The sequence below is a fragment of the Quercus robur genome, chromosome 6 (assembly GCF_932294415.1).
Source record: "Quercus robur chromosome 6, dhQueRobu3.1, whole genome shotgun sequence".
Taxonomy (NCBI): Eukaryota; Viridiplantae; Streptophyta; class Magnoliopsida; order Fagales; family Fagaceae; genus Quercus; species Quercus robur.
In genome coordinates this window covers 40,937,044-41,006,162 of record NC_065539.1, presented here as the reverse complement: position 1 = coordinate 41,006,162, position 69,119 = coordinate 40,937,044, and the positions used below count along the sequence as shown (strand labels likewise).

Sequence of the window (69,119 nt, the reverse complement as noted above, 5' to 3'; positions counted from 1 at the left end):
TAGCCCTATTTACAGTACTTTCAACAAAAAGTTTTCAATTTCAGTTAAATAAGTTGTTCCTAAATAGACCCTATATATGCAAAGTGCTGCATTTCTTTAGCAATTAAACATCTACTAGTCATGGACTCGTCCGTTGTGTGTGATAATTTTTTAGGATAGTCTTATTAAATTTGTTTTTTGCAAGTTGGACTAAATTAATAAAGAGTAATGTATTTTATAATCATATTTTCATTCATTATAGAAACAACTAGGTGATTCATTATAGGAACAACTAGATGATGTTCTGCTTGATGCATGAATACTTCATAATTTCAAATTAGAATATTTTTTTCATAACCTATTTTGATATTTTATTATTGTCATCAAAAAACGCTTGTCATAAATTACATCACTAAACTAACTAGTATGATATAAATGTTGATTTTTTTTTATTATTTTTTTATTTTTATTATTTTTTAATTCCAAAGGCAAAATGTACAACTTTCCCACGTCAAGTTGTTGAATGCTTTGAAGCTCGATCGTCTTAATTCATATTTATAAAAAATGATTTATCCTATAAGTGTTTTTCAACTATTGATTGGATTTTCTTTACTAGTGTTAGAAAATTTTATATTTAAACTGACAAAATAAAATTTATAGGAACAATAGTAAATAAGAATTAAAAGCACAAAACACAATCATGTCCTACTATTGCGAAAATTGAAGCAAGCTCCCAAATATTGTATAAGACAAATTGTAAAGAAAACTTCTAAAAGATCTCATATGTTTTTAAAATTCTTATAAAATAACTTTATGTTAGCTAATAACATTTTTTCTCAATTCTATTACATTTTAAACCTCATATTCAAAATTTAAATACAATTTTAATAGTTCACACTAATAGGGGGGAAAATATTTCATTTATGTGTGTGCAATAAGATACATCAAGAAATTGTAAAAAAATACAATATATATATACATATATATATAAAATACAGGGAATAAGGGTTGAAGGTTGATAGAATAGTGTATATGTTTCCACAATAACATACCCATTGTACGGCACCGAGATCCTAGGCCCATACAGGCCCTGGGCCTAGTCCCATACAGGCCCTGGGCCCAGTCCCACACAGGCCCTGGGCCCAGTCCCATACCGGCCTTGGGCACAGGCCCAGCAGAAAGGTCCAGTTATCCTGCGCCCTTCTTGGAGCTTCCTTAATGTACAAACAAGCGTAGAGTATTGAATTCCAAGAGGTGATCGGTCAAACGTTCCCGGTCAAATATATGAACTGTTCCCGGGAAAATGCGATATTCACAGGGAACTGAGTTGCCGAACATAATCGGTCAAGATGGAGCCAAGTTCCAAGATCATAAATGCTGCACCGCCCTCTCACCTAAACATCCACTTTAATCAGATAATATTGGACCTTCAGTAGCACTAACGGTGGCTGTAATCATAATCTCCCCACTAACCTTGGCTATAAATAGAAGAAAGTTGGGAGAAGAAAGGGTTCAGAAAAATTGAGAGAAAACAGTCAAGGAGAGAGTATTAACTGAATGTTGTTTTGAGTCTCTCTGCCGAGAACGACCCATTGTAGGAAATCCTTAATCCCACTACAAATAAATTGTGAGCCCAAGTGATCTAAGGCCCAGAAGTCTTGTACTTGGTTCCTACAATTGGCGCCCACCGTGGGGCCCTCCTACGAAGCCGTGGTTCGACTGAGACTCAAACGAAAGGAATGTCTGAGGAGCGTTCAGGAGAGCGTGCACCGAGCGGCTCCATAGGATCTTCTCGGGGGTCAACGTGGAGGGAGAGAAGGCAGAAACGGCGGGAAGATAGGGAGCAACCAAGGGGGGAGGAAAGGTCCGGATTGGGAGAAGGGTCGGCTCAGACACACCGGACGGTTTCCGGCGTCTCGGCGCATCGGCAGCATGATGATAGAGACCGAGAGTTGGAGCGGTTGCGCAGACTGGTAATGGATTTAGAGCTGGAAGCGAGGGATCGGCGACATGAAAGGAATCGCAACCCCCAGCAAAGGAGAAATCAGGGCGAGGGCTCCAGCCGATCTAGTACGCAACGATCCCGAGACTGATCGCGTTCCCAAGAGTCACACCGGCAACCACGAGGACTACGTCATCAACGAAACCGCTCACGGTCGCATGGTTACGATGTCCAAGGATCAGAATCGCCGGAGGAACGACTGCACCACAATGTTGCCGTGGATGCCATGAGCCGAGCCTTGCGGATGGCGGCCCGGTTTCCATTCTCCGATGAAATTGAACGGGCCCCGCTGCCGAGTAGATTCACGCGACCGCCATTCAATTCGTATGAGGGGAGGACGGACCCCGTGGAACATGTCAGCCATTACATCCACATGATGTCTTTGCATGCGCACAACGATGCATTGATGTGTAAAGTATTCCCCTCTAGTCTCGGCTCTACCGCACTGAGATGGTTCAATGGGTTGCGGAAAGGTTCTATACACAGTTTCGCCGAGCTGATTCAGGAATTCGGCAGCAGGTTCGTAACATGCAGCCGAGTGCAACAGCCGGTCGACGCATTGCTTTCCATGAAAATGAGGGTCGGGGAAACCCTTCGGAGTTATGCCAGCCGATACTGGGAACTCTACAACGAGATTGGTGGAGGAAACGAGAAAATTGCGGCAAGCACCTTCAGGATGGGGCTCCCCGAAGATTCTGAATTGCGGGAGTCGCTGATGAGAAGACCCCCGGAGGACATGAGGCAACTGATGAGACGCATAGAGGAGTACAAACGCCTGGAGGATGACCGGCTGCAAAGCAGGGGGAAAGCTCCTTTTGCGGGGAGATCTCGGCAAAGCATTTTGCCGCCAAAGCCAAAAAGAGACTTCAGAATGCAGGAACCAGAGGTGCAAATCGAAGGGGTTAATGTGGTGTTTAAAGAGCCCGTGCATAAAATCTTGGAACGGGTCAGGAACGAGCCATTCTTCAGATGACCGAACAAAATGGGGGGCGACCCATCTCGGAGGAACCAAAACCTATACTGCATCTATCATAGAGACAAGGGGCACACCACCGAGCAGTGTAGGGTATTAAAAGATCATCTCGGACAGCTAGTGAAGGCAGGGCACCTGAAAGAGTTTGTAGCAGATTCCATTGACCGAGAATCCGGGCAGGGCGCCCAACAGAAAAGGAACCCCCTTCCACCACCCCTGGGGGTAATCGACGTCATCCATGCCGCACCAAGAAGAGCAGCAGCGGCAAAAAGGGTAATGACAGTGGCTTGCACGGAGGGAGAATCATCCAAGAAGAAAAAGAAAGTTGGACGGCTGGCCATCTCGTTCGGAGAAGATGATTTGGAAGGGACGATCCAACCTCACGACGATGCTTTGGTGGTGACAGCCCGGATAGGCGGATTCTTGGTGAAGAGGGTGATGATTGATCAAGGTAGCGGGGCTGACGTCATGTACTCGGACCTCTTCGAAGGGCTCGGGTTAAAGACCCAGGATTTGGTGAAGTATGACACGCCATTGGTCTCGTTTGACGGGAGAGTTGTGATTCCCGAGGGGCAAATCTCTCTCCCAGTGGACATGGAAGGCAAGGGAGTTATAGTTACATTCATAGTAGTCCGATCATTCGCACCTTACACCGCAATCCTGGGGAGGCCGTGGATTCACGCCATGGGGGCTGTTCCGTCCACCCTTCACGTGAAAGTAAAATTTCCTACTGAGTATGGAGTTGCAGAGGTAAGGGGGAACCAACAGGTGGCGAAGCAATGCCTTGTAGCCGCGGTCAGGTGGGAAAAGGAACAGCTCGGTGAAGCTGAGCACGCCGAGAAAGAGACTGCATAGCAATTACAGAAACCCCGGGAAACTGGGGCGGACGTTGTCGAGGAGGTGCTGAAGGTAAGAATTCTTCCAGATAGTGACAGATATTTCCAGATAGGTACAAGCATGAATGACCGGGAAAGGGTAGAGATGTTGTTGTTCCTGTTGCAGAACATAGATGTCTTCGCATGGAACCCGTATGAAGTGCCCGGCGTAGATCCCGAATTCATTGTCCACAGACTCAATGTGGATCCATTATTCCCCCCGAAGAAGTAGAAACCAAGAAGAGCGTCAAAAGAACACGTCGATGCAGTAAACCTGGAGGTACAGCGGCTGAGGGAGGCCGGAGTCATAAAGGAGATATTCTTCCCGAAGTGGTTGGCAAACACTGTCGTGGTGAAGAAGAAGAACGGCAAATGGAGAGTTTGTGTGGACTTTACAGACTTGAACAAGGCATGTCCCAAAGACCCATTCCCGATGCCCAAGATTGATCAGTTAGTAGATGCAACATACGGGCACCCGAGGATGAGCTTCCTAGATGCCTTCCAGGGCTACCACCAGATTGCCTTAGCGCCCGAAGACTGAGAAAAGATAGCATTTATCTCCCCGAACGCAAACTATCACTACGAGGTCATGTCGTTTGGATTGAAGAACGCCGGGGCCACGTATCAGCGAATGATGACGAGAATGTTCCGAGAAAAGATTGGATGCATGGTTGAAGTTTATATCGACGACATGGTGGTAAAAAGCAGAATCGAGTCACAGCACACCGAAGACCTCCGGGGAGTATTCGAGATACTACGACGGCATAAATTGCGCCTGAATGCCGAGAAGTGCACTTTCGGAGTGGGGGCTGGTAAGTTCCTGGGATATCTGATCTCTACTCGGGGAATAGAAACTAACCCCGACCAAATAAAGGCCGTGAACCGCCTCAAACCACCAAGCAATCCTAAAGAGGTGCAAGTGCTCACTGGAATGTTAGCCGCCCTGAACCGATTTATCTCCAAGTTTGCCGATCGCTGCCGGCCGTTTTATCAACTTCTGAAAAAGTGGAAGGGGTTTCGATGGGACGAGAGCTGTGATGAGGCTTTTCGAGAGCTAAAGGAATACTTGGCGGAGGCGTCGAGGTTGACGGCCCCGGAGCCCGGGGAGGATCTGTTCATGTACCTTGCAGTCACCGAACATGCCGTAAGTGCTATGTTACTAAGGGACCGGGGAGTACAAATGCCAGTGTATTACGTGAGCAAAACCTTAGTAGACGCCGAGACAAGGTACTTGCCCCTTGAGAAGTTAGTTTTAGCCCTGGTGCACGCCACGAGGAAGTTGCCACATTACTTCCAGGCACACACGGTGTTTGTCCTCACCGAGTATCCTTTGCAGTCACTGTTAAAGAGATCGGACTTCACAGGTCGGATTGCCAAATGGGGGACTCTGTTGGGATCGTTTGACATAAGATACCGACCTAGAAGCTCGGTGAAGGGACAGGTTCTCGCTGATTTCATCGCAGAATTCACACCCAAGAACGGAGGCAAGGTAATCTGTAGTGCGGAGATTCGCCCGTGGAGGGTATTTGTGGACGGCGCATCAAATGCTATGGGGGCCGGGGCTGGCATTGTCATAATCACCCCTGAGGGTATACGACTGGAACACTCCTTCAGATTGGGGTTCAAAGCCTCGAACAATGAAGCCGAGTATGAGGCCCTACTGGCCGAATTGAGGGCCGTATTGCATCTGGGCGCGAAGGATGTTGAGATTTACTCGGACTCTCGGCTGGTCGTTTATCAGATCACGGGGGACTTCGAGGCTCGGGACCCCCGAATGAAAGCTTACCTAAGTACGGCAAAACAGATTATCGGTCAGTTTGGAACGGTAAAGATATCCCAGGTGGCTCGGTCACAAAACAAGCACGTTGACTCTCTTGCCACGTTAGCCTCATCGGCCACCGAGGACATGCTGCGACTTATCACGATAGAACTTATAAGGGAGCCAAGCGTCTATGTGAAGAGTGTTCCCGACCAGGCCGGAGTAGAAATCGCGCAGGTAGCAGTGGCTGGTCCGTGTTGGATGAACCCAATCATAGACTTCCTTGCCGAAGATAAAGTTCTAGAGGATGAGGCCGAGGCCAACAAGATTCGCCGGATGGCTCCCCGATACTGGCCCTCTGCGGATCGAAAGTTGTACCGAAGATCCTTCGCAGGCCCTTACCTCTTGTGCCTACATCCTGAAAAAGTCAAAGAGCTTCTGACCGAGCTACATGAAGGAGTGTGTGGCGGGCATGCTGGGGGACGATCTTTAGCACACAGAGCGATGACACAGGGGTTTTGGTGGCCACAGATGCAGAAGGATGCCGCTGAATACGCTTGGAGCTGCGAACAGTGTCAAAAGCACGCCCTAATGATCCATCAGCCTGCAGGACACCTAAACCCTGTCAGCAGCCCGTGGCCGTTCACACAATGGGGGCTTGACATCCTCGGGCCATTCCCCCGAGCAACGGGGAACCGTCGTTTTGTATTGGTAGCTGTAGATTACTTTACGAAGTGGGCTGAAGCCGAAGCCTTGGCTAATATCCGGGATACGGACGTGAAGAAGTTTGTATGGAAAAACATAGTTACAAGGTTTGGGGTGCCGAATTTGCTTGTAACAGACAATGGGCTACAGTTCGACAGCAATGCTTTTCGGACCTTCTGCAGCAAGCTCGGCATCAGGAACAAGTATTCAACCCCGGCATACCCACAAAGCAACGGCCAAGCTGAAGCAGTAAGCAAGACTATTTTGAACGGGCTCAAGAGAAGGTTGGATGGGGCGAAAGGAAGATGGGCGGAGGAGCTACCCAGTGTATTGTGGGCTTACCGCACGACCCCTAGGAGATCCACGGGGGAAACCCCGTTTTCTCTGACATACGGAGCAGAAGCAGTGATACCAACCGAGGTGAGCTTATGCAGTGCAAGGGTCACCGGGTTTGACCCCGTCCAGAACGCCGACCTGATGATGGAGCATTTGGATTGGCTAGAAGAATGCAGGGAAGCCGCGACTGTACGGCTCGCCGAGTATCAGTAGAAGTTGGCCCAAAGATACAACCAAAATGTAAGGGGGAGGGAATTCGGTGCCGGGGAACTAGTGTTAAGAAGGGTAGTGGGGAACATGCGGGACGTGGCTGCAGGGAAGCTTGCTCAAACCTGGGAGGGGCCATACAGAGTCACAGCCATTGCGGGTGCAGGGGCCTACTACTTGGAGGACCTTGACGAGAGGCCGCTCCCCCGACCATGGAACGCCAACAACTTGAAGAAATTCTATGCATGATCGTCCGTGTAAGCCAGAACTTGTATTTCATTGAAATTAAGAGCATGATGAACGTTTTTTTTTTTTTTTTTTTTTTTTTTTTTTTTTTTTTATATGCTGTTTTTGATTCCGTAACCGAACACCTAGAGAATTGCAAACAAATCTCTAAGGACAGAAACCTGACCCTCGACTCGATCAAAATCGCCGAGCAGGTGGAAACCTTACAAACAAATCTCCAAGGACAGAAACCTGACTCTCGGCTCGATCCAAATCGCCGAGCAGGTGGAAACCTTACAAATAAATCTCCAAGGACAGAAACCTGACTCTCGGCTCGATCCAAATCGCCGAGCAGGTGGAAACCTTACAAATAAATCTCTAAGGACAGAAACCTGACTCTCGGCTCGATCCAAATCGCCGAGCAGGTGGAAACCTTACAAATAAATCTCCAAGGACAGAAACCTGACCCTCGGCTCGATCAAAATCGCTGAGCAGGTGGAAACCTTACAAATAAATCTCTAAGGACAGAAACCTGACCCTCGGCTCGATCAAAATCGCCGAGCAGGTGGAAACCTTACAAATAAATCTCTAAGGACAGAAACCTGACCCTCGGCCCGATCAAAATCGCCGAGCAGGTGGAAACCTTACAAATAAATCTCTAAGGACAAAAACCTGACCTTCGGCTCGATCAAAATCGCCGAGCAGGTGGAAACCTTACAAACAAATCCCTAAGGACAGAAACCTGATTCTCGGTTAAACTCAAATCTCCGAACAGGTGGGAACCTTACAAGCGAATACTCTAAGGACGAAAACACGATTCTCGGTTATACTAAAGCCTGAAGAAAACCTAACTCTTTTGCAAATACTAAGTCCATTAGCGCTTTCAAATTACCCAAAGCGCCGCACAATAGGTTTTCGGGGGTACCATTCTATTAAGCGGCCATAGCACTGGCATAATTCAAGCAAAACACACAAATAGATATAAATTCATTCAACAAATTGAAATGGGAAAAGAAAACGGTCTGCTAATTAAACAAATAAAGGCAATTGTTCAGTCACCACATCCCGGTGACGTAGGCAAATAAAACCAGCAAAATAAGGCAATTGTTCAGTCACCACATCCCGGTGACGTAGGCAAATAAAACCAGCAAAATAAGGCAATTGTTCAGTCACCACATCCCGGTGACATAGGCAAATAAAACCAACAAATTAAAAATAAGCTAGTAAATAAAAGTAAAATCAGCTGGGAGGTTGGGTCGGCGGTGTCACTTCCTACTGGACGGTCAGAGGGAAAGGCGGGTCCTCACTGAGAAGCTCCTGCACAGTCGGGATACTGGTGGCCTCCATTTCCTCGGGCTCGGTGTGAGAATCGATTTGCTCAACCAGCTCCCTCATACTGGCCGTCTCCTCCTCGTCAATAGCAGCCGGGGCGTCCTGGACGGCAGGTACAGGGTTCGGAAATGGAATTTGGCTGGGGTCTCTCAGCTGCGAATCTTCAGGAACTCCCATTGCCTGGAGAGCGGCAAACCACCCGGCCTCGAAACCCATATTCCGAGCCCGAGCCACCACCAGCTCTGCGGAATTTTCGGCATCAGCAAAACCTACGTCATACCACTTTTGTTCCGCGGCCACCAAGCCTGCCCTGAGATCGGCTATCTCATCGGCGTTGGAAGTGTTAAGGCTGATGGCTTCGGCTAATTTGACTTCCGTCTCATTCTGCTTGGTCAGGAGCTCCGCATACCTCTGTTCGGCCAATGCCCGGTTCTTCTCCGCAGCAGCAGCCTTCTTCTCAGCAGACTTAGCAGCTTTCAGCTTTTCCTTAGCCGTTTTAACTGCTGACTTCCCGCGCCCCCTTCTCGTGCTCGTTTTCCTCGGCAAGCTCCCGTGCCCGGGCAGCCACAATGTGAGCCATTTGAGCGGCCTAGCAAGCACGAAGGTTAGAAAAGAAGCAAAAGGAAATCTATATGAAGGAGTAGATAGACAAAAGAATTACCGCAATGACGTGCCACTCTAACCGGCGCCCCACAGACTCCTCGGACCCCTCCTCAAAAGCATGCACGTCCTCGGGAAGTAGGAGAGCTTCGGCCAAAGTTTGGGCAATACGGCCGCCCTCGCCCTTCTCCCACATCCGAACACAGGCGGTTGAGGGCAATGGCTTGCCGTCCAAAAGGAACTTTGGCTTCCATGCTGGGGCCACTTGGGAGGAGGACGCGCCCCCCGTGCCAGCTTCGATTGGCGGCTTGTGGATAACGATTCCACCTGTTGGTCGGGGAGGAGTCCGGACAGTGGCGTCTCCCGGGCCCGTGGAAGGTTGATCGGTAACTTTTTGTTTCTTTTGGGCACGTCCGGCCTGTGAGGAGGGTGGGGGCTGAGGCACTTGACCCCGGCCTTGGGAAGGCGGGGGCTGATTGGGTTGCCGGGCACTTGGCACGAACCGTTTTATTGACATCACCTTCCTTGATACCATCCTTCCACTAGGTTGGATAGCTTCAGCTAGCAAGGCAGCCGCTTCTGTCACTTGTTGTTGAGGCACGGCGGCTGGATTCTCGGGAATGGGCTGCCCTTGCGCTTGGTCTCCTTGCTGTATGGCTTCGTGGGCTATCTCCCTGAGACGCCGGGATGCTTTTTCTGCGGATTCGTCTCGCAAAGGGGCTAGCTCGTCCGCGCAAGTAAACCGCCGACTAAATTCCCTCGCTTCCCCGGTTGTAAGCTTCGGCGGCAAAAAGTTTACGTACCGGACGTCTATGTATGATAGCAGGGGGCTGTCAACTATCAGTGCCTGCTTGAAAGGCTGCCAAGTAGAATAAACCAGCTCCACTCCGAGGATTAAGTGCGAGGCCTGGAGTTGTCCGTCCCAATGCACATATATCTTGGAACGGAGGACGAAGTTTAAATCCTTGGCGTGGAAGGCTCTGAGGTCCTGAACAAACACTTTGCCGTCTGCAAAAGAACAGGTGGCGCATTAGTCTCTAACAATAAAATTTTTTTACTCCAATAAGAAGAAAAGAAGAGGCGGAGGAAAGCAATTATATGAAGGGGATGGTACGAACCCACTTCACGCCGTGTAAGGGGGCAAGGGATCTCCCCGGCAAACCAATTGCCGCGCACCCTGACGAACTCCCCAGCGGAGTTCCTGTTCGAGTCAGGTAGGCATGATATCAGCCGTACCCGAGCATCCCTTGTCTTTAGGTAATAATTGGTGGCTTTGCTCCCACAGAGGCTGTACATTTGGTTAATGTCGTGGTGGTCTAACTGTAAGTTAAAGGTGTGGTTCAACTTACTGACACAACTAACTACCCGGTAAAAATTGGGGGGAAGCTGGTCAGGGCACAGCCCATAGTAAGTGAGTGTGTTTATCAAGAGGGGATCTACGGGGAACCTGACCCCACCTTCTAAAATGGACATCAAAGGAAAGAAGGCTGTACCCTGCCCTCGGTGGAGTTCCATATCACTCTCATGGCAGTAAGCCACATCCACGTCATCGGGAATGTTAAATTTACTCCTAAAGGTGGCCAAAGCAGCCGGGGATTCTAGAAGGTAAGAGTAACCCATCTATAAAGTCTAAAACTACAAAAGTGAACTCAAAGAAATAGAGCTGAAGGGACAGGAAGGGGAAGAAAAACTTACTTTGGGTTCTAAGGAGGAAAAGAACACTGAGCAAGCAAGCGCACAGAAATGTGGTCGGCAGAGAGTAAGCACTAAAGATCAGAGGCGAAGGAAAAATGGAATGGTGTTCAGAGAGGGACTATTTATAAAGCCAAAAAGAAATGGGGGAAGAAGAAACGTTTACTCAAGCAATAAATGGGCACAATTTACGAGCGATCCAGCGAATGCCAAACGTAACCGATTTGCGCGCCGCTTCGGTCCACGAACCGTCAGGCAATAATGACGACTGCGCCTGGCGCCGCGAAACGGCGCGTCTTTTGAGATGAATATTAATAAGAAGTAACAGTCATAAATCCCAGGCTAGAAGATTCCCGAGGTCAAAAGGCCCAGACAGTTCCTTGATTCTTCTCGGCGACCGAGTATGAATCAAGGGGGGGCTATTGTACGGCACCGAGATCCTAGGACCATACAGGCCCTGGGCCCAGTCCCACACAGGCCCTGGGCCCAGTCCCATACCGGCCTTGGGCACAGGCCCAGCAGAAAGGTCCAGTTATCCTGCGCCCTTCTTGGAGCTTCCTTAATGTACAAACAAGCGTAGAGTATTGAATTCCAAGAGGTGATCGGTCAAACGTTACCGGTCAAATATATGAATTGTTCCTGGAAAAATGCGATATTCACAGGGAACTGAGTTGCCGAACATAATCTGTCAAGATGGAGCCAAGTTCCAAGATTATAAATGCTGCACCGCCCTCTCACCTAAACATCCACTTTAATAAGATAATATTGGACCTTCAGTAGCACTAACGGTGGCTGTAATCATAATCTCCCCACTAACCTTGGCTATAAATAGAAGAAAGTTGGGAGAAGAAAGGGTTCAGAAAAATTGAGAGAAAACAGTCAAGGAGAGAGTATCAACTGAGTGTTGCTTTGAGTCTCTCTGCCGAGAACGACCCATTGTAGGAAATCCTTAAGCCCACTACAAATAAATTGTGAGCCCAAGTGATCTAAGGCCCAGAAGTCTTGTACTTGGTTCCTACACCCATCAAATCAAAACTCTTAAACCCCATAAAAGGTTCTTCCTAGCTTCACCCCTTTGGAAAAATACCAGTCACACATCTTCATAAACCCAACACAAAATCTCTGACCCCAAAAATTTCAAACTATCAATGACCCAGATCCAATCACAACCCTCACAAAACCAATGACGACCACTGCCCTTTACATCCAAATCACAAGTCATTGTCACTCAAAATCAAAACCGCAAGCCCTCTTGGTTGGTTGTAGCTAACTCATATGGGTTAGGGTGAGATGGGACGACATGTTAGGATTAGACTTGTTTAGTTGATGGGTTGAAGCTAAAGGACACCCCTCTTAGTTTGGAGAATCTCATATGTATATTTGAGTTGGAATGACTTAAAGGCTATGGATAGATGTTGTACCGCATTGTGATACCCAGGCCCAGGTGGGCCTTAGATCCTGACTCAACAGTGTGGCCCATGGCATCAACCTCTTTCTACCTAAGGCCCCAGCCCGAGCCCACAAAAGCCACAATCCTAGGCCTCATATTGCCCAAAAGCCTAAGGAGTAGATAATCTCAATTAGCACGCACCTTGTTTCGCCGCTTGGGCCTTGCTCGGCGAACCATATCCCGAGCAAGAAGAAAGGCACTTGGGGACACCATCTCTTGTATGCCTGGCAGTGCCTTGGGGAATATCGCTGTCGAGCATATTTATTGAAGTAGGAACCATTTCCAAAGCCACTCTCACAACACCCCACTCCCACCTAAACACCCACTTACAATTAACGACATTGGACCTCCTATTGCACTAACCATAGAAGTAATCATAGTCTCTCCACTAATTTTGGGCTATAAATTAGAAGTGTCATTTCCTAACTAACAACCTTGTGTTCTTAAGCTAGTTTGTTTTGGGTGATGGAATCAAAAATGGATCCAAGAAGAATTAAGGCTATACTTAGTTGGGCCGTGTCAAAGTCTCTCCATGATGTTAGAAGTTTTCATGAGCTTGCTTCCTTTTATTGGCGTTTTATCAAAAACTTCAGCAGCCTTATTGCCCTTGTTACTGAATGTTTAAAGGCAAGAAAGTTTCAGTGGAATGAAGAAGCTCAAAAGAGTTTTGAGCTGCTCAAGAAGAAGGTGACAGAAGCTCCAATTTTGGCTAGATTTCAACAAATTGTTCAAAGTTGATTGTGATGCTTCAGGTGTGGGAATTGGTGTTGTGCTCAGCCAAGAAGGTAAGCCTATTGCTTTCTTTAGTTAAAAACTGAATGAATGCAAGAAAAAGTATTCTATTTATGATAAAGAATTCTATGCCATTATTCGTGCCTTGGATCATTGGAGTCATTATCTCCTTCCAAATGAGTTTCTACTTCATTCTAATAATGAAGCTTTGAAGTATTTGAATAGTCAGCAGAAACTCAACAGTTGACATGCTAAATGGGTTGAATTTCTTCAATCCTATTATTTTTCTATCAAACACAAGTCTGGAAAGTTGAATAAAGTGGCAGATGCCTTGAGTAGAAGACATTATTTGCTAAACACTATGGAGGTCTAGGTGTTAGGTTTTGAAGTTCTCAAGGAGTTGTATAATGATGATCCAAATTTTGGTGATGTGTGGGAAGATTGTTCCAAGGGTTCTGTTAATTATTTCTTATAGTAAGAAGGTTTTGATCTATTCAAAGACCATAGATTGTGCATTCCTCAATGTTTTTTAAGGAGAACAATTATTCAAGAAGCTCATAGGGGATCGAGGTCTTGCTGGATACTTTGGAAGAGACAAAACTTTGGCTCTTGTGCAAGAAAATTTCTATTGGCCCAAGTTGACCCATATGTTATGTCTCTTGTGAGAAGCTGTAGAACCTGCCAAATTGCTAAGAGTCACAGTCAGAACATCGGGTTTTACACACCATTACCAGTTCCCAAGGCTCCATGGGAAAATGTCAGCTTAGACTTTGTTTTGCGTTTGCCTCAAACTCAAAGAAACAAAGATTCTATTATGGTGGTGGTTGATCGATTTTTAAAGATGGCTCATTTTGTTCCTTGTAACAAAACTACAGATGCATCTTCTATTGCTGATTTGTATTTCAGAGAAATAGTCAAGCTTCATTGTGTTCCAAAAACTATCACTTCTAATCATGATTCAAAATTTGTTAGTCATTTCTGGTGTACTCTTTAGAGGAAGCTTGGAACTACACTACAATTTAGCTTTTCTTACCATCCACAAACAGATGAACAAATTGAATTTGTGAATCAAGGTTTGGAAAATCTTTTAAGAAGCTTTGTGGGGAAGAACATTAGACAGTGGGATCTTCTTTTGGCCCAAGCCACGTTTGCTTATAATTGATCCACTAGCCAAACTACTGGTCCCTTTTGAAGTAGTTTATGGCCTTTCTCTTTTGTTTTGTTTGTTTGTTTTTTTTTCCTCTCTCTCTCCCTTATCTCCACTCTTCCATCTTTCTTCTTTTCTTTTTCTTCACTCTTCTTTCACTTCACACCTGGATTGATTCTTTTCTCTTCCTCTCCATTTTGATTTTATTTCTTCTATTTTATTTGTGGTGGTGTTAATGTTTGTGGGTTTTGGATTTGCAAATGGTGTTGCAGCTTACTAATTTTGTTCAAATTTGTAGATGGTGTTTGATGCCATTGGTTGTATGGTTGTAGGTAAGCATTTAAAAAAAAAATAAAAATTTAATGATTGTTTTGGTCTATTCATTTTTTATAATAGTTTTAGTTTATTCCTGGTTTGCTGTCAACTTTGCTTCTTAGGGTCTCTAAGATTTTTGATTAATTTTTGTGAATTTTTTGGCTTTATTTATTTATTATTGATAGGTCTATCTCAAGTGTGATAATAACTTTGTTAATAGAACCAAGAAAGTAGTGAAAAATTCAAAATCAATTTGATGATTTCTTTTTGTAGGTTGGTCTATGGCGGCTGAATGTGTTGGGGTGGAGTAGCTATGGGGGCAAGTCCTTTTCAAGCAGGGGAGTATGACATCGAAGTGTCCCAAGATTCAGCAAGCCCAATGTGATGTTAGTTTGGCCTAAAAGTTTTTCTTGAAGATCAGAATAATAGCCCATTATTTTAAAACATTTTTATTATTAATAAAGTCAAATAGTCTTTATTTAGTGTCTCCTAGGATGAATCAGACTTTATGTTTCACTTCTCCTAGGCATGCAAGTACTTTATTGTGTTTCTAAGTTCCTAAGAGTCATATCTAACTTTGATTAGGCTTTATACATAATGATTGTAACTATTTTTCCTTAATAATTAAAAAAAAGAGAGAAAAGAAGTATAGTTCCAAAGGGGAAAAAAGTACCAAATTTTTTTTTAAAAAAAAGAAGAATAATTGTGTAAATACTGTCATAATCTAATCCAACATGTGAATTAATAGATAAATAAATAATTTAAAACACAAAGTTGAAATTTTATTTTCTTAAATATCTCAAAAAATACACTAATGAGATAATGACAATGAAGAGCAATATAAAATATTTGTAAACACTCAAAACAATTACTCAAGCATTTAGGAACATCATATAACAAAACCATAATAATTTGTTCCTAAGTTGTTAAATAGAATACTTATAAATAGTGAAAGAAAACTGCACAAAGCCCATCTCCTTCAACTGCCTAAACTGTTCTTCATTATATTGTCCAAATTATCCTGTTGTTTTCCAAATAAACTAAAACCTAACAACAACACAAAATAGGGCATTATAATATGATTTTCCCCCAAATCAAGTCAACAAAAAACACCATTCATTAAAAGTATCTAAGAACATCACATAACAAAGACATAATAATTTGTTACGAAGTTGTTAAATAGATTATTTATAAATAGTGAAAGAAAAAACTACACAAAGACTATCTCCTTCAATTGCCTAAATTGTTTCTCCCAAAAAAAAAAAAAAAAAGCCTAAATTGTTCTTCATCATATTGTCCAAATTATCCAGTTGTTTTCCAAATAAACTAAAACCTTACAACAACACAAAATAGGGCATTATAATATGATTTTCCCCCAAATTAGGTCAACAACAAGCACTATTCATTAAAAACATAATTCAAAGTCAAAATCCTTTGAATGTGTAAAACATATTAAATGTGATGTAATCAAGTCAAATATCCAATCCATAATCAAATTCAAAATTTTTAATAAGGCCTTAAAGTCACACAATAGAAATAGGTGGCTGATCCTAAGTAAAATTATTGGTTATAGCTTTATACATGATGATTGTAACTATTTTTCCTTAATAATTTAAAAAAAAAAAAAAAAACCAAGAGTACAATTCCAAAGGGGAAAAAAGTACCAAAATATTTTTGAAAAAAGAAGAATTATTGTGTAAATACTATCATAATCTAATCCAACATGTGAATTAATAGATAAATAAATAATTTAAAACACAAAGTTGAAATTTCCTTTTCTTAAAAATCTCAAAAAATACACTAATGAGATAATGACGATGAAGAGCAATATAAAATGTAGGGACACGATTTTTAACGACCTAAGGATAACATTGGGTTCGTAGGTAATGGGCCCGAACAATATAATTTGTAGAGAGTGGGCTTGAAAGGCTGGACCTTGGTCGTTGGACGGTGGTCTAGTCGTGATTTTCATGGAAGCTCATACGAAGGTAGGTTTGGCCTGAATAGCTAAGCCTCACATCGGTTAGCTCGGAGGGTTTGAGTCCTCGGACTTAGTCCAAGGAGTATCATATCCCTCTCATTCTCCTTTTCGTAGGATTTTTTCTTATCCCCCTTTGGCTTTCTTTCCCTTTTATACTAGTTTTTATTTCCCCTCTCGTGTCCACGTGTAAGTTTTGCTTTTTTAGGTATAGACTCGTCCTATCAATCCATACATCCGAGTGGTTGGGGGTGGTTGGGAAAGGTTAAATAGCATGGTATGGAGTATGGGCCTGTCAGGTGCGGGGCTCCATATTGCGGTGCTGGCAGCTTTCTCCCTTGTCCTGCCCCTGTACTGAGTCTGTCCTTTTCTTCAGGCGTTTTGTGAGGTGTTGAGCGTGAGATCGTCCTCGGCAATAGGGCTCCTCGGCCTGGGCTTTAGGCCCTGAATGTAAAGTGGGCTGGGACCTCAGACTTCGGGCCCTACATAAAATATTTGTAAACGTTAAAAACAATTACTCAAGCATTTAGGAACATCATATAACAAAGATATAATAATTTGTTGCTTACTTGTTAAACAAAATATGTATAAATAGTGAAAGGAAACTGCACAAAGACCATCTCCTTCAACTACCTAAATTGTTCTTCATTATATTGTCTAAATTATCCTGTTGTTTTTTAAATAAACTAAAACCTGACAACAACACAAAATAGGGTATTATATTATGATTTCCCCCCAAATCAGGTCAACAACAAACACCATTCATTAAAAGTATCTAGGAACATCACATAACAAAGACATAATAATTTGTTACTAAGTTGTTGAAAAAATTATTTATAAATAGTGAAAGAAAATTGCACAAAGACTATCTCCTTCAATTGCCTAAACTGTTCTTCATCATATTGTCAAATTATCCTGCTGTTTTTCAAATAAACTAAAACTTGATAACAACACAAAATAGGGCATTATAATATGATTTCGCCCCAAATTAGGTCAACAACAAACACTATGCATTAAAAGCATAATTCAAAGTCGAACTCCTTTGAATATGTAAAACATATTAAATGTGATGTAATCAAGTCAAATATCCAATGCATAATCAAATTCAAAATTTTTAATAAGGCTTGAAAGTCACACAATAGAAATAGGTAGCTAATCCCAAGTAAAAGTATTGGTTATAGCTGTATACATGATGATTCTAGCTATTTTTCCTTAATAATTAAAAAAAAAAACCAAGAATATAATTCCAAAGGGGAAAAAAGTACCAATTTGTTTTTGAAAAAAGAAGAATTATTGTGTAAATATTGTCATAATCTAATCCAACATGTGAATTAATAGATAAATAAATTATTTAAAACACAAAGTTGAAATTTCCTTTTCTTAAAAATCTCAAAAAATACACTAATGAGATAATGATGATGAAGAGCAATATAAAATATTTGTAAATACTAAAAAAAAAATTACTCAAGCATTTAGGAATATTATATAACAAAGACATACTAATTTGTTTCTAAGTTGCTAAACAGAATATTTATAAATAGTGAAAGAAAACTGCACAAAGACCATCTCCTTCAACTGCCTAAACTATTTTTCATTATATTGTCCAAATTATCCCGTTGTTTTTTAAATAAACCAAAACCTGACAACACCACAAAATAGGGCATTATAATATGATTTTTCCCCAAATCAAGTCAACAACAAACACCATTCATTAAAAGTATCTAGAAACATCACGTAACAAAGACATAATAATTTGTTACTAAGTTGTTAAACAGATTATTTATAAATAGTGAAAGAAAACTGCACAAAGACTATCTCCTTCAATTACCTAAATTGTTCTTTATCATATTGTCCAAATTATCCCGTTGCTTTCCAAATAAACTAAAACTTGATAACAACACAAAATAGGGCATTATAATATGATTTCCACCCAAATTAGGTCAACAACAAACACTATGCATTAAAAGCATAATTCAAAGTTAAATTCCTCTGAATATGTAAAACATATCAAATGTGATGCAATCAAGTCAAATATCCAATGCATGATCAAATTCAAAATTTTTAATAAGGCTTTAAAGTCACACAATGGAAATAGGTGGTTGATCCCAAGTAAAAGTATTGGTTATAGCTTTTTACATGATGATTCTAATTATTTTTGCTTAATAATTAAAAAAACAAAATCAGTACAATTCCATAGGGGAAAAAAGTACCAAATTTTTTTGAAAAAGGAAGAATTATTGTGTAAATGTTGTCATAATCTAATCCAACATGTGAATTAATAGATAAATAAATAATTTAAAACACAAAGTTGAAATTTCCTTTTCTTAAAAATCTCAAAAAATACACTAATGAGATAATGACGATGAAGAGCAATATAAAATATTTGTAAATACTAAAAAAAATTACTCAAGCATTTAGGAAAATTATATAAGAAAGACATAATAATTTGTTGCTAAGTTGTTGAACAGAATATATATAAATAGTGAAAGGAAACTGCACAAGAACCATTTCGTTCAATTGCCTAAAATGTTCTTCATTATATTGTCCAAATTATCCCTATGTTTTTTCCAAATAAATTAAAACCTAACAACAACACAAAATAGGGCATTATAATATGATTTTCCCCCAAATCAGGTCAACAACAAACACCATTCATTAAAAGTATCTAGGAACATCACATAACAAAGACATAATAATTTGTTACTAAGTTGTTAAACAGATTATTTATAAATAGTGTTTGAAAACTGCACAAAGATTATCTCCTTCAATTGCCTAAACTATTCTTTATGATATTGTCCAAATTATCCCGTTGTTTTCCAAATAAACTAAAACTTGATAACAACACAAAATAGGGCATTATAATTTAATTCCCCCCCCCCCCCCCCAAATTTATGTCAACAACAAAAACTATTAATTAAAAGCATAATTCAAATTCAAAGTCAAACTCCTCCGAATATGTAAAACATATGAAATGTGATGTAATCAAGTCAAATATTCAATGCATAATCAAATTCAAAATTTTTGATAAGGTTTTAAAGTCACACAATTGAAATAGGTGGCTGATCCCACATAAAAGTATTGGTTATAGTTTTATACATGATGATTGTAACTAGTTTTCCTTAATAATTAAAATATATATATATATATATATATATATATATCCAAGAGTACAATTCCAAAGGGGAAAAAAGTACCAAAATATTTTTTCAAAAAGAAGAATTATTGTATAAATACTGTCATAACCTAATCCAATGTGTGAATTAATAGATAAATAAATAACTAAAACACAAAGTTGAAAATTTCTTTTCTTAAAAATCTTGAAAAATCCACTAATGAAGAGCAGTATAAAATATTTGTACACCCTAAAAACAATTACTCAAGCATTTAGGAACATCATATAACAAAGACATAATACTTTTTTGCTAAGTTGTTAAGCAAAATATTTATAAATAGTGAAAGAAAACTGCACAAAGACCATCTCCTTCAACTGTCTAAACTGTTCTTCATTATATTGTCCAAATTATCTCGTTGTTTTCCAAATAAAACTAAAACCTGATAGCAATACAAAATAAGACATTATAATATGATCCCCCCCTCCCCCAAAAATCAAGTCAAAAATAAACACCATTCATTAAAAGTATCTAGGGACATCACATAACAAAGACATAATAATTTGTTACTAAATTGTTAAACAAATTATTTATAAAGAGTGAAAGAAAACTACACAAAGACTATCTCTTTCAATTGCCTAAACTGTTCTTCATTATATTGTCCAAATTATCCCGTTGTTTTCCAAAGAAACTAAAACCTGATAACGACAAAAAATAGGGCATTATAATATAATTTCCCACCAAATTAGGTAAACAACAAACACTATTCATTAAAAGCATTAGTGTTGTAAGTTAAATGATGAAAAAAAAAAATACTTGCATCAAGAAACACATATGAATTAGTCAATAATAGAACAATGAGGATACACATTTCTAATAAGAGATCAATAACACGCTTGATTCGGACTCCTCTTATGGGGTGGTTGTCAAGTTGTATCTTTTCTACCGTCAAATATTAAGTAATCCTTGTGAATACCTTTTTATAGACAATTTTTTTTTTGACTCTTTATTGATTTCATTTTTCAGTTATAAACATCAAAATTAAAATAGATAAACATGTAAAGGCAAAATTATATGTAAAGTTACATCTGCCTTAAGATTTATATGTAAAGACAATATTTTTGTTTTGATTTTTCATTGATTTCTTATTTAGTTATAACATTAAAATTTAAGTAAATAAATATGTAAAGTTAAACCAGCTAAGATGAATTTGTAAAGTCAATATATTTACATATTTAATATTGTCAAAAAAATTAATGATAAAAAATAAATAAGAAAAATGATAATAATGTGGCTCATAACGCGACAGATAAAATGACTAAAAAAAACATAATTATAATAAATACTATACTTAAGCTTTTAAATATAATATATATAGATAAATTTGGTAGCTAAGCTATTCGTGAATAAATTCCCAGAATCTAGTTAATCCATTTAAGGCATATAAATATACAATCCTTAAGTTGATATTATCCATATTCATAAAAAAAAAAGTTGATATTATCCATTGTGCAATGTGGCGGCTTGGAACCTGGACACTGTCAGAATGGGGATTTGGATAGAGTGCAATTGTGCAATTACTCTGTCTTTACTCATACTTTTTTTTACTTTATTTATTTAACGGTTGATATTGAAAGATTTTTTGTTTTCAACTTAAATTTAGCCATTGAGAGTGAGTATGCATCATATCTAAATCCTAAAAATGCACAGTTTCCCATACACGTCACAGTAAAGTAGTATGGTTTCCCATGCATTCACGGAGAAGTCAGCCAAATTCGCTACCATTTGGTTCTGGGATATTTTGATCATACACGATTAGCTTAGAGAAGAAACTGACTTATTATTAACAGTTGAATTTTTCACACCATTTCTCAATAGAATTGCCATTCACTTTTTGGACCTACAACAAACAAACGAAAAAGAAAAAAAAAAAAGAAAAGAAAAAAGAGAAAGACCGTTTAAATTTTACATCGCCACCCTATTCTTATTGCACTATTTATGAAAGAATAACGGTAGGTTTTTAAATCATCTTTGTTGTTACCAGGAAGCTTTCGCGTGGTGGATTGCTTCAATCTGGTACTTCTTGAGCTAATTATGCTGTCAAAGGAAGTCTATACATGCATAACAAAGATTTAGCATGCATTACTTCATGTGCTGTTGGCAAACCCAAATAAAGTTCTGTTTTTGTTGAGTCAGACATACACCATGTATAATTTGGTTCAATTAGCAATTTTGGGTGGAGCTGCATGATTTTCTTTATTCTTGTATATATAACTAACAAGAACTATATATAGGAGCAAAGTAACTAAAAGTTACTTCGTTGCCATGCCTTTCCAAATAAAAAGGGAACACGAGACATGCTCTTCCAAAAGCACAAAATGCGATAACAATCTTTACATGTCCTTGTAAAACTTAGCTCACACCTAAATATAAAATATTTTGTTTTAATCAAAAATTTAAATTGTGCCGTTTCTGTCAAATATCTCAATTCAATTTGAAATAGATTCATTTCAAACCATATTGTAATTCGTTGTCAACAATACTAGGGCCCAATCTGAGATCAACACAATTGGAGTAAGGAAAAAAAAATTTAGTGGGACTTCCCTTATTATAAATAATAAGTGTGGGTTTGGATCTACGTTCACGTTTCCTTGCGTTTGTGTGTTTTCTGTGCTTTTTTTTATTTTTTATTTTTTTTATTTATATATTTTATAGACAGCGCCTGGTGCACTATTCATGGGACATGAATAATGCACCAAGGCATATGAACAGTAAAAAAAAGAATGAACTGTAATTTTTCACGCATTTAAAAATTATTTTACTACAGTGTTTTTAGTTTTTAGCAAAATAAGTTGTATCCAAACGGATTCTAATTGTATAATATTATATTCTCTTTTTTTTTTTCTTCTTTTTTTAAAAACTATTTTTCTTTCCTTTTGAAATACAAAATTACTACTAATTATGTTTTTGCAATTTCCTCACTAATTCACTTAATATTTCTGGTGAGATATTTTATCTCTCTCTCTCCTTTTTTTTTTTTTTTTTTTTTTTTTGAGAAGAATGACATATTCTATCTTAAATAAGATTTTATCAATTTTAATTTTGGATAACTATACGCAAATGTAACATGTAATTTTAGTTAATATTTTATAAGTGTCACATGCATTAGAAAAATTGTTTAACCTTTTTACATAGCTTAATGTGTTAATACTTAATTGGACTGTTTTCATTTATTTATAAAATGTATTTAAAAATTTTTAATTCTAAAAATAAATCTGAATAATCAATATCAGAATAAATATTATGTTTGAGATGGTTAGTGTCTCTCTTGGTACTATTGGACTTCAAATATTGAACAATAAATTTCAGTAATGACTACTCTGCTCGGCAACTATTAATTCTATTTTTAATTTTGATAGAGAGAGAAAGAAAGAGTAAATTTTTTGAGAGATTTAAAATTTTTACTCTCTTAATCTACAACAAACATATTAAAACGTATTAACAAAATGCGCAATATTAAAAAAGAATATAATTTTGTTAAATTATTCATTACAATTTTTGAGCCTTAATTAAAATATAATTTCGTTAAATTATTCATTACAATTTTTGAGCCTTAATTAAAATTTTTACATTATAAGGTCGATAAACAAGGCATTTAATTTGCCAATAGAAAAAGTCTTTTTTTTTTCTTGGTGAGAGACTTTAATTTTTATTTATTTATTATTATATTCTATTTTAGGTGACTTTCGTTTGGGGGCTTTAGGCCATTGTCTTAACAAATTGAGATTTTCAATAATTTTAGAATCTAACAAATTTACAGTTGAGAGAGAAGACAATATAAAGAGGGTCGGGGGGAGGAGTCTTGACCCGAGGTTTTCTTCTTTCTTAATTTCTCTCTCTCTACTTGTCGAGGGTGAGTTTTTGAAGGGGAAGGAATTTCTCCTTCATTGTTTTGTTTGTTTGTTTGTTTGTTTTTTTTTTTTTTTTTTCATGTGCCAATGGCATTTGTTGTAGTCTCTTTTAATTTTCGTAATTGAATCAATTATAAGTTGAAGATTGCCCAACGTAGCTACGATGGCAACACCCAATGGAACTACAATGGCTTGCCCGGCACCGATGAAGGCAACATCAAATGGAGCGTTCCAAGGTGACGATCCACTGGATTTTGCGCTTCCCTTGCTTATTCTCCAAATATGTTTGGTCATAGTTCTTACCAGAGCGCTTGCATATATTCTTAAACCAATCAGACAACCTAGGGTCATTGCAGAGATCATTGTAAGTGTGTTGTTAACATTATCAATTAATAATTTAATTACAAATTATTTTTACTATATAGCATATATCAATTTAAAAAAAAAATAATAATTAAATCATTCATTTATTGAGAAATTATTTTGTACTCCCGGAATATCATAAATGCGTACTCCCTCCTCTCACATGAATGGAGAGTCCCATTAATTAAATTCATGATGAGACCCACCATTTATGTGAGAATAAGGAGTACGTATTTATGATATTCCGAGAGGACCTAATAATTTTCTTCATTTATTATGTTGTTGAAATTCACAAATATTTGGTATCTCAGGGAGGAGTATTGCTTGGGCCGTCAGCAATAGGGCGGAGCAAGTCATTTCTCCACACGGTTTTCCCTACAAGGAGCATGACAGTCTTGGACACCATAGCCAACATTGGCCTCCTCTTCTTCTTGTTTCTGGTGGGTCTTGAGCTTGACATGAGTTCAATTCGTCGTACCGGGAGAAAGGCGTTGGGAATAGCCCTTGCGGGAATCAGCCTTCCCTTCGTCCTTGGAATCGGGACATCGTTTGTTCTTCGTTCCACCATATCTGAAGGAGTATCCAAAGCCCCATTCCTGGTCTTCATGGGCGTTGCAATGTCAATCACTGCATTTCCTGTCCTAGCTCGTATCCTAGCCGAGCTCAAACTTCTCACCACAGACATTGGCCGCATTGCTATGTCAGCTGCTGCTGTAAACGACGTTGCTGCATGGGTACTTCTTGCACTTGCAATTGCTATTTCAGGCTCAGACGACTCTCCAATCATTGCCCTTTGGGTTCTACTCTGTGGTGCTGCCTTTTTAATCGTTGCTTTCTTTGTTTTAAGACCCGGGCTTGCCTTAATGGCTCGTCGCTCTCTTGAGGGCGAGCCTGTGAAGGAGATCCACATATGCATCACATTGTCACTTGTATTGGCTGCTGGTTTTGTCACGGACACTATTGGCATACACGCACTTTTTGGGGCTTTTGTGGTGGGAATTATGGTACCAAAGGAAGGCCCTTTTGCTGGGATACTTATAGAGAAGATTGAGGATCTTGTATCAGGAATTTTCTTGCCACTCTACTTCGTCTCCAGTGGGCTTAAGACCAATGTTGCAACCATAAGTGGAGCGACTTCATGGGGTTTGCTAGTACTTGTTATATTCACCGCATGTCTTGGGAAGATCCTTGGAACTTTCATTGTTTCACGATTATGTAAGGTGCCTTTGAGGGAATCTTTGGCTCTTGCATTTCTTATGAACACCAAGGGTTTGGTAGAGCTCATTGTCCTCAACATTGGGAAGGACAGAAAGGTACGTACATTAACCTTAATATTAGTCGTGGAATTCTCTAATCAAGAAATGTGTTTCTTTCTTTCTATTAAAATAGATAATTTTTGCCAAAAGTCTCATTGTTTAATTGGCTCCTCCTCATGTACAAAATGCTTGGGAGTTAGGAGAGGAGAAATTCAAGTTATATGATTAGCAACATATTCATGTAACATAAATATTGATGCAATATGCTTTTTAACTTTCAATTAAAAATGAAGGACAATATTTGAAAACTAGTACTTCCTTCTTTCCATATTATACATACTCATTTGATTTTACTAACTGAAATAATAACCACTTTGAAATTTTAATTAACATAAGTTGATAGCTTTTTAAACTTACCCCTAGCTTTATTTGAAAATTCATACATTTTTCTAAAATAGACAACTAATAGATTTAAATTCACTAAGGATGAGCTAAGCACTATGTCCCTTTGATGCACGGATTGATAGAAATAATATTTAAACTAAAGAATGCATTTCGTTAATACAATTGAAATTAAACTATAAAATAGAAGATAGCACAAATAAAAGAACAAAAAATAAAGTGATACTAAACACATCAATTGTCACACTAATTTATAACATTTCTTTTAGTAAAATTAGTAATACTGTAATTTATAACATTTCTTTTAGTAAAATTAGTAATTAAGTAACTTTAATATTTTCCAACTATAAATTTATTTGTGTTAAACTTGCTACTACCAACCATCTGGTTTTGGTTTTGTCACATACTCTGCAGGTGCTGAACGATCAGACATTTGCTATCATGGTTCTAATGGCGTTGTTCACCACCTTCATCACCACCCCAATCGTCACGGCTGTTTATAAGCCAGCTCGAAAGGCAGCCCCTTACAAGCACCGTACTGTCAAACGCAAAGACATCAACACAGAGTTCCGAATTCTAGCATGTTTTCATAGCACTCGCAACATCCCCACCATAATCAATCTCATCGAGTCATCTCGTGGAACACATAGACAAAAGCTTTGTGTATATGCCATTCACCTCATGGAGCTTTCAGAACGATCTTCAGCAATCTCAATGATTCACAAAGCACGCAGCAATGGTCTCCCATTCTGGAATAAGAAACATGAGAACAAAGATCAGATGGTTATTGCATTTGAGGCTTATCGGCAGCTTAGCAGCGTAATTGTACGACCCATGACTGCAATCTCCGCTCTCAGTAATATTCATGAAGACATTTGCACTAGTGCAGCCCAAAAGCGAGTGGCCATAATTCTGATACCATTTCACAAGCACCAACGTTTAGATGGAACTATGGAGTCACTGGGACACTCTTTCCAGTTGGTGAACAAGCGTGTTCTCCACCATGCCCCTTGCTCTGTAGGAATTCTGGTCGACCGCGGCTTTGGAGGAACCACGCAAGTCTCTGCTAGTAATGTTTCCTACAAGGTATTCATGAATTTAAAAAATGTGAAACTATCAAGAAGTGATGAATTTAATCATTTAATCACTCTTAGGGGTTTTAAGATGAATTTAATCATTTAATCACTCTTAGGGGTTTTAAGTTTTATTTAAATAGGAGATATTGCTAAATTCCTGATTTTTCTAAATATTTAAACTATTAAAAAAATGATAAATTTAATCGTTTAACTTTATTCTAATAGATAGTGGTGCCCTTTTTTGGGGGACCCGATGACCGTGAAGCACTGGCTTATGGCATGAGGATGGCTGAGCACCCTGGAATATTGCTCAATGTTATCAGATTTGTTCCCTCGCCTGGAAAATCACTGAAATTTGATAAGTCGGGAATTGAAGACAATGTGGATCATGAGGAGGATGAGCTGATGTTGTCAGAGTTCAAAAGCGCACACAGCAACAAGGACAAGGAGTCGTCAAATTTGTACGAGGAAATGTTGGTCGAAAACAAGACTGAGGTGGTGGACGCATTAAAAGCCTTGAACAAGTACAATCTGTTCTTGGTGGGAAGAATGGCCCCAACAGTACCCCTGGTGAACAAAACCGATTGTCCAGAGTTGGGACCAGTGGGAAGCTTTTTAGCATCGTCAGAATTTTCCACCACGGCATCGGTTTTGGTGGTTCAACAGTATAATCCCTTTACAAATCTTCATCCACTCGTGGAGGAACAAGCTTATTATGGAGAAACCTCTAGCATGCCTGATTCACCTCATGGGGTACCGCCAGTGTAAACAAAGAGCTACTTGAATATGCATATTCTTCCAAGAACACCCACAGGACATGGGTGGTGTTTTACTTTTATTGATTTGATGTTCTTTTAAGGAAATGAGAGCACCCTCTATGCAGCTGTATGAAAACCATTCATGTCATGTGGGTGAAAGAACTGGCTAAGTTCAAAAGTCACTACTACCATAGGTGTACAGGGGTTTTAACGAGATCTACTGTAATAAATGAAGTTGAGTAAGTCATGTACAGTAATCAGTGATCTTGTATCAAAAAAAAAAAAAAAAAAAAAAATCAGTGATCTTGAGGATATTACTATATTAATCTTACAAACTTGTTTTTGCCAAAAATTTATGTTCTGACTCAAATTTGAGTGAATTGGATGTAATCTGTACTACCTCAATTAAGAGGACTTTTGGCAAGGAAAGATTGAACAACACAATAACTATAATAAAACCAATGCAAATAGAATAAACAACTTAGGAGTTGAAGAAACTTGCATTAACGAAATCTTCTTCCTCCGCTTACTCAAGAAACTCTGCAATGATTGCTCCCTCATCATCAACAAATGAATTTGTAGGGAGTTGAACCTGGGGGCTGGGACCACTTATCTTCTACTATAGAATTTAACCAACTCTTCCAAATAAGAAAGTTAACAATTAAGACATTTAAGAAAGAACATATTATGATCAAAGCACTAATATTGCTCCTACAAATAATTGTATTATGTAATGAGTCTAATCACTCTACTAATAATATGATGTAACAGATGTTATCAAAGTTCTTTGAAAAAAATAAAATAAAAAAGCCTAATATTTGTCCAATTGAGATGCCTAATGCACTTTAAAGAAATCTTAATATAGAGTTTTAAAGAGCAACCAATTGACAACAGAGTTAGTTTATCCATGTAGAGAAATACTCTTTTGACCAAGCCCAACAAGGTGTTTTTCATTTGAAATGATTCTTATTTTTCAATGATCACTTGACTGGTGCCTAAAATAGTGAGAGAATTACTATAAAATTTATTCCATTAATATTTTGCTACTTAAGAAAAATAATTTAAACTACATAATGTCAATGCCTCAGGCAAGTAATAGGATTACTCCAGTGACATCAAACAAATTTGGTCATATAAACATTAAATTTCATACAAAAACAATGCAACTGTTACAAAACTCAAAGGTGGGAGATTCTTTGAGGACCTTGCAATGTTAGCACTAGTTATTAGAATTAAAACTAGTCGCAGACCCGCGCATTGCGCGAGATAATTGTTTTTTAGGGTGATCTTATTAAATATATTAGGGGGTAATAAGTAATAACACTCTCCCATTTTGTTTATATTAATAACAAAATATTTTAAATTTATTTAAGAATCTATTTATAAATGTTTAAACATGGTTAGTAAAGACATTACTCATAACTTTAGAATTAAAATACAAATTTATAAAATACCAAAACATTTGAAATGACAAATCTCTCCATAACTCATTGGGAAAAGAAAAGGGGGAAAAAAAGCAAAAGACATTACTTAATATTTTGAAATACACTTTAATTTAAAATTTTAAAATAAGAGAATTTAATTTTAAAATTAAGGATAATTTTGGAACCTACCTTAAGCACAGGCAAGTTAGTACACAATATTTTAATATTAATTTTAAAAAGTTTGGTCAAACAAATGTAAATGGTGAAAAGCATAGGCAAGTTGTTGTTGTTGTTGTATTAATAATTGATTTTTCATTTTCTTTTAAGTTAATAAAAACCTTACATATACCTTTTTATTTATTTATAGAATATACTTTTTTTTAACCTTTACATATCTTTTTTTTAATGTGAATCTTTACATATACCTTAAGTAAACTCTATATATTACCCTTCTTTAAATGTGTAAAATTATAGACTACTACTTCATAATGATAGTAACTAATTAGTTTTATCACTTTTTTTTCATAATTTCATTTATAACGTTTTTTACTATTATCATATATTTACTGGCTAATGATTTTCATAACAGAGGTGTTAAATGAGATGTAGCATCGTTTATTAGATTTTTAAATGTAATTGTGTATGAAGATTGTGTGTGTGTGTATATATATATATATTTATATATATATATATATATATATAAAGTTAAATGAAATGTCAAAAAAGGGATTTTAAAATTTTCTAACTTTATTTCTTATATAATTTCTATTATTACATGAGAACATCTCCTTTTAGTTATGAATTAGAGTTTGATTAGTTTTAAGTTTAAATATATTGCTATGATTATGTTTAATTATTGATTATTGATTCAATTTTTTAAGTGAATGTAATAGTTGATTTTATTGCACTGTAAAGATTTTAATGTTCTTCATATTGGTCATATTTATTTTTTATTTTTACTTCTCCTTACAACCTCTTTGTTTTCCAATTAATAGTTACTAATTGACATTTCTCTCTCTCTCTCTCTCTCTCTCTCTCTCTCCATGGGCAATCTATTGTTTTCCAAAATTTGATGATGATTTTATTGCATTAAATATGCATTGTAGTTTTTTTTTTTTTTTCATTTAATTTTGCTACCCTTAAGTTAGTATATCCATAACTATTAGTTTCTTTATATTGTATTTGTTTGATATCCTCATTATTATTATTATTATTTTTTTTTATTTAGTGTTTCCCAATTGGCATTTGTTTGGTATTATATTTTTTCTTTGATGTATTGGGTTTGAGAATGAGTGTGACCCTAGTATTACTCCACTTTATGAGGACACTTTTATTTATTGAATTTAAGTAAAATTTTAATTTTTTTAAATAAAGAGAGAAAAATATAAATAATTTAATGATATGGAAAATGTGGGGAGATGAAAAGATATAGGTAAGGAAAAAGCTTGGACAAAGTGTAAATGTAAAAAAAAAACAAAAAAACAAAAAAAAAGTACAATTTTTTAAGGATAATTTTATTGATTTGAATTTAAATAAAATATTCCATGTTTAATTATTAAAAATAAAAAAGAGAGAAAATATAAATAACTTAATGATGTGGAAGATGTGACTGAATTTATATGTTTTTTTTTTTTTTTTTTTTTTAAGAAACGATTGAATTTAAATGTTGAATAACATAAGATGAGAAGAAAAAAAAAAGTAAAAATAAAATATATAACAATAAATGCCAATAAAGAGAACATTTGCACATAAAAGATTTTTGTTCTTTCTTATAACTCTAACTAAGATTGATGGTTTTTTTTTTTTTTTAATATGTGTTTTAGTATTGTGTTTTTTTAATTTCCCATCAGAAAGTCTTTTCTTTCCCTTTTATAATTTTGATTGAATTTTGGTTTGGATTAATACTTAGTTGTTTTTGGAAATAGGAATTTGAATATGCCTATCAATTTTTTGACTAATAGATTATCATAAAATCTATTTTTTATTTCTTTAGTTTTATTTTAATTTTGGTTAAGTTAACATTGAAATTTTGTGTTGATTTTTTTATTATTATGATAATTTCCTTATTCCTTAAGATATGAGTTGTATATTAAGCAAATGTAACACACTACAACAAAGTTAGAAGTATATGATTCACCTTAAAAAATATTAAAATGATATATTTGTAGAGATAAAAAGATTTAAAAAAATAAGTGTAAAAATCTTTTTTTTTTTTTTTGTGTGGAAAAAAGACAATGCTTGAAGTTATTGTTACTTTTTATATATTACACTTCATTGCATAATATTTATATTCTCACGCATTGCGCGAGTCTGCGGCTAATTTCCTATAAAAACTAAATGATTCTACAAGTCTTCTATTGGGAATAAATTCTAATCTTACGTTGCTAAATGCAAATGTAGTAGAAACATGGTGAGAGAGAATAATGGGTTGTGCTCATGATTAGTGTAATAAGCATGTGATATGATTGTGGGCTTCCTTTATAATAGGATCTTTTGTTACTCTTAGAGCAAACAAAATGATGCCCTTATCCCCACCCAAAATGTTTTCCTCTAATGACAAGCTTTATCTTTTAAACTCTAAGAAATGCAATGCAATGGCCAAAGGATATGCCCCTTTAATATATTGTCTCTAATCAAGTAAACAAAGGCTCCTGTCCCCTTTAAGTACAGGTTTATACGGAATTCAGTTGTTTTCAATTTTTTCTTTTCTCTGTAAGAAAGAATCATCAACCCTAACTAACCAAAAAAAAAACCATCAACATTAATTAAAGTTATAAGAAAGAACAAAAATAGAATAAAATTTAACAATTAAAGAGAAAAAAAAAATTTAAAAAACAAATCTAAATGGCATTAACCAATGTGGAGTTTTAAAGAACTCTTGGTTTACCTAGAATATGATAGAGAATATAAAAATGAGACTAATACTAATTCTAGGAAACATATATAGAGAAATAGAAATAAGGATGCTAATTAAAGAATATTGGCAATACCATCAATCCCGTTTGAAGCTTAATCATAGCTCCACTAATTTGCTGACTTTCAACTTTTGGCTAGTATATATTCAAGCGTTCTCCAATGCTGTAAAATTCCTTATTATCTGGTTTTACTTGAATTCCTGCAAACTACCCGATTAAATTAAGTGAGAAAATGAGCATAATGATTCTAGTGTAGGAAAAAAGAGAGAGAAAGAATTCCCAAAGATTAGTAATTTTACATAAATAGAAGAATGTATAAAAAATTCATCAAAAAATTGAGAGAGAAAGAAATAGAGAACATTTTTTTGAATTCCGGCAAACTATCCAATTAAATTAAGTGAGAAAATGATCACAATGATTCTAGTGTAGAAAAAAGAAAAAAAAAAAAAAAGAAGAAGAAAGGATTCCCAAAGATTAGTAATTTGGCATAAATAGAAGAATGTATAAAAAAATCATCGAAAAATTGAGAGAGAGAGAGAGAGAACCTTTTTTTGTGAGAGAAAACCATGCATAGAATGGAATAGATAGTTACAAATTTATAGTAAAAGAATGTGAATAAGAAGAGACAAAATAAAGGAAGATGAAGAGAAAGAAGAAAAATAATATTTATGTAAAGGGTAGTGGGGAGATGAAAAGAAGAAGAATAATGTTTATATAGAAGGTAGTGGAGAGATGAAAAGGTAAGAGTGGAGAATGGTTGGAAAAATGTAAATATTAAAATAAAATAAAAAGTAAATGTTAAAAACAATTATAGGAAAATTGGAAAGAAAATGATAATGAAGTGGACGCTGATGTGGCTCAACTGGAGCGTAGCAACAATAAATGCTACGCTTCAACTTTTAGATATATATAGATGACCGAGAGAGAGAACCCAAAGATGGAGGAGCAAAGCTGCTGCCTCCAGTTCATGCTTTGTCAATAGCCTGGTTGTGGGACAAAATTTTGTATTTACAGATGCAGAAGTCTCAATGGATTCTGCCTCTGCTGATCTTAAGGAAAAGTGGGTTTTAATTGCCTCTATAGTTCTGCTAATAAATTCTGATCTTGACATATAGTCCTTCATGCGACATATAAATTCCAAATGGCCCCTCGCCTAACAGAAAATAGATAGCATAATTATTATAACGAGTGGCTATTACGAGAACAGGGTAGAAAAAAAAAGTGTTCAGGGAAAAGGAAAAAGAAAAAGTAAAGCTAGATCAAGTTAATCAGGGTAGTAAAGGAAATGTCAAAAGATCCACCATCATTACAGATGATAGATCTAAGATTCTCAACCCTTTCCCAGTTTCTTCATCAATCTGAATTAATCTTGCATAGATTAATAATTTTCATATCCTTACCAAATGCACAATCATGATGAATAACTGTCAGCTTTATTATGTAAAACCCCTTGATTGTGTCAAATAATAACATTCTGAATCGCAAAATCATGATTTTTCAAGGTCACAATGCTTTACTTTCTCTCAGTTTCATTCTGTACTTTTCTTCTAAATTATCTCTAATATTTTTTTATTGATAAGTTACAGATGCACCAAGTTGATCTTGAACCCACAACCTACAACTTCAGCTCCACCTAGTTCTTACAAGGGAGCAGTTCTAGTGTTGAATAATCTCAAATTAATCAATGAACTGAGCTGATTACATATTTTTGATGTCTGAGGATAGTCATGCAAATTATTTCACAATGTTCCCATATATTGCCTTCTCAAAATAGCACTGCATTAGTAGCACCACATATGCAAACAATTTATATCCTTGTGAAGAGCTTTGTGGTTCAGTAGAATCTACCCATTTCTCTCATGGAAAAGAACTTGGGTTTGAATCCCATTCCCCCAATTGTTATAAGCAAAAATGACAAAAAGAAAAAACCCTATTTGAAAAGATTGAACTCAAAGATCGTTTAGAAACCAAACTATGTTTGTCAACATCACATGATTTACTTTTACCTGTTCTTTTGACTCATCACTAGCTAATGGCTATATTTGTACTTGGATTCTTTTTTTCAATGGTTATAAAAACTGTGTTACATCTAAAATCGATATATGTAGTAGATAGTAGATACTAACTTGAGAATGAATGTATCAAAAGAATGGACAAATTATGCATAATTGGAGAAGTCATTAGCATACCAGTCGATATTCGGGAGCTCTCGCAGGAAGTTTCAAGTAAGCCATGTTTCTAACCTCATAGTCCCATAAAAAAGATGTGTGGTGGATCCACCGGTTTTTAGTAATTGATTGAGCATTTCCACCGAACTTGCGGTCACCAAATACATAATCTGAAACCAAATGAGCAAAAGTGTTCATTTACAGCTTTGCTTATTCGTCCATAAAAATTTCTATATAAAACCTGAAGGAAGAATATGAGGTAAGTGTCAAACAGTAGTTTCATCAACAAGGATTATCAAGGATACCATTATAGTTAAAGAAATTGGTATCCATAACACAGTTGTTGCATTTAAAACACAGTATAGTTGTTAAAATAAAAAAATAAAATAAAAAATAAAAAGGAGGGGGGGGGGGGGAGTATGGTTCAGATAAAAAACAATTAGTTTATTTGATTTAAGGCGAGTTTGTGCTTGTTCTTGCATACATGATACAACAACAACAACAAAAACTTTAGTCCTAATTTTTTGGGGTCAGGATCCTCAACAAATTAGTCAAGTGCATTAATCACTCAACTTGACAAGGCAGTAATTGAAATGCATTATTTTTTTTTTACAATTTCTACTAATATAATTTTTTTGTCAAATTTCCTCATTTTGAATCCTATCTTTCCATGTAATTCCACTTATTCATTTTAACATTCTCATTTCAACTATACTTATTTTATGAATACGTTGCCTCTTAATAGCTCAACATTATATACCATAGAGCATGGTAGGTCTTATAGCATTCTTATATGTGCGGGCCGGGATGTGTGTTTGGTCTTGGATAAAAAAACCAAAAAAAAAAAAAAAAAAAAACATGAAACCAGGTTCATTGTGAGACTCTGAACTTGAATCCCATTTAAGGCAAGTTAGTTTGGTATTAAAATGTGACATATCCACACATGCAAGTGAACACACACCCCAAAAATATATAGAGGTTATTCATAATTGGGATGGATTCTTATGTAAACAGTCAGCAAGAGAATGCTATATTTGATAGCTGACTTGACACTATAGCAAGTAAAAACCTTCATCAGCACATTTGGTCTACTACTATACCAGTCCCTTGAAGTGAATCCAGCCAGGCCCTCTATGAAAATAACCAGTTATCCAATAAGTGCAATAGAAAAGAGAAAGTACTTCCGTATCATGGAAATACACATAAAAGAAAATGCAATTCAAATAGCACATCCCAATAAGATCATCAGGAAAAAAAAAATCAAATTTGAATATCCACTGGTAATATCATAAAGCCAAAGTTCTCTACCAATGGAACTGGTATTGTGAAGTGTGCAGTTACCATTTTCACGAAGGTGGAAATCCCCAATTCCTTGGAAAACTTTGTTGTACAACGCACCAGTCCAAGACAAAATAGGTTGAGGATATGGTTGTAAGCCAGCAACAGCATCCTTATTGCATATGAAAGTGACAAATATTGTGCTGGGATCAAGGACAACAGTACCTCCCCCAGTAAACCTTCTCACAACTGGAATCTGATCACATAACACAGATTCAATTTTGAGAAGCTCTGCAGGCTTCCTAAAAAAAAAATTCATATAAAACTTATGAGTTACTCATGTCCAATTCAAACATATGGAACCACAAGCCAAGTGAAAGAACATATTCACTCATACATTATCAAATTAGAAAAGTGACAACTATAACTAATCATATAATTCAGAGGCTTAACTGATTTAAATGCAACTGTGCTCATGTTTGAGCTAGATATTTCTTTATGGCCAGTTGTTCAAAACTCAGATCACATGAACTCAAATCAACCAAGCCTTAATTCCGAACTAGATTAGGGTCAGCTCCGGGGGATCCTTTTTCATGACTCTAAAATTGTATATAAGATCATATACCCACAATCTGCCCTCATTTACGATATTGTTACTCACTACTTCTACCCTTGTTATCCGAGTCACTATGTCAACTCATAAAGTAATGCGTTAAAGTAGATTTTCAACCCAATTTTCGATCTTTCCAAGCACAATGAAATATATACCAACATAGGTTTTGGACACCACCATTCAACCAAATAAAAAAGGGCAGCCTAAGGGACCCAAATGGTAAGGGGCCAAGGTTGTAAACAAATAGTGCATTAACCTTCAATAGTCCATGAATTTATAGAATAAACTAAGCCCAATCCATGCAATGACTTTTATTTCTAAACTTTTACACATGAAGTTCTCAACTTTGTACAGTCACAGTATCATTAGTCAAAGCATGTGACTCAAATGCCACAAGCTCAAGCTAATAAGTAATTCAACTCAATTACTGTGCTTTTAAACAAGAAGAAAAAGTTACCCTGAAACACCCATGACAATAGTAGGGTGATTGGTTCCTTGGTTAATGATGCACCAATTGTGGGACGATGTCCTAAGCAGGCACTCCTCTAGATGTAATTGCTGAAGAATCGGCACACCTTTCAGCTTAATTTGATTCATCAATGGGGCCCCGATTTTATGGGCTTGAAGTTGACTAGGATTTGCCATTTTCCCAAACCAGACCCAGACTCTTGGAACTTCCTATCTCTCTCTGTTTCTCACTTGGTTTGTTTCTTTGAATTTTTAGTCACCCAACCAATCATGCCACGTCAGTAAATGATAGGTCCCACTCAGGTTGGTGGATTGGATGGGGTTGTGGTGCTAACGAATCTTTTAATTTTAGGGCAAAAGTTACCCTCAACATTAGGAAAACAAAATTAGGCACGAGTTTTAGTAAAAACAGACCAAATCTGAGTAGATAAATTTCATTTCATTTTAAGAAATCATTCATATTATCACAAAATTACAACCGTTGAATACATATATTGGCACTTTCAACATACCATATAGGTCAGCCATATGTTGTGACGAGAAGAGAAAAAAAATTAATAAAATTTAAAAAAATCAATCAGCACAGCATTAGCCAGTCACTTTGACTCCCTCGAGCTGATTAATTTGTGAAGTCATCTCCTCCTTTAGCAATCAGCTCATCTTTTCCTAATTCTCAAATTCTTTCTTTAACTGACAAATTAGAATCCTCACATTGAAATTAGCATCCACATCTATTTTTCTATTGACAGTATTTTTAATTTAGTTGATAACTTTTTGTAGTAAACATTTTGGATTGACTCAACATAGTTTGGTATTGAAAAATTATTAGTTTCTTTCAATATTCCAACCGTGATACTTGCCGATCACTTCTTTGCAAAGTCATCATGTGTTTTTAACAGTTTTAGCCTCAATTGAATTGGTTTCTTTGTACTAATACCTAATGATGTGCCAACATCATGAAATACCAAGCATGTTATGGGCATGTTAAATGCCTTTCATGCAAAATATGGCCACATTGCTACAAAGATTTTTCATATGGGCAAGTATTTTAAATATAAATTAAAAAATTTTAAAAACTTTAAATACTGAAGTCATAGTTATTAAACTTGAATCGGCCTCATTAGTCAGATTGGAAACCTAGTGACCAGAATCTTAACCAATACAGTGTTTAATTGGATTGTTTACACATAGGACTCGATAAAACCATGTCAAACCCGGCAAGTTTGTGGCGAACCGTGTAACTTGACTGGATTTGTATGACTTGGTTGTGTTTGTGAGTTTTGTTAAATTACATTTATAGGTCCACTTTGTTAACATTTTTACAGTTTAATGTGTGATGATATAGTAATTAAAAAAAAGAAAAACTAAAGAAGTAAAAAAACAAAAAAAAATTCTCTCTACCATATACAATGTTGTGTCCATGTCCAGGACTTCATTTTATTAAAAGACTACTATGTTATTATCATTTTATCACTTTTCAGTTTTTAACCTATGTAATTATGCATCAATTTTTAGCTCCTGACTTGATTACTTTTTACTTTCAGCCGTAGCCTGTAGGTAAGTATATCAGTCTATGTTTTAGTTTTACAACACCAAGTTTTTTAGGCTTTTAGGCTTTAAGCCTTTGAGCTTTTTCGTTTGTTATGTTTAATGTTTTTGTTGTGTAGTGTGAGTGTGTGACCCTTGTTGCCTCTTTGATTTATTTATTTATTTTGAATTTGTTTATATATTTAGCTAACTTAGTCTCTCATAATATATATATATATATATATATATATATTTTATTTGGTTGAACCAGTTAACCAACGACTTGGCTCATAGACAAAGTCAATGTCCAGTCCAAGTACATTAACTATGTTTGAAGATATTGTTTTTGACTTTCTATTGAATACCTCAAATTCAGCTTCAAACAGTTTTGAAATTTTTTTTTTTTTTCCAAATAACCTTACTATGCTAACAATTTCGTTAGTTGCCCGGTTTTGAAAGAATGTTGGAAACTAACATCTCGAGTTTCTAAAACTCGAGATCAGTCTAAAACTCGAGTTTTTAATACTCAATTTTGGGGTTTTTTCATATAATGACGTGGACAAAGTTTTCCACGTGGATATCGAGTTTATAAAACTCACTTTACAAACTCGAGTTTCTAAAACTCGATTTCTAATCAACGTTTTTATTAAACTCCCTTCTAAAACCGAGTGTTAGAAACACGTTTTTGACCACTTAAAACCTAAAATTTGGCCTGACTCGTCACTCTCGCTTTCATACTCTCACTCTCAGACACTCCTCACTCTCAAGCTTTCAAACCCAAACTCCCTCTCAGACACCCAAATCAGTTACTCTCACTCTAATGGAGACGCTCAGTCACTTTCACGCTCCTCTCACGCTCAGTTACTTTCCTCACTCTCACGCTCCTCTCATCGGCGGCCCAAAGACCCTCAGTCAAAATCCTCCTTTAAGGTATGTGTAGGTCAATGATCTTCATTCAAGTTCGTCTTCAAGTCCACTAATTCTTCTTCTTTTTCTTTGCCAATTCCGCCTCCGATTCTAGTCCTCAAGAGCGCACTTAAGCGCCCCAAACCCATTGAGTCATTCATCATTCTACCATCATTTTGCACCCCAATCGGTATACACATGTGAGGACCCACATACACGGTGACCATCCATAGTCCGTGGAGATTGGGCTTCATGATTGCGTAGACATACCACTTACATGACTCATCCACACATTTCGCACAAAGTTTGATCTTCGTTGACCTACTGATCATAAAATGTTTGTTTTCCTTAAGGGCACAAATTGTTAGTGCTCGCTTCACCTCCACTTTATTGGCAAAAGTCAACCCTTTGCACAAATTCATCCCCTCTCTCCAAGTAGACACAAATGGTATCCCAATATTTGAAGGATCAACCATATTTTCCCAATTATTTGCAAAAAATGACAAGGCAGGAGGTGCGTAGGCAAGGATTGTGTTCGTAATGTTTTGGACACTAATAACATTGTCTGTATCAGGTTCACTACCGTCCAATTTCTCATCGTCATCAATGTCCCTCTCAAAGTCCCCTCGTTCAATCCTCTCTTCATACTCATCTCTATCGACAAAATCTTCACCGTTAATGGCAGGAGTCTCATCAACATAGTTGTCATCATCATTGTCATCATCATCATCATCATCATCGGCATGAACATTATCATCCTCTACATGTGTAGAATACTCATATTGAGCATCCGAAACTGTAACCTGTAAACTTGTAGTTGTTTGTTGGATTTCCTCGATACCAACTTCTACACGTAGCTCCAATTGTATGTACAACTCAATACCATTTACTTCAGGTATTCTCTCCAACATGATCTTTACATGTTTGTTTGTTTCTATCGCCATATACTTGTAATTAATCCAGTGCTTCAGGACTTCATGTGGCATACGATAAGTAATTTGTATGTTGTGTACAGCAAGATTCATACAAAATTCTTCCATAACTATCATCTTCAATTTATCAAGGGTCTTCAACCTACGATCAATTTGGGTATAATAGCACTTTATACTCGGCACTTCAAATGGCAATCCCTTGTTCACATTGACATTCTTAAGAAGACCATCATGGTATAGGATTATATCAATTACAGTCATTGTGAACCTGTTAGAGTCAAGTTACTATGTTAGTTAAAAAAAAATTTATCTAGTCAAACTACACAAACTACAAACTCCAATTCATTCAAAGGGTATGAATTTTATTACACATTCGTTACACATTTCATATCCAAATCCTTTTTCCATCATGCTAAAACTACCCATTTCATACCCAATACAAAAAGAAAAGCCAAAATCCTTGTAAAAGTATACAATATTTTATCTAATTACATACCTATTTCATTACAATGTATTCAAAAGGAGTAAGTCACTCATTTCATTACCTACCCATTTCATACCCATTCAAAGGGCATGATTACATACCTATTTCATACCCATTCATTACAATTCATTCACTACCCATTTCGTACCCAAAATAATGATGAATAAAGTCAAAAAACTTGTAAGATCATGATAAAAATAAGAGCCTAGAAATGATGAATAAAATTTTGATAACAAAAACCATGCAAATAAATACTCAAAAATTAACACTAACAAAACAAAGTTCTATAATTCACAATATTGGTATCTTAACTAAGTTATGTTAACTATCTACAAAATAAATAGTCAAACTCTTTAACCCACACCCAACAACAAATAATACCCAACTACAATGACAATCAAATAAAAAAAACCCTTACCTCAGATATGAATTTGTTGAGAGGGAGGAGTAGTGAGAGAGGCAATGTGGTGTGAGAAGTGTGAGAGTTATGGGTGAGTGAGGCAGTGAGAGTGTGAGGCTAAGTGTTATGGGTGAGAGAGTGAGGGCTGAGTCAGTGACTGATGCGTGTTTATAAAATTTTTGCCAACAAAACTCGAGTCTATAAGACTCGAGATCTATGTGTTTTTTCCTGAAGCAAATCGAGTCTTAAAGACTTGGTTTTTGCTTTGTAGAAATCGAGTCTTTAAGACTCGAGATCTATGTGGCATTTTAGTCCAAGTTAGCAAGTGCACATCAAGTGCAAAGCGAGTTTCTAAGAGTCGAGTTTTATATAGATCTCGAGTTTCTAAAACTCGAGATGCTATTTTGCTTAATCCTTTCAAACGTTGGTTAACCTACTATATAGAACCCCCTTACTATGCTAATTCCCAAAAATCCCTAACAGTTTTGTTTCAAACCCATCTAATTGTCGATCTGTAATAATAGGGTTGTTAAACTTTTGATGAGTTATTAATAGAATTGGATGGATTGATGGTGGTTACTTAGGGAACCAATCCTCCTAAGAAAGAGAGAAAGAGTTTTGTTATCTGTTATGCCTAGTATTTAGTACCCTCTTCCCTTTATATACAGTTCATTGGCAGGCAATTACATTCAATTACTAACAGATTTCTACTAACTGACATAACTACCTTACAACTGTCTTATCTCAACTAACTAACACATCAATATTACATAACTTTGATAGGCCACAAACTAAATGACCCCTTGTGATAGAAATTAATTAATTAATTAGCCAAGTTATTAATTAATCAATTTATCATGCAAACGCGTGGTAGCACAAACAAATCACCAATAAACTAAATATGTAGCGGAAAATAAATAACATAGTGATTTGTTTACGAATGGGGAAAACCTAATGGCAAAAACCCCACCGGGTGATTTTCAGGTCACCACTCCCGAAACTCCACTATTATCACAACAAGCGGTTACAAGTAAAGGAATCCAAGTACCTTACCAACCTACAGTTGAACCCTTACCCCAATACCCAATTGGACTTGTTCTGTAGTAACAGTTCCCATTTTAGATGCACGACTCCCAGTATGTGACTAACCAATTGTGCAGATCCCAGTACGCGACTTCAATCACCAACTAAGAAGGTTGTTGGTTGCAAAGTTTATCAGTTCATCCACACGATGAAGATCAAGAAAATGCTTGGTCACAAAACCCTATGGTACACATACACAGCAACTTCTTTAAGAAAAAGAGATGAACTAGGGCAAGAACTTCGTCTCCGGTCACAATTTGCTTGAACAGAGTTTGCTCAAAGCTTGTGCAACTTGTGAACACTTTGACGACCCTTAAACTGATCCTTTTATATGTCTAGGTTTAAGAGAAAAGAAGGCCCAAAAACACATTCATGGATCCAAAGAAAATCAGATTGAAATTCTGAAAATCTTAAACCTCGACAGATAGCAGCTGTCGAGTAGCTGTTGAGCACACCGAATGAAGAATAGCTTCCTTAAGCTTGATAGATGCAGCTGTCGAGCTTTAATGATTTTGCACTCTGAACTTGTTTTCTTGAACAGACTTGAAAGTTTCAATACTTGATTTTGAAACAAGGTTTCTTGAAGTATTTAAAACATCCTAAATCTACCCAAATACAAGTAAAATGCGTTTTGTCAAAGGATAAGTCAATTACATAAAATCATGACATATGTTCTTAACAAGTAAAACATATATGTCCTAACAAACTTCAATTCCATTTACAGTTTATATACAAAGTCCTTACAAGGGCTTAAAGTTTGGGAATAAGATCACAATTAATAGTAGGCCTTTTTTATTTTTAAATATAAATTGAATAATATTTATGTATAAGGTGGTTATAGCCATCAAATTTGGTTTGCTAAAAAGGAGAAAATGTTTTTGGTGGCATACCATTTTTGGACAAGGCAAAAAAGGCCATAGGACCTACATTTTAGGCATAAGATAACAATTTATAGTGGTTTTTTTTTCTTCTTCTTATTTTTAAACCAGTCTCATCACATGTGCTTTGCGCATGCAATGATTTTTTTTTTTTTTTTTTTTTTTTTTTTTTTTTTTTTTTCTGTCTAGTGTCATAATTTTTATTATTATTTTTTTTTAAATTGGATAAATTTGTTTTGAAGATATAGATTAGTAGGAGAGTATCCTATTTTGTAGGCTTTTTAAGTGGAGTTAGAGACATATTTTTACTGAGTTCTCTTCCAGTTTTTTCCCTGTTAAACATAAGGTTTAGGGTATTTTTGAATCATTTAAATATATTTTTTTCTTCCTTTTTGAGTTGCAAGATTACTACTAATTATGGTTTTGTGTTTAAGTACCACTAAATTTTCTTTTCATTAGGCCATATGGCTAACCCACATAGTCTTTGATGAAACCAAAAATCGTCAGTTGGGTCACTCGTCCAATCTAGAGTTTTTGACAGGCTTTTGAGATCTGCAAGAGAAATAAAGATGGTTGAAGAGACTACCGAGGTGAACTCGGCCCGATGGGGGAGCCTCTGATGCTTGAGTCAGTATCCGCCCATATATTTTGTATACAGATAGCATTTTTGTAGTCTTTTTGACGTACCTTAGCCAATGGACAGATTGCCCCTTTTATAGGTAGCTTGGGTAGTTGTTATGCTCATAAATGTCTTCATGTACATAATTACAAGTAAAATACTGCATACATAGCAAAACGTCCAAGTTGATTTAGTTCATTTATAAAATATTTTCTTACTGGTTCCTAAAAAAAAAAGAAGAAGAAAAACATAGCAAAACATATCAATAAATACACAACATTCAAATAAAAAAGTATGATATATTTTTTAAAATAATTTTTATTCATTATATTTTTTGGTTTAATTGGAATTTTTATATCGTAAGACAGATAAACAAGACATTTTATTGTCCAATAAAAGTGATCTCTTTTTTTTGCAATAATTAAAAAACAATTGCAATACTATAAGACAAATAAATATAAAATATTATATTTTAGAGGATATTATTCCATTTGGAGGCCTTAGGCTATTGTTTAAATTCCCTAATGATTGAGCCAATGTGCGAACTTTCAAATACTTTTCCATAGATCCTTCAAATTTTGCTCTTATAATCTTGGTTTCCACATCCCCAAATCCACCAACGAGGGAAATTGATCCTAAATAATAATAATAAGGGATAATTACACTTTGCTCACCTGTGGTTTGCCTCTAATTCTATGTGCCTACCCGTGGAAGATCAGGATTATTGCTCCTCTGTTCAGCCGTTGCAGGTAGATCAGGATTTTGCTTTTTAATCTTTGAAATCTAGGGTTCTAAATTGGGTTTTAAAATTCCTTCTTCCAAAGTGGGTTTTAAAATTCTTTCTTCCAAATTAGGTTCTTGCTTAACCATGGAACTGGTTAAGCAAAAACCCAAATTTTTTTTTACAGAGTCGGAGAAATTTCCGAGCAAAAACCCAATTTTTTTTTTACAGTTACTCCTCATTTTTATATGTATGCTTTGTAGGCTTTGGGTATATTCCTAAACTTTCGTATAACTTTGTTTTTGGACTGTGTTAATATGACACTTGATTTATTGCTTGAGGCCAAGTTGCCACATAGAATTGAAGATTCTAAAATGGCTAGCTGAAGGATTTGGAAAAGTATAAAATATTAATGGTGTTTTTATTTTTTAATTAATTTTTATATGGTAGATTGCATTGGATTTAGACCATAAGTTGATATTCATAGTAGCTTATTGGCTTTTTTCTTCAATTCGAATGTTATAGAGGTATTGTAGTGATTGACACTAACTGCATTGACACTAATCTTATTTTAGTTAGATGTACTGTGGTAAATTTAACTGTTGTCTTTTGCAATGGTTAGGGTATTGGACCATTAAAGATATCCATCTATATCCTAAATTGTGGTAGGTCATACCTGTCCAAAAAAATAATGTTTACCTAATAAAATTTAAAAGTTGTCACAGAAAATTTTTGTAGCCATTGAAATTACTTTTAAGCTCCAAATATTTCAAAGTATTCATTTGCAAGTTAAATTTCATTTTTCATATCAATATATGATCCCTCCATTCCCTTCTTTGATTTTGCTTTCTCCCAGGACCAATACCTGATGGTGCTGATGCAGTTGTTCAAGTTGAGGACACTAAGCAAATTGAAAATGCTTCGGTTGAATCAAAAAGAGTAAAAATATTGGTACAAACTAGTGAAGGTGTTGATATACGTCCAGTGGTATGATTCATTATTTCTTTAGAATAATGCTCATGATTTTATTGAAATAATTATTCAGTCAATTATTTTTTGATAAATAAAATAGTAGAGATAAAAAGCATTCAAATAATTATGAATATATTTGCATTTTCTTATTACTTTAAAATAAAGGTCTATGGCCCATCAACTTTTTTAACAATGTGGTTATAGCATGAGTAGTTGTTACTAAATTTAGATGAGTTGATTCTTGCCACTTGTAACAGATTTGTTGGTCTATAAGTTTGTAACAAATTTTTGCTATGTCTTTATCAACTAGCAATGACTCTACAACTAGTGGTTTCTACCGTGCTGGAGATGGTCATTTATGTACCCTTGAGAATTGTGCCCTACGAATAAGTCGAAAAGCTGGTAACTATGAAAGAAGATTCCTCGGTTGTAGTCAATTTAATGTAAGTAACAATTACATTGTTGTATTTGAATTGAATTGAATTATTAGTTGTAATTAATTGTGAACTGTGAAATTAATTGTTATAATTGTAATGATCAGGTTGGTCCCAAATGTGGCTTTTTTTAGTGGGTGGATAACAAAACTTGTAAGAGTGACCGTGAAAGGATAAGTATGTTTGAGAATGAATTGTAGCTTGCAAATCAGAGAGAAATGACAACTAGGGAAATGGAAGAAAGATCTAACCCGAGGGAAAGAGAAACTCATGAGCTTTATGTAGAAACTAGGGAGAAACTTAAGAGGGTTAGAGAGAGTGAGAGATTGTACAAGGTGGCACTAGTTTTGTCATGGTTATTTTTCATTTTTGTAATGTTGTTGTTGTGTTTTACCTCAGTGAACAATAATGTAAGGGTGAGGAACCTTAATCTGCCATGATGCTTGGGGGGGATGTTGAAATGTTATTGGGTAATTGAAATACAAAGTCCCTGATTATTGTATCTATCTCCTGAAATGGAAAGTGTTGTTTTTGTGCAAATATTCTTTAGTATATATATTTTTTTTACTTCATTTTGTGATTGATATATACTAGCACAAAGTGTTATGTGGAAATGTTAATAACATAATAACATGAACGGAACATGTTGGTTCAATACATACACCTGTGTCAATGTACACCTACCCATAAATGGAACATGTTTTACACATGCACATGATTTGTTGTGTGAATACATACATCTGTGTAAATCCACCAAAAGCACAAGACAAGCAAAACACAGTCCAGTGTAAATCCACCAAAAGCAAAGACAAGCACAACACAAAAAAATACTTTATCCTGTGTTAATGCACATTAACATTAATAAAAGTGAAGACAGTCATTGTGACTTTATGTCACATGCATACAAAATTGCCAACATTGTTTTTGGCACATCCTGTAACTTTACACATCTTCCGACTAAAACCCAACTACTAGTCCACCACACATCAGACATACACATCTTCCAACCAAAATTGCCAATATTGTTTTTGACACTTGACATACATTAAGCGTGTGAACTATAACAAAAAAAGTGGGAACTATAACAAAAAAAAGTGGTTGAAACTTTAACATCTTTCATCTTCATTTACTACTTTTGGTGCCCTTGCCAGCTGCATTCTTGCCATTTCCACCAACTGGTTGAAACTTTCTGTCTTTAAACCCCCTAGCAGCACCACCACCACTTCCTTGACTTGGTACACTGCTAGTGCTCACAGATGCACTTGACTGCATAACCAAAATTCAGCAGTTAGCAAGATGGTCCAACAATAGCAAGTAAGAGGGAAAAAATAAACAAAATAGAACAAAGCAGAGGTGCCTGAGATGGTAAAGAATCTCATGTCTTTCTAGGGGTATGGAAGCTTGGTTGTGAGGATGAAGAGAACCAGTTGGCCTTAGATCTAGTTGGAGGTTGAGTTGCAGCCTCAGATCTATTGTTTGGCGCAGGTTGAGATGCAGTTTGACCAAAAGCTCTGTATGCAGACTGAGATCTAGTACTTGGTGGCTGAGATGTAGTTTGAGGTGTTTTAGTCTGTTTTGTTTTTGTAGATTTACTACCTTGTGCCTACAAAGAGGGTAGTACAAGTTACATACACATGAAATACTTGAGGAAATGAATATAGTTCAAAGCATGCAAATACTTACAGCTGTTGATTTAGCAAGTTTATCTCTTCTTTGCCATGGAGTTTCACCAGTGATGCCTGCCTTGCACCCTCTTGCATTATGTCCTTTTTTCTTGCACTTCCCACACTTGATTGTCTTGTTCATCCTAGAAACTCTATAAGGGTTCCTTGGTTCTTTAGGATCTCATTTTCTTTGCTTTGGTGGTCTGCCAAGTGGTTTATACACATGAGGAGCAACTGGAGCAGGTTGGTTAATCTCAACCCACTCAGACTGGCCAGGCATTGGCTGTATTATCTCTTTGTAAGTTTCAGCAAATGTCTCTTTCAAGTAACAAGGATGCACATATTCCTCCACTTTCTCCAGGTTCTTAACAATAGCAGAGATCCCATGTTTGCAAGGAAGTCCTGTCAAATCCCAAATCCTACAGCTGCATGCTTTCTTAGCCAAGTCAACCACATGTCTCTCATGACCATTATCAACCTCATCATGAAGCTGCCTGCTGGAGTAGCACTAAAAGGTATAGATTCATGTTTTAACTTCTCTAATTTGTCTTGAATATTAGGACAAACCTTTCCAGTGTATTTTGCTATACCTTTCATCTTTTTGTATTGTTTGGTCATGAGTCTAACTCTGATCCACTCCAACATTGCTAAAATTGGCTTATCCCTAGCTTCTAAGATTATGGCATTAAAAGACTTACTCAAGTTATTAGCTAAACAGTCACACAAAGCTCTACTACTAAAGTGAGACTTAGACCATTGTGCAGGGTTGATGTCAGCAAGATACTCCCATGCCTTGACATCCAAATCCTTCATTTCCTGCATTCTTCTCTCAAACTCCCTGATTGTTGTGGCTCCAGCACATCTCCATAGTGCATCTTTCAACTCCAAGCCCTTATGATCCACTTTGAAATTATTATAGATATGCTTCACACAATACCTATGCTCACAAGTTGGGAACAGCATCTCAATTGCAAGTATAAGGCATTAATTCATATACAAAACAGATCAAGTAAATATGTTAGTTAAACATGTTGAAATGAACTGAAGCATGTATTATTGAACTTTAAATATGTGGGTTAAATATGTTAGTACAATTGTAGGTCATTCCTTTTGTCTATCAGTGATGAAGATCAGATTAAGTTGCTCTGAATTCCCAATGTCATCTGAAAACTGCTGCAGAAACCATACTCATGAATCTTTGTTCTCTTACTTAACAACAGCAAATGCAACTGGGAAAATATTATCATTTGCATCTCTAGCTATGGCAAAAAGTATTTGCCCCCCAAATCTCCCTTTCAGGTGGCACCCATATAAACCAATGATTGGTCTACAACCTCCCAAAAACCCAAGTTTTTGTGCATTATACCTGATATACATTCTCTTAAATTTGAGTTGTGCATTTTCATCTTCCATTTCAGTTTGCAAAATAACCCTACTTCCTTTATCATTCAATCTTATCATCTTTGCATAATCCCTAAGCTTCCCATATTGCAGCTGCTCATCCCCAGTAATCAAGTCAGTAGCTTTCCTTTTTTCCTTATACACTTGACTGTAACTTATGTCAATTTCAAGTGCTTGCTTCACATGATGTTGAACACCAGCCACTTTCCAATTGGGGTTTTTGTCAAACTCCTGCATAAACTTTTTTACAACATAACTTGAAGTCACTTGGCTGTGTTTGAAGGATCTAGGGCAGGTGTACTCTAGATTGAATGTTTTTATTTGGAATGTCAACTCCCCAGGTAGTTGAGATGCATAACACCTCCATCCACATTCATTTATGCAATAAACTGATAACTTCTTCTTCTCATTTAGCTTGAACTTGATATCTACTGGCTTCTTTATAGCATATTCCCTCAATGCCTCCCTAAATACCTTAGAGTTTGGAAACTTCATTCCTTTCTTTAACTCTGGTTTTCTCATGTCAGTTTGGACATTAAACTCAGGTTCTTTTACAGCAGTTGGTGCTTGTTGATCATCATCAGACCCTACTAGACTTTCCATGTCATCTTCAAGAGGTGGGTCAATCCATTCACCCTCTTCAAGAGGTGGGTCATTGTTAGCTGCAGTAGTCCTATGTGGGGCTGCATACACATGTAAATCCTCATGTGTAGATGGCCCATCATCTCCTTCAGAAGGCCTATGTGGGGTTGCATGTGTAGATGGCCCATCATCTACATTTCCAAATACATCATCATCATCAAAATCTGGCCCCTTAAACCCTTCCTCTAACCAATGAAAATCTTGTCCACCACCTCCGTCAGCATCCACATTCCCTCCCTCATGCATCTCATGCACATCATCATCATTTTGACCCACCTCATGCACATCATCATTATTTTCTACTTCCTCATTACCAAATGGTTGTTCAACTGCAAGTGGCTCCTCACCATCCTCAATATATAGTGTTATCTTAACTGTAGGCCATTATCTCCATTTATAAGCCTTAACCCTTGCTCCAAATTACCTCCAGGAATAAGATAATGAAATCTACTTGTACTAACTGCCTTCACATCAGAACAAATATTTTGTATTTCAAAATAACTAAGTCTATCTGGGTCAACATTATCAACAAAAGAAATACTACCTCCTAAATATACCAAATCTGGGTTCCACACAAACTGGCCACCATGATGAATCTCAAAATTGAATGCCAAGTTAGCCATCTGCATATAAAACACAACAGAATAAAGTATGAGATGGGCTTGCATGTGGAAAAGTGTCCTGTGGTTCACACAAAGCACAACACAGAAGCAGACAATATTATTAAAAGTTTTTGTTCTGTTTTTGGGAGACAAACCCATGGAAAGGGAAAGCAAAAAAGCAATAATCAATACTATGGTCCAGCAACTCCACATTGAAGAATAGAAGCAAAAACCCAATTGCATTGCCCCTTTTTTTCAATTTTTTTTTATGACAAGCATATTCCTTCTTGGGGTTTTTTAAACTTATAAATGAAGATGATCAAAGCCTTAAAGCATACATATAAAAATGAGGCATCTAGTTCTATTGTTAATAAAGACTCAATACCTATATGGATAAGAGTAGTAATAAGAGCAGCACCACACGCACAGCTAATCAGCACCACATGCACACCTCATCAGCTACACCTGCACATTGCATCATTTTTCCACAAATGAGAAACAAGGTCCATTAGTTCACTGGTCCAAGACCTAGAACCAATCTTGAGCCTTTACTATCATACAAGTCTTTCAAGTTTAGGAATTGGAGTCTCCCTTTGAAAATTAAGCATTTTGAATATTAACACAACTAGAATGTACAACTTGAGAGACACTGAATCCACCATTTGCAAAATTTTGTTGGTAGAGCCCAATATTTGCTCCATCCACTATAAATTCAAAATCGCCATGTGTTTCTAGCCAATCCTTGAATAGGATATTTCAGTGAAGAAAGAGTATCAATAAAAAGTTAGAAGAGATACAAAGTATAAAGCACATTAATAATTTGTTTCTGAGAAGAGAAAATGAATCTTTCATATACCATATCAAAGATTAAGTGGTCCATGAGTTTTAGAAGCACAACAAGCAATAAAACCCTGTACACCTACATTAACTAGTCAATGAGTTACAACCAGCCAAACCACTGGAACCAGACACTAATTCTATCATGCTGTCCAAAACAGACTCAACCAGTAACATTCTAATTAATCTGAAAATCAGAACCAATGATCAATTTGGTGACAGAAGCAGTAAATCAAACTCATTTCAACTCTTCTAATTCTACATAAATATATACAAATAACATTCCATGAAAACAATTAAACATTCAAAGTAGCCATATTATCTAAAATCCTTCAAAACACATACCAAAATCGGAAAAAAAAACACATACACACACACTTTTTAGAATCTTCAATTCTATGTGGCAACTTGGCCTCAAGCAATAAATCAAGTGTCATATTAACACAGTCCAAAAACAAAGTTATACGAAAGTTTAGGAATATACCCAAAGCCTACAAAGTATACATATAAAAATGAGGAGCAACTGTAAAAAAAAATTGGGTTTTTGCTCAGAAATTTCTCCGACTCTGTAAAAAAAAAAAAAAAAAAAAAAAAAAAAAAATTGGGTTTTTGCTTAACCAAATCCATGGTTAAGCAAGAACCGAATTTGGAAGAAAGAATTTTAAAACCCAGTTTTAAAACCCACTTTGGAAGAAGGAATTTTAAAACCCAATTTAGAACCCTAGATTTCAAAGATTAAAAAGCAAAATCCTGATCTACCTGCAACAACTGAACAGAGGAGCAATAATCCTGATCTTCCTCGGCTCGGTTTGCATGCACGATCAAATCCCAGTTACCTCAAGTGAAGCGAAGCGCATTTCACGATGTGAGCGAGTGAGTCTTCCTGCCACAGCTGAACAGAGGAGCTGTCTTCCTCGGCTCGGTTTGCATGCACGATGGGAGTAAGTGAGTGAGTGATTTTTGGGAGTGAGAGTGTGTGATTTTTGGTGAGCAAGCCGGATGGGAGTGAATGATATTTGGGAGTGAGAGTGTTTTGATCTGGATGGGAGTGAGTTTTTACATATTTCTGTTTTAGAGTAACGGTGAGGGAGAGGTGGGTACACGGCACATAAACGGTGACAATCACAGGTGGGCAAAGTGTCAAAATTTGAACCATGGGTAGGCACATAGAATTAGAGGCAAACCACAAGTGGGCAAAGTGTAATTATCCCTAATAATAATAATAAATGTGGGAGAAGGAGGATCCATGAGTTAAATAATTAACAAGAATACACACACTACACAAAAGATCCACTCCCCCTTAAGCCAAAATGAACTAAAAACTAAAGTGAGGGGAGGAGCCAAAATGATATGAGCCTATGTAAGGAGTGTGAAAGTCTATGATTACTGACTTTAGTTCTTTGCAAAATATAAAAAATTTCATTTCAAGATATCATATTCACACAAAACTACTACTAGGCCAATCGCTGATTCAAATTTATACAAAAAGAAAAAAGAAAAAGAAGCACATTAATCCCACTCCATGTAAGAGCCAAATGTTGTGCCAAGTGAGAATTTTAGTTGTACGAAAAGAAATTAGGAAAATATAATATATAGGCACAATAATTACAAAAATATGGACCACTTCAAAAAAGAATACTATCAATAAAAAAATATTAAAAAAATTAAATTATATATTTGTAAAAGTAGAGTTTGAAATTACTTTTAAAAATTATTTAATTTTTAATGAGAACAAATTATCTATAATAAAATTTAAAAAATAAATTATTTAATACACAACATCTCAAAATAATTATATATTATCATATATTGTGTAAGGACCAAATTTGAGTCCTTGGCCTAAACAATGGATCGACCTAGGCCCAAAAAGCCTAAAATAATGAATTTATAGAGAGTGGGTTGGAAAACTGGGTAAAAATGAGTTGGGTCACAAAGAAAGTGGGCTCAACAGACAAGAACAGAGAAACGGATTGAATTAAATTAGAGAATATCGCCCCCGGCACAGTTCAAGGAGATCAGTTCTTATATACTCCTTACAAGTTTGGTTACAAAGTTGGTTCTTGATTGCTACAATGTTTCTTTTGTGATTTTCCAATCCATTATCCATGGAAGATCTCTTACATTATGTAGTTCCCTTTTGACCATCTTGATCCTACACTTGTTGATCATTTAAGCTACTACTCGAGTGCTTATCCCATCAGACACCCTTTCAGGCCTTCTGTGAATTGTGGTAGCTAAGGCAGCACTGTTCAGGGCATTTAATGCGGTGGTAGCAGCTTTTCCTTAGATATTTCCTAGCTCACATTCTTCCAGTACGTTCAAAATGCACACCCCTCTTAGTGGAGTTTCCTGGAGGGTCATTTTGAGCGATAGAATATGCATTTGATTTGTGCTTCGTTCATCCGAGGAGACAATCCACCTCGGACCACCTTTCTTGAACTCTCCACTTGCATGTTACTTATAGAACTCTGAACTTGACATCCTCATTGTTGTTTATCCGTCCTCGGACCAATTAACATCCTCGACCAAAGCCCAAGGCCCAATATACAATTTTAGGCCCTTATCCCTACAATAGCCCCTCAAAACTCCGGTTTTTCCCTCTTATCCAAGGAGAAAAAGTGAGGTTTTGATTAGTTATGAGTTAAGGTCACCCATTTCCTTGGTTTACACATATGGAGGTACCGCTTTGTGTGCCCCATAATTATTACTAATGCTTCGGAGCCCGCGATGTGTCTTTAATTGCTCAAGGCGACGCTTTGTTCCCCTCATCCAACGATGAGGAGCAGATTTTATGGTGGAAATTTCTCTTCAAATTCTAAGCGAGATAACTCCCACTCAATTCCTCTTCCTATATAAGGCGCCTAAAGGGCTCCTTCTTTCTCACTTTACAAAAACTCTCAAACTTTCAAGAACTCTCAAACTTTCAAGAACCCTCAATTTTTCAAGAACTCTCAATTTTTCAAAGACTTCCTACAGTGTCACTCATTCATTTTCCCTTAAATTTTTATTTTTCTTTTAGGTTGTTTTCTCCTCGGCCCTTCATTCTTTGCCTCCTTTCTTTAAAAACTTCACCCACTTCCCTTTAGTTTAACCAAATGAGTAGGTTTAAGTACCTAGTAGATTCTGATGCCGGTATGGAAGGTTTTAGGGCTAGGTACCACATTTCGCAGGAGGTAGCCCTACAATATTGTGCTCCAAACCAAATTCTTACGGATAGAAGAGAGGGTGAAGTCATCATTCCTATGATTGCTCTCATAGAGGGAGGAATGACACTTCTCATGGGGAGGGTGACTAGAGATTACCTGATCAACCACAGACTGTGTCCCCATTAGTGTGCTCCCAACCTGTTTGGAGTTTTAGGGAGTGTAGATGCTCTAAATGAGCAGATGAATTTAGGGCTCACATGGCATGACGTCGTCCACATGTATGAGTGTCATTCCCTTACCAACGCGGGATTTTATCTGAAGTCCCGATTTGACCCTGTTAGGATGGTATCGTGTCTTCCTAAGTCCAACAAGGGCTTGAAGGATGATTACTTGATCGTCTCCGAGGATTGGCATGACGATTTTCACAGCCCAACTCGGGAGGGGGAGCCAGGTGGGGTACCCTAGGATTTGGTCCCTCGGCAAGGGATTTAGCCCTTTTAGCTTTACTTCCTTTCAGCTTTAGCACTTTGCCTTTTCCTGACGATAATTTTCATTGATCTGACCCTAACTTTCTCCTCGGATGTTTTTTACAGATAAAGGGCATATTGCTCCGAGACTTAGCCTGGTCAACGTTCCAGGTCTCAACAAGCTGCTAAGGTCGAAGATATTCATAAGCGAAGATGAGCAGTTGCGAGCCATCCACTTGATACTCGACTACGAGCTTCTGTCAAGAGCATACCAGGACGCGGGCCAAGAAATAAGAGTCGGTGATCCCAGATTAGCTCGTATAGACATTTCTGTGCCTGGCTTTTTGACTTGGAGAGACCTCCCACCGGTTGAACTACCTCTTCAACACTCTCCGCGAGTAGTAGCCACGCTGAGGGAGGAAATAGCTTCTTCGCGTCTATCCCTCGAGGCCGAGATTGACTAGTTTTATCTCGAGGAAGACAAGAAAGAAAGGGCAAGTCCTATAATCCAACTCCCGAATTCTAAGGACGAGTTAGACAGGCAATCTACTACCCAATCTCCCAGGCTCATCATTGCCTGTGTTGATCCTAATTTTGAAGAGAAGGAAGAGATGGACATCAAACCAAGGAAAGGATTGAAGGGTCTCCTCGCTACGAGAAACAAAGGAGGGTCCTCCAAGGATGTCCCCAAGTCCCAAGTTCCTGCCAACCTCCCGCCTCCTCCTCCTTTCCCTGTGACTTTAGTTGGACTGCTCCTCTATCCTGACTTGAAGAAGAAGAGGAAGGTGCAGGAGTTGGAGGAGGGTGAGGTGGTTCCTCCAAAGGGGATGAAGCAGCAAAAAACTGTCAGAGAAAAGAGGGGCTCCTCTATGGAAAGCAAAGAGGACTCCCTTGGGGCCGATGTGCACCGATCGTAGTGTACTTGGGCTCCCCGGCTAGAGCTGGATGGCACCGCCATCCCCTAGGACGTTTCAATTCAGGACTTCCAAAGGGGGTGTTCAGGCTACATTGCTGAAGCCCTAGAGTAGCCACTTCTCCTCTCCAGAGATATGAAGGCTTACAGGCGCTTCAAGCAACCCGACCTCTTCCTGTCCCTAAAGAAGGGCCTCGCTATGGTAAGCAATCTAACATATCTTTGAATTAAATGCTAAGCTGCACTTTCGTTATTTCTCTACTTTTTTATTCGTGGGATTCTTTCGTTGTTTTTGTGCAGGTTACTCAACAAGTTTTTGTGGCCGAGGAGTGGGTCCGCGACACCTGTAATGAGGCCAGGGCTAAGGCCCTCTCCCATGCTGATGTTGAGAAGTCCTTAGGGGCCCTCAAACAAGAACAAGCAGAGCTGTCCGAGAAGCTGAAAGAAGTGGACAAGGCTCGCCTGAGTGCCGAGGCGGGTTTAAAGAATGTGGAGATGCAGGCCAAAGACCAGCGTAAGCAGCTTACATGACCGAGATAAAACTGGCCACCTCGAGACAACTGGTCCTAGATCTCAAGGTCGAGCTGGAGAAAGCAATGGATGTAGCCTGGGTGGCTAGGGAAGCTTCTAAGGCTGCAGAGACGATGTCCTAGAAGTGTGGGGTGTTGGAAACGGAGACCCGGTTGGTAGAAGAGGTAGCTGAAGCGTGTAGGGATTGCTGCGCCAAGACATGGGCTGAAGCGCTCAATTGGGCGGGAGTCCCTGTGGACTCCAAGTTTAGGAAGGTTGAGAATGTTTTCTTCTCGGAGGACATCCAGGAAGTTCCAGCAATGCTCCCTCCTCCTGAGCAGCTACCCTCTATCCATGCCCCTCCTCCTGATGTTGATAAGGTCCTAGTAGGGGCTGGAAAGGGCAAGGAGGTTCAGCCACCAGCCTAGACCAAACAGTCCGAGGACGCGCTCACGATCAAGGATGTGGTCTCCAAGGCTAAAGAAGCGGAGTCCAAGTCTAAGGCTACTGATTTCGAAGAGAACCCTCCTTAGGCCAAGGCATAAGCATAGGATTTTCTTTTGTAGTTTTCTCTTTGTATTAGTTTTTGTAGTGGCATTCTGCCATTGGACATAATGTACTTTCTTTTTTATTTAATGAAAATACTTTTTTTTTTACTCTATGTGTCTTTACTTTATGTGTCTTTTAACTTCAATTGCAAACAGCAGTTAACAACAGCTATTCTTTTAATGAAAGTTAACAGTAATACCTTGCTTATAATTTAAATGAGTTGAATAAGTACCAGCAATGAAGAGAATTATCACATACCCCTATTAGAGACAGACAACTTTCATTCTATTTAACACTTAGGTAAACATCTAAAAACATTAAATTACCCAAGGCTAGTGATCCGAGGAGCTGAGTGTAACCTGGGGTAGGCTTTGACACTTAGAAAAAATGAACAGATATCACTAAGTATTAATTTACCCAAAGTAGGTGGTCCGAGGAACCAGACATAGCTAAGGTTCTGTTTAACACTTAGGAAAATAAATGATGTCACTAAGTATTGATTTTCCCAAAGCAGGTGGTCTGAGGAACCAGGCATAGTTAAGGTTCTGTTTAACACTTAGGAAAATAAAAGATGTCACTAAGTATTGATTTTCCTAAAGCAGGTGGTCCGAGGGACCAGGCATAGCTAAGGTTTTGTTTAATACTTAGGAAGGTGTCATTAAGTACTAATTTTCCCAAAGCAGATGGTCTGAGGGACCAAACATAGCTAAGGTTCTGTTTAATACTTAGGAAGGTGTCATTAAGTACTAATTTTCCTAAAGTAGGTGGTTTGAGGGACCATGCATAGCTAAGATTCTGTTTAATACTTGGAAAGATGTCATTAAGTATTAATTTACCCAAAGCAGGTGGTCCGAGAGACTAGGCATAGCTAAGGTTCTGTTTAATACTTGGGAAGATGTCATTAAGTACTAATTTTCCCAAAGTAGGTGGTGCGAGGGACCAGGTATAGCTAAGGTTCTGTTTAATACTAAGGAAGATGTCATTAAGTATTAATTTACCCAAAACAGGTGGTCTGAGGGACTAGGCATAGTTAAGGTTTTGTTTAATACTTAGGATAACAATAATAATAAGGAACTCAACAGATAATGTAATAGACGAGAATGTGACAAGGAAAGCTTTCATTAGTAGTAATACCTTTTCAGGTTATTTACATTCCAAGGGTGTGGTACAACACTCCCATCTAGATTTTCAAGACAATACGCACCTATTCCAGCTACTGAAGTGATGCGATATGGCCCTTCCCAATTAGGCTTTAACTTTCCCTAGGCTGGGTTCTTAGCAGTTTCTAGAACCTTTCTTAATACCAAGTCTCTAGGGGCCAACGGCCTTAGCTTGATGTTGGCATCATACCCTTGTTTGAGCTCGTGTTGATAATAAACCAGTTGGATCATGGCATTCTCTCTTTGTTCTTCAACTAAGTCTAAGCTCTTCTCCAGTAACCCACTTGGTGAAGTAATTCGTGCTAACTAGCAAATACCTCTTGTTCCCTGCTGCCTTAGGAAAAGGTCCAACAATATCCAAGCCCCATTGAGCAAAGAGCCAAGGGCTAGACAAAGGATTGAGGACCCCTCCAGGTTGATGGATATTTGGGGAAAATCTTTGGCATTGGTCACACTTCTTAATATATTCCAGTGCTTCTTTTGCATGTTCAGCCACTAGTATTCTTGCGTAAGGGCTCTGTGAGATAAAAACTTGCCTCCTGTGTGGCTCCCACAAATCCCTTCATGCAATTTCTCCAAAAGTAGTTTCGACGCCTCAGGATGTATGCACAGCAAGTATGGCCTAAAGAAAAAGCGCTAGTACAATTTTTGGTCCTTGGACAACCAAAATCGAGGAGTCTTTCTTTGTACCTTATCAGCTTATGACTTGTTCTTGGGCAAGACGTCTTCCTTAAGGAATAGCACTATAGGGTCCATCCAGCTGGGCCCCACCTTGATCTAATGGACGCAGGCCATTTCTTCTTTCCCTTCGGTAGGCTGGTGTAAGTCTTCAACGAGGATGATCCGAGGTAGATCTTGTGCCGAGGAGGTTGCAAGAGTGGCCAAAGAGTCAGTATGGGTGTTTCCATTCCTAAGGATATGCAACAAACTGAAAGACTGGAACCCTGACCGCAGGCGCCTAACTCGATTCAAATATTCTTGCATCCTCACGTCCCTAGCCTCTAACTCCCCTCCCATTTGGCTTACGACCAATCTGGAATCCGAGAATATCTCCACGACTTTTCTGCCCATTTTGTGAACCATGGCCATCCCTATTAGCAGAGCTTCATACTCGACTTCGTTGTTGGTGGCTGAGAATCCCAATCTCAAAGATTTTTCGATAGTGATCTTCTCAGGTGATATTAGGACAAGCCCCACTCCAGAGCCCCTTTGATTTGCTACACCATCGACATATACTTTCCATGATGAAGGCTCCTACAGGGAGACCATGCCAACTGATTTTTTATCCATGCTTCGGCTCTTTATTTCGTTTCTTAATCGGGATTCGGCGAACTCGACCACCAAATCTACGAGGACCTGGCCCTTAACATAGGTGCAGGGCATATACTTGATGTTAAAAGCCCCTAGCATTGTGCCCCATTTGGCTGTCCTCCCCATGAAATCGGTACTCTGAAGTAGTGCTCGTAGTGGAAGTTGGGTTAATACCACAACCGTGTGCGATTGGAAGTAGTGGGGTAACTTGCGTATAGCATGCACCACCGCCAAGATGGCCTTCTCCAGTGGCAAGTAACGGACCTCAACCTCATGTAGTGACTTGCTCACATAGTAAACTGGCCTCTGTACCCCACTATCAACCCGTATCAGCACCAAGCTCACCACGTGGGCGGCTATCGCAATATAAGCAAACAAAACTTCATTCACCTCGGGCCTTGACATAATGGGTGGTCGAGAAAAGTATTCCTTCAGTTGTTGGAAGGCTAGGACGCACTCCTCGATCCATTCAAATCCCTTCCACTTGTTCAACAACTGGAAGAAGGGTCTACACCTGTCTGCTAACCGAGAGATAAATTGGTTTAAAGCAGCAGTCATTCCTGTTAACTTCTAGACCTTTTTAGGGTTCCGAGGTGGTTGTAAATTGTTAATTGCCCTTATTTGATCAGGATTGACTTCAATTTCGCGGTGAGTGACTATATACCCTAAGAACTTCCCCAATCTAACACCAAAAGAGCATTTTGAAGCATTAAGTCGCAGCTTGTGTCTCCTTAAGATCTCAAAGATTTTCCCGAGGTCGTTAATGTGCCCGGACTCCACTTTACTCTTAACCACCATGTCGTCTATATAGATCTCAGTGCTTTTCCTAGCTGAGGCTCAAACATCTTGGTCATCATCCTCTGGTAGGTAGATCCTACATTCTTTAGACCAAAAGGCATCACTTTGTAGTGGTAATTCCTAATAAAGGTGACAAAGGCTATCTTCTCCTGGTCATCCAGAGCTAGAGGTATCTGATGGTACCCCTGGAAGGCATCCAGGAAGCTTATTCGAGGATGACCAACCATCGCGTCAACTAACTGATTAATCTGAGGCATAGGGAAAGGGTCCTTTGGACAGGCCTTGTTCAAGTCAGTGAAGTCTACACATACTTGCTACTTCCCACTTTTCTTCTTCACCACCACAGTATTGACCAGCCATTTAGGGTAAAACACCTCCTTAATAGCCCTAGCCTGCTTAAGTTTCGTCACTTCGTCTCTGACAGCATTGGAATGATCTTTAGATAAACGCCGAGGTTGTTGCTTCTTAGGGACGACCGATGGATTGACATTCAAATGATGACATATGAAGCTTAGATCCACCCCGGGAGCTTCGTAAGCACTCCATGCAAACACGTCCATGTTCCTTCTATGGAACTCTACCAACTCTTCCTTCTCTTGAGGGGGCAGCTGAGCTCCGACCTAAAAGAATTTTTTTGGGTCGTCATCAATAACAACCTTTTCTAAATCCTCACACTTCGTCTCCTCGGCTGTCCTATCCGAGGGTAGTGTCAAGCCTTTTGATTGCTATAAGCCCCTATCCGTTGAGGCCAAAGGCTCCACTCTTGGCTGATACCTTATTGAGATGATCAAGCACTACCTCACCACGAACTAGCACCCAACCAGTTCCTCAATCCGATCCCCAGATGGATATTTCACCTTTTGATGCAAGGTGGAGGAAACGGCTCCCAAGGTATGAAGCCAGGGTCTTGCCACCATGGCCGTATAAGGGGAGTAGGCATTCACCACAATAAAATTCACCTCCATCACTTCTGACCCTGCCTGTACGGATAGTCTAATTTGACCCTTCGGAATGACAACCTTCCCATCAAAGCTCACTAGAGATGAATCATAGGTTGTCAAATCCTCGGGCCTCAGGTTCAGCCCCTTGTATAAGTCAGGGTACATAATCTCTGCCCCACTGCCTTGATCCACCATGACCCGCTTCATGTCGTACTCTCCTATCTTGAGGGTGATCACTAAAGCATCGTCATGTGGCTGTATGGTTCCCACCTTGTCTTCATTTGAAAAGCTCAATGCTAGGCGGGCCTCCATTTTTTGGCCTCTTCAACCTTCAGCTAGAGTCTTCAGTGGGTAGCTGAGCTACGGACATCACACTAGAGGGCTGCGACCCAATTCTCCCAGGGGCAGCAAAGATGACGTTAATTGTACCCAAAGGGGGCCTGGAAGAGGCGTTCCCCTGAGCGCTTGATCCTGCTTGGTCTCCCTGCCCGTTGGGCCGATACAAAAACTGTTGCAACCTTCCATCCCTGACCAGTTGCTCTAGATGATTCCACAAATTCCTGCAGTCCTCAGTCGTATGCCCTCATTCCTAGTGGTATTGGCAATAAAGGCTTTGGTTTCTCTTCATGGGGTCTCCTACCATCTTGTTTGGCCATTTGAAGTATGACTCATTTTTTATCTTCTCTAAAACTTGATGTACTGGCTCTCAGAACACCATGTTAACCGCCTAAGGAGCCCGGACTGCCCACCAAAATCCTTCTGAGGTCTGTTATGGTTGTATCAGTCTAACCTAAAATCCCCCCTCTTCTGAGGGATAGCCTTACCCTTCCCTTTGCCTTGCTGTTGGTCCCTCTCTACCCTCTTATATTTATTGTTCCGCTCCATGAGCTTGCATACACTGATAGCAGGCTTCCCAGTCAAGGACTTCCTCCAACCATGGTCAGTAGGCAGGCCTACCTTGAAGGTTCTAATGGCCATATCGTCAAAGTCACCGTCTATCTCATTGAACATCTCCCAGTATCTATCTGAGTACGTTTTCAGGGTCTTCCCTTCTCGCATGGACATGGATAACAGGGAATCTAAAGGCTGAAGGACCCTACTGCAAGTGATGAAGCGGGACCCAAAGGCTTGGGTGAGCTCTCTAAAGGAATTCATGGAACCTGCAGCTAGGCCATCAAACCACCTCATCGCCACAGGCCCCAAACTAGAAGGGAACACCTTGCACATCAGGGCCTCATTTTTTGAGTGCACAGCCATCCTCTGGTTGAAGTGGCTCATGTGTTCCATAGGGTCTGTTTGACCATTATACATGGTGAATGTGGGCTAGGTGAACCGTCAAGGGGGCGTCCACTCCTCTATTCTGCGTGTGAAGGGTGACTTAGAGATCTAGTTGAGTGCCTTGCTCATCGCGTCGTTTCCCAAGCTTTTGGAGAATGAACTCTTGTTTCTGCACTCAAGGTGGTGGTTTTCGACATACGAAAAAGACTTACTGGGAGGAATTCTTGATCTATGTCTATAGCTACTGTCTTTTTCATCGTCAGAAGAAGGGTCAGAACTGGAGGGAGTTCGCTTTCACCGTTTGTGGCGCAACTTTCTCTTCAGATGGTTAATCTCCAGTTGCAGAGCTTTGGTATCCTCCTCATGAGAGAGGTGGCTCTTCCCCCGGGACTGGCTCCTACCAGTCCGGGTAGTGTGCACACTTCCCTCCCGGTCCCTTTTTCGCTTGAAATTCACCAAGTGGTTTACACGTTGGGACCCCATTGATTCTGCCTGGTGTGGACCTGAACTTGCCATACTTGAACATTGGACTCACTATCACACCAGTAATTTCCCACAGATAGCGCCAATAGTAAGGACCAGATTTGAGTCCCTAGCCCAAACAATGGATGAATTTGTAGAGAGTGGGTCGAAAAACTGGGTAAAAATGAGTTGGGTCACAAATAAAGTGAGCTCAATAGACAAGAACAAAGAAACAGATTCAATTAAATTAGAGAATATTGCCCCCGGCACAGTCCGAGGAGATCAATTCTTATATACTCCTTACAAGTTTGGTTACAGAGTTGGTTCTTGATTGTTACAGTGTTTCTTTTGTGATTTTCCGATCCATTATCCATGAAGGATCTCTTACATTATATAGTTCCCTTTTGACCATCTTGACCCTACACTTGTTAATCATTTAAGTTACTACTCGAGTGCTTGTCCCATCAGACACCCTTTCAGGCCTTCTGTGAGTTGTGGTAGTCAAGGCAGCACTGTTTAGGGGTATTCTTCACATAAATGCAGCTTGAAACTTAGCTGCGGGACATTTAATACTGTGGCAGCAGCTTTTCCGTAGATATTTCCTAACTCCCATTCTTCTAGTACGTTCAAAATACACGCCCCTCTCAATGGAGTTTCTTGGAGGATCATTTTGAGCGATAGAATATACATTTGATCTGTGCTTCGTTCATCCGAGGAGACCTCGGACCACCTTTCTTGACCTCTCCACTTGCATGTTACTCATAGAACTCTGAACTTGACATCCTCATTGTTGTTTATCCGTCCTCGGACCAATCAATGTCCTCAACCAAAGACCAAGGCCCAATATACAATTTTGGGCCCTTATCTCTACATATTGTGTGGTTTAGTAGCATGTATAAACTAAAATTTCTCACAACGCATCTCGTAATATTGCTGATCCAAGGCTCAATATAAAAGAAATTGGGAAGTAAGAATAACAACAAAGGGCTTTCATGTACATGAGCAAATCTAAGACAATAACATATTAACATCCAGCAATGTTAAAACTTTAGTCCAAATAAGTAGGTTATCAATGATTAACCAATAAGACAACATAATTTTATAAAAAAAAAAAAAAAAATTCAGACAACATAATGCATAAAATTTCACAGATATATAAAACTAGTCAATACCTCATCAAAAAAAAAAAAAAAAAAAAAAAAAAAAAAAAAAAAAAAAAACCACATCCTTAAAATTCTAAACGCTATGAACTCATCTTAGTTTCAATCACTCCCGTAATGCATCTACTTTCTCCCCACCAACCAAAACGAGGGCTTTTGTTAGCTTTCCCAGAAAATATGTATACTCGAGATTTTGTAGTCTCTTTCTTACAATTTAAATCTCTGCATCAATATTGTCCAATGCAGGACCTACTAGTTCGATAATAAACCATATTTTCCTTGGTAAATTGAAGCATATGATCTGTAGCTAGTACCATTTATAAAAATTTATAGAGATCTGACTTCATTTGTGGAGATTTTAGCATATTAATATTTTGATCATATGAAATTATTTGTTTTTTGAACAAAATCATATGAAATTATTGTTTGCATGATGAAACCCAAAAAATTATTGCCTATAATTTTCCTTGATGGTATGTTTTCTCATGCTCTCGATCATAGTGGATTTGGGGCGTGATAGTTGAACCTGAAATTGAATCAATTGCATGTTGAATATCACACGGGATAATTCTAACAGGTCGCTTGGGAGGAGGGAAAGGAATGAAAAATAGGACAATATGAAAAGCAGGACTAATGGGTATTAAAATACAAAATTAATCATATGTTTCAATAAATTTTTTATAAGAGAGATGCTACGTCAACAACACTTTTATAACAAATCACAAGTAGTTAGTTGTTATTGATTCAAATTTAAACCAATTCCTCTTACAAATTATGTGTTGGGAGTGATACAAAGAAGGGTGAACGGAAGAAATTATAACATAACTAAGACAATACAAAATTAAAGTTCGAAGACAACTTAGAAGCAGGGGGTCCATTATTGTATATTTGTTTGTATGAAGGCACAAATTGAAAGAAGACAACAAAACTGTCAATGGAGGGGTATAAAGAAAGAAAGAAAGAAAGAAAATTGAGACAACAAAACTATATGAACGAGAATGATTTTGAGGATTTACTGAATATCCAGTTCTTTGGAAAAGCCAAAAGCTGTATTAAAATTGAAGCAAACACTATATTGATCCCAATAACTAAAATTTTCACCCAAATAGACCTGGAACAAGACATGTGGACGATCTAGAATAGCGTTCAAGGAGGGCCAAGATTTTGGCAGCTTTCCTTCCTTGGCGGCCTTCCTCGTGGACATTCCTGCCGGTCATACCAACAAGAAGTAACCTTGCTGTTGATCCATAATGTTCCACCATTTCTTTTGACACAAAAACTTTCTCCAAGAGTCCTAAAGCCTCCTCCTTTAGATAATCTTCCCCCCACGTCAAAGTCTCTAATATAGGTTTTATAGCATCATTTTCATGCAAGACAGCGGCCCCTCTCTGAGGAGAGCCTTCCATAACTAGAGTAAAAAGAGTCCGAATTGCTTCATAAGCAGTTTCATGCACCCCTCCATGTAAGAGCCTTACCAAGTCAGGTAAAGCATTTGCTTCCAACAGACAGAATGAAGCTGTCACACTGCAAATACCACCATGTGCTGGGCATAAAGGATGGCGTGATGGTTGGAAGCACCAGCAACTAGTTGGTTTGGTTACAACAGTGAGCTTTGGACTGCTAGTGGAAAGATTGCCAATGAGTGCTGCTGCTAATGCCTTAGCTGTTTCTGAACCAGCCTTGAGAAAGTTTACAAGCATAGGGTACACTCCTCGTTCAACCAATATACGCTGTGACTCAAGATTTGTGGGATCTGAAAACCTGAAGAGTGCATTTAGAGCATTTTCTTTTGCTTCCTTGGTTCCAGTTTTTAAAATGTTTAAGATTGCATCAATTCCATCCAATTCGATTAACTTCATGGTGAGTGATCTTTCTGATTTTGGTAGGTTGGCTAATAGACCTGCAGCAGCCATCTGTACATCACCCTTATCATCATTCTCAAGAAACCCCACTAAGGCCTCCAGCCTTCTTGGCTTGAGAAGGTATTCCACAACTCCTTCTGGCTCTTGCTGTGAGAAGAGGAAGAGCAAATTGATAGCAATCTCCCGAATTTCAGAGTCAGAGTCATCAAGCAGTGGAAGCACTAGAGATACACCATTGGCAGTGAGAACTGCCTTCTTAACCAACCCTGCTTCAAACCTGCAAATTCCAAGAAGTGCATTCAAGGCAGGCCTCCGGACATTGTGGGCTGAGTTAGGCTTCTGTTGCAAAGCTAACAAATTGGTGATGATTGATTCTAACTCAAGTTGGGTCCCTTTTTCATCAACGAAAAATTTAATTCCATCATCCTCAGAACAAAGTTTCTCAAGTATTTCAGAGCATTTCACAACAATAATTGAGCGCACATTGGGAGAGAACATTAGTTTCAGAACAAGTGGAACCCCACCGGCAGCAGCAATTAACTCTTTATTGGCATGGCAACCTGATAATTTAACCAGGGCTGATAAGGCTAACTCTTTTGATTCAAAGCTTCTGGATGCCATATCAAGCAAAGGAGGTATAACCCCTTCCTCGCCAAGGAGCTTCAAATTCAGATCAACTAATTCTGTATTAACAATTGTTCTCACCATTGGTATCTTTGAAGACTCTGGCCCTGAAAAAATTCAGAATGATTAAATTACGTGACAAACCTTCATTCAGAAGATTGAAGTCAATCAGACACAGCAGCTTCATTGTGAAGAGTACAAACGGAATAACTCATATCATATATACCATAGAGAATAAGAAAATTTGTTGGAACGGTTCTCTGTACACATAGAGAATAGGATAACAAGGGGAGTGTCTGTATGTCCCATGAAATGAAATTTATCAATGTTCTCATGCATGATATAGCATATCAAAAATTGATTACCATTAAATACTATGGGAAGAATGAAATAATATATTGCGGAATTTGTGGTAATCTGCTGATTTCGCTAGATGACAATTCTCTATTATTTCTTTGCACAAGTGGTAGAATCTTCACTACCATGAATCACAAACATGAAATCAATAAGTGATGTCAATTTTTTTCTTTCTGATAAGCAACAAACAAAAACATCTAATTTATAGGCCTTTAAAGTAAATGGATCCTATTACCTTGAACTATGCGATCAATAAGTGGTTTATACCAGCCGGCCTTAGCAGCACAAGAAATGGTTTCCTCATTTATCTCAAATAGGTTCGTCAAGATTCTTTCTGCAATCTCTGCTGACTCCCTAACGGGACCCTTTAGCAGGGTAACAAGAAAAAGAATCGCACTGCATTGCTGAGAGAGTTTCCTGCAAACAGGCACATTCCATCCAGATCTCTCTTGCAGCAACTCATATAGTAATTCAACCGCGGCCTTTGAGATGCTTGAGTCACGCCCCAGGCAAGGAATAATGCGATCCCATCCCTGGGATTCAAACACTTTTTCCTATAAATTTGATTAAACTAGTCAATTTAGAATATTGTGAAGCATTTAAGTTATTCACTTACCCATTCTTTTTTGATAATTTTAAAATTCAAATAGGTTTTTTCAAGTATGAAGTTTTTTATGACAATGAGAAAGAACAAAAAATCTCACTAGGACACAGGCTCAAAAATCTATACAGTATCAAATCTTGTACAATCCACTTAGCAGGAATTTCAAATTCTTTTTTTGGATATATGTAACACAAAATGAGATTCTATCCTTATATTTGTACCCAAAAAAAAAAATAATAATAACAGAAGAAAATGTATACAAAATTTTTCAAGAGGGTTTTTTAGAGATCAATACAAATTAGATGAAAATCTTCTTTCCCATGAACTTACTAGTACTAATCCAAATTGTCAAAAATAGAGGTGCATGCTCTAACAAAACAAGCACAAGAAAAAAAACAATAAAAAGAATAAAAAGGGCAGCCTGCTTCTCTGCACACTAAGAAATGCTTGGTTCCTTTCTCTCTCTTTTGTTTTTCCTTTTCAATTTACATGGTATATGAAAGTTTCTTACCTTATTTCTTGCATGCCCTTCTACAACATCCTTCAGGGTAATTAAAATCTTTCTCTTCACATCTCTGTTGCGTGAGCTTCCAAGTATGGAGATTATAATATCAGTAAGCCCTCCAACAGAAATCCAGTCCTTGTTAATAGAACTCTCCTTCATAAGATCCTGCATTTGGCTCAGGGCCTCTTCCACAGACGAGTCCATACCTGATAATAACTTTGCCTTGGAACAACGTATCTTCAGGCAGTAATTAAGTTCTCGCCACTCCTCTATTGATTGTCTAAGTGGAAGGTTAGACCTTAGAGTGGTGTCTTCAAGAACCTCACCTGTTTCTGGGTCAGTTCTCTCCCCACTGTCTAACAAAGCCTCAATGGCAGCTCGCTCACATGTAGTTCCAGTGCAAAGGCTAACGGGATCAACCATCAAAGTTTCACTTATTCGACAATAAAAAGAATTAAGTGGTCGGATATTCTCTTCCCTCTCATCATATCGCTCTATAACCTGAAACCTTTGGAGATACTGCCTTTTGACTTCTTCATAATCCCTTGCAGCATCAGCCCGAGAGAGCAGCTCAATAATCTGCTCCAAGAAGAGTACTTCAGCTCTTTCTTTCCTGTTGGCAGCTTCTTCTTTTTCCCTTCTGAAGCTGGCTAGCTCTTTGCTTATCTGAGAGGGCTCAACAGGCACCCCAACTGCCCTTGCTATTTCTTCAAGCATGTCATTTGCGAAACCCTGATCTAGTTTCTGGTCCCTAAGACCTTGGTCTAACTTGTCAACAATTTGGAGCTGAGAATGTGAAGTCTCAAATTCAACTCTTTGCATCTCATTCTGTAACCGATCCACCTGATCAGATATCCTTGATAGGACTTCAGTATTTGCAAGGGATAATGCAGCCAAAGACTTTCCAATGTCCCTTGTGACTTCTTGTACCTCCTTGACAATGTGTCTGCACTTGACCAGTAAGTAGAAGGGGGCTCGACTTTTGTACTTCTCAACCAAATTATTTGCCTTTTTAACATCTGCTTCAAGAGACTCCAGAGCAAGCCTTGCAGCTTGAGAATCATTTAATTCTTGAAGCTGCAGTTCCTTTAAGACTGGTTCAATATCAAACAAATGCTTTGACAGAACCTTGAAACTCTCCTTCTCAAAAAGAACATCCTTTGCAGCAAGAGCTGTTTTGATGACCTGGTTTGTCAGCACGGCCAAGATGGTCCCTATAGGTATGAGCTCCAAAGCCATTATAAACTAAATTCATGCACCCAGCAACTTGGATATAAACCTCCACAAACCTTCATTAAAAATTTAGAGGGGAAAATTCACAACTAAGTCTCAACATCAATATAGTATTCACATAAGAAGTTCTACTGTTAAAGCTGAAAAATAAACAAACATAACTCAAGAGTGAATTTTTATAAGATAAAAAAGAAAAAAAAGGTAACTATACAAATTAAACTAGTTGGCATGAACAGAATTCTGAAATTTCAAATAAAACTTAACTATTGGAAATCATGATGTTCTGTTTGGTACCCGACAAAGGGTCTATAGAATTCAAAAAGGTATTAAGGAACAAAATTTAAGGAAACCATAAAAATAAAAAAAGACAGACTCAACTGAATATGTTCCAAGCAGGAAAAGTACAAAAGAAAGAAAAACTGATAACATGGGTGAGTAAAAATTTACCTGTCCAAAGCGAGAGAGCTTGAAATGTTGTTTGGTTTGTATCTTAGAATTGAAACCTTGGTTGTAGTAACAGTTGCCAGTCTATAATACTGCCATTGTCGTGAACGGAAGGAGACGACTTGAGCAAGTCAAGATTTTCTTCTCCCATGAGTCTTACAGAGAAATTTCAGTCTCTTATTATTATTATTATAATTGCTAGTTGTTTAGAGCTTATGGACGCGGTTTGGACAGACTCAAAAACGAGTGTATGAACTATGAAGGCAAATATATTTTGCTAAGAAATTTCTATGTGGAGGGCCAGCCCCAATCAGTACCTACTTTTTTCCATGAAAATTGTTTTTTGGTTTTTTTTTTTCCTTTCACGAGGGTCCTGATAGTTACAGTCAATATGACCGAAGTTAGTTTTTCTATTTTTCCAGTCTTTTTTTTTTTCTTCTTCTTCTTTTTAAAGAAAGGGTGAGATAAAGATAAGGTTGAGGTTCAACCCCTTAAAAGGGCCAGAATGATTTCAGTTTTCAAATGGTTGGTGTGGGGCCAGAGAATTCATGGCCCAGACCCACTCTACATTAGAGTCCAAGACCTAAGCCGAGGAGACCTATTGCCGAGAACGCATAATGAAAGCCCTAAAAAGGCCCAAGGGT

At 37.8% G+C, this 69,119-nt stretch overlaps 4 protein-coding genes across 5 annotated transcripts; 1 reads left to right on the top strand and 3 right to left on the bottom strand.

The window, feature by feature from the left end:
- The first annotated feature begins 23,491 nt into the window (after positions 1-23,491).
- LOC126690196 (cation/H(+) antiporter 19) lies at positions 23,492-27,193 on the top strand. Its single transcript, XM_050385321.1, has 4 exons — positions 23,492-23,692; positions 24,003-25,004; positions 25,764-26,435; positions 26,651-27,193. Exons 1-4 carry the CDS (start codon positions 23,492-23,494, stop codon positions 27,191-27,193), a joined length of 2,418 nt encoding a protein of 805 aa, XP_050241278.1.
- Positions 27,194-31,657: 4,464 nt separating this feature from the next.
- LOC126690195 (putative lipoate-protein ligase A) lies at positions 31,658-36,254 on the bottom strand. The gene is made up of 5 exons (XM_050385319.1): positions 36,039-36,254; positions 35,032-35,270; positions 33,712-33,860; positions 32,535-32,675; positions 31,658-31,729 (listed from the first exon to the last, which is right to left on the bottom strand). Exons 1-5 carry the CDS (start codon positions 36,224-36,226, stop codon positions 31,658-31,660), a joined length of 789 nt encoding a protein of 262 aa, XP_050241276.1. The 5' UTR covers positions 36,227-36,254.
- Positions 36,255-46,850: 10,596 nt separating this feature from the next.
- Positions 46,851-53,480, bottom strand: LOC126690194 (uncharacterized). The gene is made up of 5 exons (XM_050385318.1): positions 53,454-53,480; positions 49,137-49,335; positions 47,880-49,086; positions 47,237-47,606; positions 46,851-47,177 (listed from the first exon to the last, which is right to left on the bottom strand). The coding sequence occupies exons 1-5, from the start codon at positions 53,478-53,480 to the stop codon at positions 46,851-46,853; spliced, it is 2,130 nt and encodes a 709-aa protein (XP_050241275.1).
- Positions 53,481-63,687: 10,207 nt separating this feature from the next.
- On the bottom strand, positions 63,688-68,885 carry LOC126688766 (U-box domain-containing protein 44-like). 2 transcript variants are annotated; one of them, XM_050383584.1, is made up of 4 exons: positions 68,479-68,885; positions 66,805-68,087; positions 65,925-66,222; positions 63,688-65,439 (listed from the first exon to the last, which is right to left on the bottom strand). In XM_050383584.1, exons 2-4 carry the CDS (start codon positions 68,035-68,037, stop codon positions 63,944-63,946), a joined length of 3,027 nt encoding a protein of 1,008 aa, XP_050239541.1. In that variant the 5' UTR covers positions 68,038-68,087; positions 68,479-68,885; the 3' UTR covers positions 63,688-63,943. The 2 variants fall into 2 exon arrangements, with proteins under 2 accessions (XP_050239541.1, XP_050239540.1); XM_050383583.1 differs by having other exon boundaries at positions 65,925-66,243; positions 68,479-68,884.
- Between the last annotated feature and the right edge of the window lie 234 nt (positions 68,886-69,119).

Bases quoted from the DNA above. Each gene is read 5' to 3' on its own strand.
- LOC126690196 (XM_050385321.1), top strand. From the start codon at position 23,492: ATGGCAACACCCAATGGAACTACAATGGCTTGCCCGGCACCGATGAAG. The intron at 25,005-25,763 runs GTACGTACATTA...CATACTCTGCAG, and splicing joins ACATTGGGAAGGACAGAAAG to GTGCTGAACGATCAGACATT. The intron at 26,436-26,650 runs GTATTCATGAAT...TTATTCTAATAG, and splicing joins CTAGTAATGTTTCCTACAAG to ATAGTGGTGCCCTTTTTTGG.
- LOC126690195 (XM_050385319.1), bottom strand. From the start codon at position 36,226: ATGGCAAATCCTAGTCAACTTCAAGCCCATAAAATCGGGGCCCCATTG. The intron at 32,676-33,711 runs GTATGCTAATGA...ATTTTCTGTTAG, and splicing joins GAGCTCCCGAATATCGACTG to GCGAGGGGCCATTTGGAATT. The intron at 31,730-32,534 runs GTAAATACAAAA...TTAATCGGGTAG, and splicing joins CCATTGAGACTTCTGCATCT to TTTGCAGGAATTCAAGTAAA.
- LOC126690194 (XM_050385318.1), bottom strand. From the start codon at position 53,480: ATGGGGACACAGTCTGTGGTTGATCAG. The intron at 49,336-53,453 runs GTAATCTCTAGT...TTTTATATGCAG, and splicing joins CACAGTCTGTGGTTGATCAG to ATGGCTAACTTGGCATTCAA. The intron at 47,607-47,879 runs GTAAGAGAACAA...TTGTGAGCATAG, and splicing joins GTTGCATTTGCTGTTGTTAA to GTATTGTGTGAAGCATATCT.
- LOC126688766 (XM_050383583.1), bottom strand. From the start codon at position 68,037: ATGGCTTTGGAGCTCATACCTATAGGGACCATCTTGGCCGTGCTGACA. The intron at 66,244-66,804 runs GTAAGAAACTTT...TCAAATTTATAG, and splicing joins AAGGGCATGCAAGAAATAAG to GAAAAAGTGTTTGAATCCCA. The intron at 65,440-65,924 runs GTAATAGGATCC...GAATTTTTTCAG, and splicing joins TATTGATCGCATAGTTCAAG to GGCCAGAGTCTTCAAAGATA.